We start from the raw sequence: 72,089 nt of genomic DNA, 5'->3' as shown, positions 1-72,089 counted from the left end.
GGCCTTCTGCTTTTCCATATGAGTTTTGAGATCAATTTTTCTTTTTTTAAAAATTTTTGTTCATTTTTATTTATGAGGAGGGGGATGGGCTTGCCAGGACCTCCAGCCACTACAAACAAACTCCAGATGAGTGTGCCCCCTTTCTGGCTAATGTGGGTCCTGGGGAATCAAGCCTCGAACTGGGGTCCTTAGGCATCACAGGCAAGTGCTTAACCCCTAAGCCATCTCTCCAGCCCAAGTTCAATTTTTCTATCTTTGTGAAGAATAATGTTGGGATTTTGATGGGAATTGCATTAAACTGTAGATTGCCTTTGGAAGGTTTGCCATTTTCATAATGTTAATTCTGCCTATCCAGGAGCATGGGAGGTCTTTCCATTTTCTTAAGTCCTCCTCAATTTATTTTTTGAGTCTTTTTGTGTTTTCATTGTATAGATCTTTCACTTCCTTTGTTGATGTATTCCAAGGCTTTTTTTGTTGTTGCTATTGAAAAATGGGCTAATTTCACTTATTTCTTTCTCTGTATCTTTGTCATTTGCATATAGAATGGCTACTGTGTACTGGTTTTGTATCCTGGTACTTGCTGAAGGAGTTTATCACCTTTAAGAGTTTTGGAATGTAGGCTCTCAGGTCTCTTACTTACAGAATCATGCTGTCTGCGAATAGCGCTAAGTTAACTTCTTCCTTTCTACATTTTAATCTCCTTTATTTTTTTGTCCTGTTTTATTGCTTGAGCTAGGACTTCTAGTACTATATTGAAGAGTCGAGGTGAGAGTGGACACCTCTGTATTGTTCCTGATCTCAATGGGAATCCCTTCAGTCTCTCTCCATTAAGTATTCTTTGGGCTTTAAGAGCCTTTATTGTCTTAAGACATAAACCGACCATGCCAATTCTCTCCAATGTTTTGATCATAAGATGATGTTGTATTTTGTCAAAGGTCTTTTCTGTATCTATAAAAGTTATTATGTAGTTTTTATGTTTAGCCTTGTTTATGTGGTGTATTACATTGACAGACTTGTGTATGTTGAACCACCCCTGCGTCAGCATTAGCTGTCTTTGAACACCCAGTGGGTTGGATTAATAAATTTCAAGGTCTGCCTCTAGTGATAAACATTCCCCTAGCAAGGTTCCCTCTGCCAAAGGCTTTATAACTCCCCCAAATTGCCAGCAGCTAGGCACAAAGTATTCAAAACACATGAAATTATTGGAGATAATTAATTCAAACCATCATAAGTGGTTAGAAAGAAGACCTATGTTTTAGTTATGATCTTGGTACCATCAGAAAATCCAACCTTACCAGTAAGGATTTATTTTTGTATAGTGTAAGAAGTCTGGATGAAGTTTCTCCAGGCTGGAACAAGGGCTTAATTACGTTTCATAGGACTTATATTTCTCCCTTTATGTCATGCTTTCAGCATGCTGGTTTTTATGCTTGTTCTTATCACCTTATGGTCTCCAGATGTCTGTCCCCAGCTTCAGGCATAACATCTGCTAAAGATAGGAAAAAGGTGAAATGGGCTAAATTTTTCGCCTTTCATGATTATTGTTTGAAGCCAACACTCAGGCCTTTCTTTCTTTTTTTTGGTTTTCTGAGGTAGGGTCTCACTCTGGCCCAGGCTGACCTGGAATTCACTGTGTAGTCTCATGGTGGCCTCGAACTCACAGCAATCCTCCTACCTCTGCCTGCTGAGTGCTGGGATTAAAGGCATGCACCATCATACCTGGCTTCCTTTCTTTCTCTTTTATTGACCAAAATTGTGTCTTACTTACAAAAAAAGGTAGGGAAAGAACTTATTTGGCAAAGTGGAAATGCATTACTCTACTCTTTCAAATTGATCATGAACAACTCCTGAGCCTGCTGAGGGGGCCCAGCTTCATCATTTCCACAAAAGATGATGGACGTTCTGGTGGTGTGATGGGAGGATGACTGTGGAACCAGAGTTTAGTTTGCTCCAGAGTGTTCTGCTGCTCCTCTTTTTCTATTTGGTCCTGAGTGGAAAGGGATGTTCACCTTCAGGGTGGACTGTGATGGAGAGATCCTGCTAGTTTTTTAGTGGCAACATCGTCTAGATGAATATAGATCTGGATGTCCTGGAGAAAAGTTGATCTGCTCTGGGGAAAGTAGGACCACTTTTCTGAATCTCTGGACAACAGATGGCATCATCTAACATGGAATAGATGGTGGTGGGCTACTGTATGAGTTATCTCTTTATTACAGGACCTACTAATTATATATGACCCCTCCATGAGGCAGCAAGCTCCCTTAAGATAAGGATCTTGTCCTGTGCCTCTTGCTTCTAGTGTCGAACACGGTGTCTGCCTCCGTGTGAATATTGGCAGAATAGCCTTTTCCAGGGAACCCTTGTATGGCTGGCAAAGGTTACACATATGAGGCACTGTGAGGGAATTTTTAATGCCTGGACCAGACTTGTGGCTATTGAATCTGGACCTGGGAGGACTGGACACAGTTATCAGAGCTTTCAAAAACAGCATTTAAACTTTTTCAGGTGATTTCACTGTGCATCCAGGATTGATAAATGCTTAAATAAAATAGTGGAATTCTCTTACTACTTTTTCTTTGAAAAATCCTCCCAGGAAAGTTTAAACAAAAATAAAATAACAAAACAAAAAAACCCACCAAGCAAAACCTAGTATTAAGAATTGTTGGGGGCTGGAGAGATGGCTTAGCAGTTAAGCGCTTGCCTGTGAAGCCTAAGGACCCCGGTTCGAGGCTCGGTTCCCCAGGTCCCACGTTAGCCAGATGCACAAGGGGGCGCACACATCTGGAGTTTGTTTGCAGAGGCTAGAAGCCCTGGCGAGCCCATTCTCTCTCTCTCCCTCTATCTGTCTTTCTCTCTGTGTCTGTCTCTCTCAAATAAAAAAAAAAAAAAAAAAAAAAAAGAATTGTTGGTGTGTGAGATTCCTGAGGCAATACTTAAAAAAAAATTATTAATTAGTTTTGTATTAGCAAATACAGTCAGTTTGGTACCATTATTAGGTTCATCCGTGATCTACCCCCTCCACTTGGCCCCTCCTTGTTGAGGTATATGGGTCATGCATTCTGGAGTTAGTCCAAAGTTATGGGTAGGAGAAATATCTCTGCATATCATGACCCAACATGTGGCTCTGACATTCTTTCTTCCCCCTCTTCTGCAAAATTTCCCTAAGTGATGTTGGGTTCATTTTTGATCTGCTTCAGTGATGAGGTGTTGGGGACCTCTAGGTCTTTGGATCTCTGATTTGGTAGGAGTTGATTTTTCTCTGTGTTGATATACTACACCCTTGTGCTGGTACCCAGTTCACCAAGAAAACAGCACCCTAGCTTGGTCTGCCAATTGTTCTTAGTTTCAGCTGGGGCCCTTTTGAGGTAAGATGGGGTGGTTCTCTCCTTAGGATCTACATATATCTGAAAAAGAGAAGCAGATTCTCCAATGGAGAGTAAATTACCACGAGGACAAATGAGATAACCCTTACTTTTTTAAAATAGAGAATTAATAGGTGTAGGCCCTCTTGTAGCCCATGATTGATGGTAGCTTGTTAATGGAGAGCAGGCTTATGTTTGGATATGGTTCTGACTTGTTTCCCAGATCCAGCTATGGATCCCATACCACTGAGGGAATCAGTTAGCCAAATCAAGAGCAGTTGGTTCCCCACCATGGCTGTGTGCCACTATTGCACATGTGTGGGCATCACAACAAGTTATTTGCTGCTAAGTAGGTTAGACCATGAGTTGCTTGGACAGATATTGGTCATTTTCCCCAAGTCACCCATATAGCACCTTCTGGTACTAGACACACTGATTGTCTGGGGACCAACTCTCTTCCAGCTTCCAGCCATGCCATTCCATTTTAGGTGTTAGCCACATAAGGTGTCTTCAGCAGTAGGGTCTTACCACTAACCTTTGGTGGGTCATCAAGTACTCTGGCAGAAATCTGTCTTTCTTTTAGGAAACCTTGTAGATCTCTGTGATCAAAAGCTCATTGTGGATGATATCCACATGCTGGTACTGGAAGTTACAGGTCAGTGCCCACTAAGAAAAGGAATAAAAAGATAAGTAACATAAAAGAGTTAAGAGGGGAGAGAGAGAGGGGAGGAGGGAAGAGAGAGAGAGAGAGAGAGAGAGAGAGAGAGAGAGAGAGAGAGAGAGAGAGGGAAGCTGTAGAAGATTAAGGTCAGTCTTCATCATACCCTCTCCAGTGTCTTGTGGCTTGGTGTTCCCTGTAAGGGCCTGGCGAAGGTTCAGCCATTTGGTCTGCCTTTTAGGATGTAGAATTTTATGGTACCATTTCCATTTGTATCTAGATTTATTTTTCTCACCCCCTCCATTGCCCTCTCCTCCCTCCCCACCCATCCTATTGTCCAGTCCCCGAGATGCTTGCTGGGTATGTAAGGCATCTTGGGTAGATCAGGTTAGGTGCTGTAGATGAGTGAGACTATGTGGTGAAGTTTTTTCTGTGATTGGGTAACTTCACCGAGAATGATCTGTTCCAGTTTCAACCATTTTTCCTCAAATTTCATTGTGTCATTTTTTCTTACTGCTGTATAGAATTCCAATGTGTAGATATACCACATCTTAGTTATCCATTCTTCTAGTGATGGACATCTGGGTTGATTCCAGCTCTTAGCTATTACGAATTTAGCTGCTACTAGCTGGTTATCAGGCTTCCAGGGAGAGCAGGCCTCATGTCTCCACTTCTGCAATTTCTTCTGGGCACCAGCGTGTCTCATGTTGCATAATTGGCTATCTTTTCCTGTCATATTTATGGATCTTGGATCTCCTCTGTTTTCTTTGATATCTGTAAAATAAAACTCCAACCAAGAGTGAGGGTATCTTAGGTTAAAGGCATATGCATCATTATTTGAGAGATTTTTTGGTATGGGAAACCACTGTTCTCATTCACAGAGCAGTGGGGGCTTCTTTATAGAATGTATGAGTTTCCTGTCCATGGGATTCTTACTTGCTTCCCAGTACCAGATTTGAATTATTTCCCACTGAGTGGGTATCATGTCTAGTCAGAGACCAGTTGGTTAGCCACAGTCTGTGTGTCACTATTGCACAAGTGTGTCCTTCTTGTCTAATTGGTTGATTTCATAGTTTTCAGGGTCTCTGCTTATTCATACTGTTGATGACCATTGTCCTCCAGCAGCTTCCAGAGTGATTTGAGTGCTTTCTAGCACTATGAAGGCCAGCCAGGAGGGAGCTGTTTCCCTTTCAGTTCCAGTATGGTATTCTGTTGTCCTGCGACTGTACCCTGTAATACAGCATTTCTTTACTGCTTACATAAACTCTTGATTATTCTGGGCAGTTTTTAATTTTTAGGGAACTCTGAATTTCCCTGTTGTCATCATATTAGAGTTGGTAGTTATAAAGGTCAAAGTGTCTTTCTGGTGAACTCAGTGTGAGGACAGGTGTGCCTTTATGGAGTGCCATCACATTATGTCTTGAATCTGTCCTCAGCCCTAGTTGAATTAGAATCAAATCCCTTGGGATTGGGAGATGGCATGACAGGGTAGAGCAGGCAGACTGGGTTGGAGGACCTGGTTCTATATTAGCTGTACTGCTTAACACTGATTCCTCAGTCTCCATGGTCATTGGGTTTCTTCTGCAATGTGTGGAACAAAATGTGTTTCTTTTAAGATAATGGATTTTTCATTAACTTTAAAATACATTTCTTCCACTAAACCAAGTCAAACAATACACAATGTCCATGGTCTTAGCCTCTCTAGTTTACCATCACAAAATACCATTGAGCCTTTCTTGCAGTTGCAAAGGTGGGAATTCCAGGATCCACACACCTGCAGATTTTACAATTGATGATAACCCTTTTCCTGGCTTGTTGATCTCCTCTGTTTCATTTTGTCCTCACACATCTGAGGGAAGGAGCTCCAAGGAGTCTCTTTGTCTTCATATAATGGCATTAATCCTATTAGGGGAATTTTACTCTCAAGATCTCATTTGAAGTTAGGTGCTTCCTAAAGTCTTCCTCCTCCTAACATCATGTGTGTGGTTTGGCATTGACACAGGAACCTTAAGGGGACATAAGTAATTAGTTCTTAATACTCACCCCTGCAAATATGACTTACACCTTTTTAAATCTCATAAATATTTCTTTTGTGGGCAAACACCATAAAATATTTGTGTTTCCATGATTTCTATTTTTCTCACTGTCTACTTGGGCTTCAGAGCAAGCCTGAAGGAGTTCTAAACAGCATCCATCCTAGCATTTCGACAGTGCTCTGCATTGCTGCTCATTCTGGTCTTTCCTTATAGCCCATGGTACTGTACTGTTCTGGGTCTGCTCAGCCTCTGCACACTCCCTTATCATAGATACTCTTCAACTTAGTCCCAGGAGCTCCTCTCTCACTCTTCAGGCATTCTCAACACTCACATGTGGATGTTCTGAAATCATTCTCTGGAGTCCAACTTGTTTAACTTTTCAGTGCTAGTCAGACTTTTCAGTGCTCTTAGTACCTAAGTTTCAGTTCTGACAAGTCTCTAAGAGATGTAGTTTATTCTGACTCACAGTTTCAGAGGTCTTAGCCCATTCTTGCCTGGATCCATTGTTTCTGGGTGAGGCAGCACATCAGGGAAGGGGAGCACTGGTGGAGTACATCTGCTAACTTTGTAGGGAGCAAAAGGCAGAGAGAAATGGAAAGAAAGTGGCCAACCGCAGGGCATATCTTCTCAGGGAAGGCCCCATGACCTACTTGTTCCAACTGGACACCATCTCTCAGAAATACCATCATATTGTGAATTCATCCAGAAATTCATCTGTGGACTTAATCGGCATCCGCAGGATACGATCACTTTCGCAAAGGCTATCTATCATCTGGCAACCAAGCCTTTAACACATTAGCCTTCTGGAGACATTTCATATTCAAGCCTAAAACTAACACTTTGACATTTCTACTTAAATGTTTTGAAAGGGAAATTCCAACTAAGTCTCAGACTTAAATTCAAAATTTTTTCTTTCTCTAATTTTGCTTTTACCTACTTCTATGTCTTAAAATATGTCACTTTAAGAAGATATTTGCTGGGTGTGGTGGTGCATGCCTTTAATCCCAGCACTTGGGAGGCAGAGGTAGGAGGATCACCATGAGTTCAAGGCCACCCTGAGACTACAGAGTGAATTCCAGGTCAGCCTGGACTAGAGTGAGACCCTTCCTCGAAACCTCCCCCCCCCCCAAAAGAAGATATTTATTTATGAGAGAGAGAATGAATATGTGGATGTCAGGCCTCCTGGCACTGCATAGACACTCCAAACACATGTGTCACTTCTCCATCTGGCTTTGTTGGGTACTTGGGTATTTAACCTGGGCCATCTAGTGCCTTTAACCACTGAGCAATCTATCAAGCCCCTAGTGTCATTTTTTTAAAATTATTTTTATTTATTTATTTGAGAGTGACAGACTGAGAGAGAAAGAGGCAAGTAGAGAAAACGGGCATGCCAGGGTCTCTAGCCACTGCAAACGAACTCCAGATATGTGCACCCCATTGTGCATCTGGCTAATGTGGGTCCTGGGGAATTGAGTCTCAAACTGGGGTCCTTAGGCTTCACAGGCAAGCGCTTAACTGCTAAGCCATCTCTCCAGCCCTCCCAGTGGCATTTTTACTCTGTATATTTTACAACCCAGAAATCTGGAATGATTACCTTTTATAACCAAACCATTGCATGTGTTGCCTTCTTAAGTTCCAATTTTTTTTGTCTTTTTATTTTATTTTACTGTTGATCTATCCACCCTTGGCATGGAATCTTCTCTGTCTCTATTTCTGATCTGCAAAGCTTTTTTTACATCTTCAGAGTTCATTCTTCTGTGACACTTGGATTAATCCGATGTTCGGTCACATGTCCTCATAGTCTGTGACCTTCTCTCAATGGCATGATATCACAGGTCATTAGTATGCTGAGACTGCCATGACAAAACACCAATGATTGGTAACTTAGCAACAGACATTTACAACTCACAGTTCTAAGCTAGAAGTCCAAGATCAAGGTGTAGGCAGGGTTAATTATTTCAAGGCTTCTCTCCTTTGATTACAGATGGTCATCTTCTCACTGTCCACACGGAACCTCTTCTGTGTGTTTCTGCATCCCTGGAGCTCCTTTGCATGTTCAGATTTCATTTTATTATGAGTATAGTTAGATTGGATTATGGTTTATCAGGCCCTCATTTTAACTTGATTACCTCTTTCAAGATTCTGCCTCCAAACACAGCTGTATTCTGAGGCAGAGGGTAGAGCTTTTATATAAGTATTAGGACAGAAAGCAAAATTCAGCCCATAACATACCATTTCAAGTTTTTATTCAGATTGTAATTATTACTGCTTTCTCTATGAGCTTGTTATTTCAGTGAGGATGAGTTGTGTCTAGATGACCTGCCATTGTCAATACACAAGCCGGCAGCACTGTACACAGTCATTTGTTACATAAACGAACAACTGTGAATGAGGAGAGCTGGGCAGAGTGGAATGCACCATACATGCACTGCGAATGGTGGATGTTCCCACTGATGGCCATAATAAACAGGTGCCCAGCCCACTCAGGACCACTCTACAGTTTCCTCTCATGATCTACTTACTGTTTTAAAACACTTATTTAGAAGTTCTACTGATGACTTAAATTCTTAGCTTCTCACAGTTGTTTAATAGAGTGATATAAGGCAAAATATCAGGAGTGCTACTTTGGTAATTAATGACCATGGATTTTGTGTGTTTGACGTTTAGGCAAGAAACTCTTATTTAAAATTTTATTTTTATTTATTTATATGTTTTTATTTGGCATGCAGAGATTTTGATATTCATTCTGGTGCTGTAATATCCTCTTAAATAATGTTTAAATTAGTTATTTTGTTATTTGAGAGATAGAGAAAGAGAGAGAGAGAGAGAGAGGGAGGGAGAAAGATGCAGATACAGAGAGAATAGGTGCACTAGGGCTTTCAGCTGCTGCAAACGAACTCAAGACACATACGCCACCTTGTGTATCTGGCTTACGTAGGTCCTGAGGAATTGAACCTGGATCCTTTGGTCTTGAAAGCAAATGCCTTAACTGCCAAGCCATCCCTCCAGCCCTGTAAGGAACTCTTAATGTATGTTTTATTACTGGATATGTGACTACTTGCTTGCAGTTATCAGTTTAACAACTCTCCTTTGATACTGAAAAATACAAAGCAGAAAAGCCTTTGATATTTTATTTAACATGATGATTTAAATTATCTAATCTTTATTATAAAAATGTATACAACGAGATTCAGGAAATAATATATGCAATTCAGGGCCTATTAATGTATTTTATGCCTGCTACGCTATATTGGGTTAATTAGTAGTGCTTTTCTAGACGTTTATGTTTCCCTACGAAGAAAAATGAACATGCATTAATATTTCTTTGAAATTCATTACTTTTTCTAGTTTTCAAGATAAGCACACCAATTCAAAGAATTGAAGGTTGATGTGATGGATGATGTGGACTTCAGTTGTTCAGGCAAGCAGAGAATGAGATAGAACCAACACAAAGAGCATATATATAGGTCTACCTAGGATTTGATTTCACTCATTTCCTCTTAACCAAATAGTAAAACTCACTGAGCCAAGACCTCCAGCTTTTATGTTGGCTGAGTGGCAAAATGTGTAGTTCATCTTTGTAACCACGAGATGTCAGTGTTGTTTCATCGCAAACGCACTCCAAGAGCCAAGGAGATTTTGTGAGCGCTGATCAACACTGGACCTTGATGGCTTCTCAGAATCTGGAAGGTTCTTTTGCATCCCAGAACTGAACAAGACTTTACTTGTGCACAGACAGCACTGAAAGTACTTTTTTCTTCTTTTTTCTCTTTGGTATTAAGCAGATGAAGCATGAAGGGCAACAAATTTAAAAGATCCCAAGGCAATTTTTGCCCAATAATAACAGCCTCCTACATATCCTGAAAGCTCCAGTGCATGGGGCATGGTGATAAGTATTTGACACAGATTCTCTTATTAAATATTCACTTAGAACGCGGCAGGGGAAAACTCACTCTCAATACACTTACATTTCACACGGGAAGAAATGGAGGCACAAAGAGATTAAATAATTTGTTCAGAACCACAAAATCAGAAAGTAATGGAAACATGATTCTCACACAACAAGGCCAGTTGCTCAGCTTTTCCTTAAGTACAATACTGTGGGCTTCACCTATTAAGTTAATCATAATAACAATGTATCCTTGTTAAAAACCATGTGTAGGCTTGACAGATTGCTCAGTGGTTAAGGCATTTGCCTGCAAAGTCTAATGACCTGGTTTGATTCCCAAGTACCCACATACAGCCAGATGCACCGTGGCACATGCATCTGGAGTTCATTGGCAGCAGCTAGAGGGCTTACCCTGTCAGCTCTGAACATCTAGTGCTACACTAATAACCTTCAGGATCCACTCACCAGTGACACCCTCTCCAGCGATACCCTCTCCAGCAAGGCTTTACCTCCCAAAGGCTCCACCAGTTGGGGATTAAGTCTGAGGCTTAATCACAAACAGTTGAGACTATGAGGGACACTTTACATTCAAACTACCATATGTGGTATGGGGGGTGGGTTATAGAATCACTTGCTACTTTAAATTCTACTTCTTTACATTTTTGATTGATTCTTTTAAGATTTGTTGTTTTTCTTCTAAGGTGAGATTGCATGGTACAAAGATCCTTGTGTACTTATGAATGTTGAACATTATTAGAATCACATAATTCTATTTAAATGCTCACTTAAATAATTCCAATATTATAGTCTCAAACTTTTCTTTTAGAGATTTTTCTTAGCAATATCTTTATGAATACACTGATCTCTTGTTAAAATAGCTTTGAAGTTTTGTGAAGTCTTTTTCATCAAATAATAATCCTTAAAGCATTGGGTTTTTATGGACCACAGTATCAAAACATAGGCCTGTAGGCAGACATTGTTCACAGAGCACAACTTGAACCTGAGCAGTGGATGGAGAGTCATGACTTAGCAAATGATGAATTCTGTCTTGGCAGCCTTTGCTCTTCTTATCCTAACCTTATAAACACTACTGGTGACCATTCTGATAAGATGTTGACGATTGTGGCAAAACTGATTAATTACATCCCTGGACTTTGATTCTAAACCCATATTCAAATGAACAAATTTAAATTTCATGTTTCCAAGAGTGTGTGTGTGTAACAATCCATGTTCTCCTCATCCCCTGCTTCTCTGGATGCTTGTTTGGGATTTCATTTTTGAGCAAAAATACTGGGATAGCTTCCTTCTGAATAGACATTAAAATCTAGCATCCCAAGGGTCACACTAGTCTAATTAGGCATGAAACAGCTTAGGTGAATGTTGGCTTGAAATGAGAATGCAGAAAATTTACTACAAGAAACACCTGAAATCCTCAATGCAGCATTTGCTTATGTAGCTAGTACAGAGTCCTATTGAGTCTAATCTCAATTAGTACTACCCATAGCCACAGCAGGCAGTACTGCTCAGACTGACCCTCCAGTAAAATGCCCTTCCAAATGGAAGAATTGCACAGAAACACATCCACAGAGCTTCTTTGGGTATAGGGAGGTACCTATAGCTGCATCTTCTTGTGTGGGCCATAGGGGGTCGAAACACCCTCCCCCCCTTTTTTTTGTTGTTGTTTTGTTTTTTGAGGTAGTGTCTTGTTCCAGTCTAGGAAGACCTTGAATTCACTATGTTGTCTCAGGGTGGTCTCAACCTCATGGTGATCCTCCTACTTTGGCCCCCTGAGTTCTGGGATTAAAGGCATGTATCATCATGCCCCGCCTCTCCCCCTGTTTTTCTATGTGCATGCTAGCAAATGAAAAACAATACATAAAAAACTAGTATAACTTTACTTATTGAGAACAAGAAAGTGTGCTATTAAAGCAAGTCATTTTAAAAATAACAATCCAGGGGCTGGAGAGATTGCTTAGTGGTTGAGGTGCTTGCCTGTGAAGCCTAAGGACTCTGGTTCGAGGCTCGCTTCCCCAGGACCCATGTTAGCCAGATGCACAAGGGGGCACACACATCTGGAGTTCATTTGCAGTGGCTGGAGGCCCTGGCATGCCCATTCTCTCTCTCTCTCTCTCTCTCTCTCTCTCTCTCTCTGTCTGCCTCTTTCTCTCTTTGTTGCTCTTAAATTAAAAAAAATAACAATCCATTCAAATTTAAGCTGTTTTTGATAGGTTTAGTAAACTATAGGGAATAAAGAGATAAGATGTCTTGTCATTTGTATAAAGAAATGCAATTTGTGGTCTGAAGAGATAGCTTATTGGTTAAGGTGAAGCCTAAGGAACCTTGTTCAATTCCTCAGATCCCATATTAGTCAGATGCATAAGGTGATGCAAGTGCAAGGTTGAGCATGTGCACAAGATGGTGCACATGTCTGGAGTTTGATTACACTGGCTGGAGGCCCTGGCAGGCCAATTTTCTCTCCCTCTTTCTTTCTGTCTCCCTATCTCTCCCTTTCTCTCTCACAAATAAAGGCCAATCTGTTGGGCTTGCCAAAAAAATGCAATTTCGGACCTTTATATTATGTTGTATAAGGTAGAAAAATGATGTCCAAAGATTCCAATTCTAAGAATGTAAAATTCAGGAAAGTAAAACAACTTAGTTGAATATTTTAAATAACGAGTGGAAATGATAGGTTGCATTCTAAAATTTAAAGTTACGTTATTTTAATAAACCAAGACTTTATGTGGATGAGCTATTTAGCACAGAGCCACCATTCTCAACACTTTGACACTTCATTTACTTATGTCTGATGATTGCCCTGTAGGCATTGGTCTCAGAGCTGTCACCAAGAGCGCCTTCTTACCGAGTGGAAATTCACCTATATTGAAATAGCTAGTTGTCCGCAGGATTCACACTGGTGGTGACTCTAGCTCACCTGCAATCCCTTTGCCTCTCTTGTAAGCAGTGACTTGCGGAGGGAGCTCTGCACTGCATTGTGCTGCTCTGTAAAATTGGTGGGGAATGGGAGATTGCAACAAGAGGTGATTGCATTTCCTAGCCTCATATTTGTGGTGAAGTGCAGCCCTCCTCCCAAGAAGTTCTGTTTTGGGTTAATTAGCAAAATGACTATTATGGAGCAGGGTGGTAAACTTTTCTTTAGAAATGGATGGAGAAGTGAAAGTTAAAGAAGCAAAGTAAAAATGCAGTAATTTTCCATTTTGGGTGTGTTTTCTATCTTTTCTTGACCTTCAGTTTCCTTTGAAGGTACAAGATGTTTGCTTGACAAAGGCATTGGAGTGGTATTTACAAGTGTCAGGGGAAGCTGTCAGTCACTCTGTCACTGCCTAGCAATCTGCTTACGCCACACATCCATTTTTTTTTCCTACCTACCAATCAGCTCCCTCTTCTTTGCACTTTTCTGCCCTTGAACAAATGACCCCTCTGTGCTCTTCCCTCCCAACCACATACACTGGCACATCTTATTTAGATGCTTGTTTCTGAACACGAGAGTGGAGACTTCATGGAAACTCTCAGTTAGGTACTTGTGGGTGGAGAGTTTGCTGGAAGAGAGCCAGCAGCCACATTCCTTCACTGAAAGTGGAATGGGAGGTCAGAAAATATAAGCACTTTGACCACTGCTGAAAAGAAGGGAAAACAAAGTAGTACAGACAAACTAGTGGGCTAGAACTCAAATTACTGACAACCAAAGTGTTTCCTTTTTGTGATGTTTTTGGTAAAAATAATTTTTTTGAAAAAAATTCCTATCATCATTACCATCCTCCTCTTTTTCATCAAAGTTGTTTAGAAACCAAGTTTTTCAAGACAAACACATTTGTACTGCTTGGGAAAGGGGAAATTCTGGTTCCAGAGATTTTTCTAAATTGAAGCCAGGACACAGAAACGTTGTCAAATAGCACTTTCTAAGCAATGCCAGTGCATTTAGTCTCTGCCATCTTTGCTTTTCTTTGAATTAACAGTGTGTAGTAAATATAGCTCAAAGCACCATTTCTCCCTTGGCTGGAAATTTTGGCTTTAGGTGAAACAGACACTGCTGTGCTGACCTTGGGCCTTTCTGAGCTCTGTTGTGAAGCTATAAATGGTTCTTAACATGCTGCTCACATCTCAAATGTCTCTGTTCACAAGGACTCCAGAATAACAGAATGTGCTTTGATACACACAATGAAGAGAGGAGAGTGAAATTCACTTCTTTATTAGGATGGCTTAAGTAAGAAAGGGGAAGAGACAAAGACCTTATTGGTCTTCTACAGACAAGTTAGGGTGTACTTCCTGTGGTCCCATGCTAAAAACTCAATTGCATGCCAGTGAATGAAAACATACTCAAATAGGAAGGAGTTTTCAATGTATTGCTGTTTGAATGTATCCTTGACCTTTTAGTTCTTAATTTAGACAGCCTCTTTCTTTCCTTTCTTTTTTGTTTTTTTGAGGTAGGGTTTCACTCTAGTCCAGGCTGACCTGGAATTCACTATGTAATTGCAGGGTGACCTTGAACTCATGGCGATCCTCCTACCTCTGCCTCCCGAGTGCTGGGATTAAAGGTGTGCACCACTACAGCCTCTTTCTTATCAGTATTTTCTTTAGATTCTGGAAGGGAACAAAAGGAGAGACAGCCTCTCTGTCAGGAATTATGGAGGGCAGAGGTAAGGAGAAAAGAGGGACACCTGGAAAGAATGGGAAACAAATGGTTAGAGGAAAGCCAACAGGGCAGTGTAGTCATGCTGGCAAATGTGTTACCTTGGGCCTAGGGGAATCAATTTTAGAGCTGGAGTTTTCAGTCTATGTCAGAGAGCCACACAAAATAATGGTCCTGAACACTTTTTTGTGATTGAATTTCTGGTCTTCTCTGTGGTTCTCATTCTACATGTAAAATATTAATCTTTATTAACATTTATTTCAACATGAACCAGTGGTTTAGTGGACTGCAAAAGGAAGTGGAACAGTAAAGCTTCTGTCTTCGTACAAAGACCCTTGAAAGACCAGTCTTATTCCACAGACTCTATTAGTGAGATTTTTGGCAAAAATAATTAAGGCAAAGCAGGGCGTGGTAGTGCACACCTTTAATCCCAGAACTTGGGAGGCAGAGGTAGGAGGATTGCTGTGAGTTCAAGGCCATCCTGAGACTACATAATGAATTCCAGGTCAGCCTGGGCTAAAGTGAGATCTTACTTGAGAAAACCAAAAAAATAAAAAATAAAAATAAAGATAATTAAGGCACTTTGTGTAAAGGCTAGAGCTATAATCTGGAACTCATGTGGAGTTCAAACTTAAAATTTTTTATTAGCATATGTTAATTATACATAGGTTTTATTATGTCATTTGCACACATATATGATGTATGTAGATCATGGAGTTTAAAACTTTCATTCCTTACAGGCTAGAGAGATGGCTTAGCAGTTAAGGCACTTGCTGTCTAAGAATAAGGACCAAGGTTTTATTCTCCAGTGCTCCTATAAGCCAGATACACAAGGTGGGGCATACATCTGGAGTTTGCAGTGGCTAGAGGCCCTGGCACACTTATACTTTCTTTCTCTGCTATCTCTCTGCTTGCAAATAAATACATAAAATATTTAAAATAGGGCTGGAGAGATGGCTTAGCGGTTAAGTGCTTGCCTGTGAAGCCTAAGGACCCCGGTTTGAGGCTCAGTTCCCCAGGTCCCACGTTAGCCAGATGCACAAGGGGGCGCACGCGTCTGGAGTTCGTTTGCAGAGGCTGGAAGCCCTGGCGCGCCCATTCTCTCTCTTCCTCGATCTGTCTTTCTCTCTATGTCTGTCGCTCTCAAATAAATAAATAAATAAAAAATTTTTAAAAAAATATTTAAAATAACTTTTCACTCTTTAGTTTCCATTGTTCTATTTAGGATCACAAAGAACAATATAAGCCACCAACTGTAATATGTAGCATATATGGGAAAAAAATCTCAGGAAGCATGATTCTGAAAAGAGCTCCTGCTTTCTGCCTTTAAAATCCCATTCTCAGACAGAGAATCTGTAATTATGGGCTTAGTGGTTTCCACCTTTTGAATTTTTATGCAAACACAAAAGGTATGTTGAGAGATGTAAGAACAATAGCATGAGAAGGGTATGAATCTTATTAGGTCTATATACATCTACCCACAAATTGTAATCTCATGATGGGAGTTATAGTTTATGGTTCATTGTTTAAAATTTCAAGTTAGTATTTTCAGTTATTGTACAAAATACTGTGTTACATTATGACATTTTCATTCATGTATGACATTGTACTTTGCTCATATTTACTCCCCTATTACCCTCTCATCCCCATAACCCTCTTTTGCTGGATTCTCTCTTCAAGTAGTCCTCTCTGCTTTCATGTTATTTCGATTTGTCTGCCAATCTTCTAGCCATCTGAATATTATTACATATATAGTCAAATTTAAATAAATTTAAATATAATAATAAGGAAATAAAATTACATCTGTAGTTAGATCTAGATTCCACATATGAGAGAGATCATACCATATTAATCTTTCTTTTCCCTTCCATTGTCCTCTGTTGTTCACCCTTTACCCTCCCTCCCCTCCAATAGTACTACTTTTACTTTCCTGCCACAGCCATGTTGTGGCTTGAATGTAGATTATATCATGTAGGCTCATTTGTTTGAACAGTTGGTGCCCAGCTGGTGTCACTTTTGGGAAGGATGTGGAATCTTTAGGAGTCAGAGCCTTGATGGAGGAAGTGGGTCACTATGGATTGGACCTTGAGGTTTTATAGCCTGGCTTCACTTCCTGCTTACTCTGCACTTCCTGATTACAAATACAGTGTGATCAACTCTGTCACTGTCACCATGCCTTCTTTGCTATGACACTGTAAACTGAATTAAGACCCTTTCCTTTTTTTTTTTTGGTCTTTTTAAAAAATTAGTTTTCTATTCAGCAAATACAGGCAGTTTGGTACCATTATTAGGCTTATCCATGACCTACCCCCTCCCTATTGGCCCCTCCTTGTTGAGGTATATGGGTCATGCCTTGTGGAGTTAGCCCACAGTTATTGGTACGATAAATGTCTCTGCATATTCTGACCCAACATGTAGCTCTGACATTCTTTCCACCCCCTCTTCCGCAAAATTTCCCTGAGCCACGTTGAAGACCCTTTTCTTTTTTAAGTTGTTTCTAGTCAGGTATTTATTAGAACAATGAGAAATTAGCTAATACATTAATAAACATGTATATTTTAAAAACATTTACATTCTCATATGAGAAAAAAATATACAATATTTATTTGAATTTGGCTCATTTTATTTAACATAACAAGTTCCAGTTTTGCCCATTTTTTTCTGAAAATTACATAATTTTATTCTTCTTTAGGGTTGAATAAAACCCTGTTCTCTATATTTACCACATTATATTATCCATTCATCTGTTGATGAGCACATAAGCTGACTCCACATCATGGCTATAACAAATGTGCACAATCAATATGGATGCATATTTATCTCTGCTGATATGTTGACTCAGTGTCCTTTGGGTATAAACCCAAAAGTGGTATAGTTGGATTACAAGGTCATTTTTTTTTTTTTGAGTAATCTCCATATTGATATCCATAGCAGTTGTACTAATTGACATTTCCATATGTTTCATTATTTAATTCTTGGTTTTTAGCACAGTATCTGACATACATTCAGAATACTTTTGTTAAATTAGTGAGTACAATAATAATTCTGACATTTTCTGTGAGGGTCTTAATAAAGACTTTTGCTTAGTACCCCTATAAAAGTATGGTTTTGAATATTTTGCTTCAATTGGATGCTATGATTTGGATATAGGCTTGGATATTATGATTTGGATATAGAATGTACCCCATACACTCATGTGTTTGAATGCTTAAACATAAACTTCTGTGTTGGGAGGCCATGGACTTTTGAGAGTTGAGGTCTTGCTGGAGGAAGTGGGTTGATAAGGGTGTGCCTTGAGGTTTTATAGGCTGCCCCTGTTTATCTTCCCTCCTGTACTTCCTGCTCTGCCAAGCTGTGAGGAGTCAAGGAGTTCCAACGACATGCTCCACTGGGATGGAGCCAACTGCTTCCCTGCTTTTTCCACCATTATGGACTGTATTTCCTTAGACTGTGAGTCAGAATAAGTTCTTCTTACATTAAGTTGTTTTGTTAGGAATTCAGTCACAGCAATGGCCTTTCCATTTTCTGTCTTTTCTCTCTACATTCTCTTTACTTTCTTCTGTCCCAATAGTCTCCCATCTTTCATTTTTTCTTTCTTTGCTTTTATTACCATCCCTTTTCTGAGGTTAATACTAGTAGTGATATACTTTTTAGATCATCTGTTCTAGATGATCAACTTCCTGTCTTAGGACTCTAGTAAGAGTCACTGAAATTTCCTTGTGCTTGGTTAGTATGGCTGAAAGTACATATTAAAGTAACAAATTTCTATCACTTGATATTTACAGAGGACCTCATTTCTTCTATTGTATGCTACAAAATGGTGGTACCCTACTTAATTCATTTGTTACTATTGTATCTTCATTACATGGTTAGCCAGAATTCTTAAAAGAACAGAAACAATTAATATGCAAACATATATTTTATAAAGGGAAGTTTATTTGGTTATATTATACCATAGAGACTGGGCAGTTCAACAATGACTGTGTGTACATTGGAAAGTCTGAGAACCCAATATCTTTTTTTTTTTTGGTTTTTCAAGGTAGGGTCTCACTCTACCCTAGGCTGATCTGGAATTCACTCTGTATTCTCAGGGTGGCCTCAAACTCACGGCGATCCTCCTACTTCTGCCTCCCAAGTGCTGGGATTAAATGCATGCACCACCACGCCCGGCTCCAGTAGCTTCTTAATGTAAGGAGCTGAAAGGCTTCACAGTTTCTGTCCAATACTGAAGGTCTACAAGCTCCTGGAGAGTGGCTGGTGTTGAGTCCACATCGAAAGGCTGGACTCTGATGTCATTGGCAGTAGGAGCAGCAATAGATACAACTGCTTCAGGAGAATGGAGCTTGTACATCTCTGTGGCTTATCTTTTCTCCCCAGGTTTTAAAAAATATTTTGATTAGCCTGCTGTGGTGGCACATGCCTTTAATTCCAGTACTCTGGAGGCAGAGGTAGGAGGGTTGCCATGAGATCAAGGCCACCCTGAGACTACGGAGTAAATTCCAGGTCAGCCTGGGCTAGAGTGAGACCCTACCTTGAAAAACCAAGACCCTTCCCCCCCAAAATAACCCCCCCAAAACAAACCAAGGTTATCTCATATTTGAAGTCTATTTTGAATGTTCTATAATGCAATGTTACATTTAAGCAGGTTGAAACAAAGATATGATCATAGTATAAGAAATACATGTTGAGGACAGTAAATTGACCTTATTCCTCAAAAATTTTTCAAAAGACTTAAAAAACAAATTATTGGAGTTTTACAGATGGATTAGTGGGTCAGGGTGCTTTCTGGGCAAATTTGAGGTCCTGAGTTTGATCCCTAGTACCCATGTAAAAATCCAGGCAGGGATACATGTGGCTATCACCTCAGTCCTATTGGGAGGATAGACAAGAGACTCACTGGCTCACTGATATGTCTGACTGAAAACCACAGCTTTGGATTCAGAGAGAAACTCAATTTCAAAAATGCAATGCATAAGAGTGATGGAGGACACCTGATGTTTTCCTGTGGTCTCCATGTGCATGTACATGGGGAGTATATACATGTGTACCTGCACGCACCACCCATACATACCACACCACACAGAACACATTATACACACACATGCAAAACTGAATTGTTTTATTCTTGTTGTATATCATTCTATTTTAAATTAGAATTTCTGACTTGTGGTCTAAAAGTTGCTCTCTTGCTGATATCATAATGCTGGATAACTTCTGGACCCCACATCTTCCTTTGTTATTGTTATTCATAGTTTTGTATTACGAAATAGATTCCTTCATAGCTGCTTAAAAATACATAAGAAATAGGTCTGGAGAGATGATTCAGCAGTTAAGGTGCTTGCTTACAAGGCCTAAGGACCCAGGTTCAACTACCTAGTACCCATGTGAAGTCAGATGCACTAGGTGGTGCATGCATGTGGAATTTGTTTGCACTGGCTAGAACCCTAGTGTATCCATTTTCTCTCTCAAATAAATAAATAAAATTTTTTAAAATGCTTAAGAAATACATAATAGAATTCTACACAGCAATAAGGAAAACAGACACAATGGAATTTGAAGAAAAATGGTTGAACCTGGGACAGGTCATTCTCAATGAACTCACCCAATCACAGAAAGACAATCATCATATGCTCTCACTGATCTGTGGCTCCTAACCTGAATCTTCCTGAGATGCTGACATACCTAAGCATCTGGAGGACCAGACAATAGGGAGGGTGGGTGTGAATGGAGGGTAAGGATGAGGGTGGGGGACAAAAAAAATGGACCCAAAAGGCAATGATGCTATAAAATTCTGTATCCTAAAAGACAGACTAAATGGTTCAACCTTCATCAGGTCCTTAGAGGGAATACCTGAACCACAGAGGCCTGGAAAAGCTATGATGATGATTAACTTTAATCTGCCATTTCTTTCTTTCTCTCTCTCTCTCTCCTTTTTTTCTATCTCTTTTATATTATCTTTTTTTCCCTTCGTTTCCTTGGTGTTGGCCTGTAACTCCCAGTACTAGCATGTGGTTAATATCCACAATGAGCTGTTGAAAAAGACAGATTTCTATCAGAGTACTTGATGACTCACCAAAGGTTAGTGGTAAGACCCTACTGCCAAAGATGTCATATACTGTTGTTATGGAATCTGGGAGAAAGTCAGTTCCCTGACAGTTAGCTCATCTAGTGCCAGAAGATGCTACATGAGTGACTGGGGGGAAATGAGCAATATCTGTCCAAAAAACTCATGGTCTAAGCTACTCAGCAGCAAACAACCTGACGTGATGCTCACCCAAGTGCAATAGTGGTAGACAGCTATGGTGTTTAACCAACTGCTCTTGATTTGACTAACTGATCCACACAGTGGAATGGAACCCATAGCTGGAGCTGGGAAACAAGTCAGAACCATATCCAAAAAATGAGCCCATTCTCCATTATCAAGCTCCCACCAATCGTGGACTACAAGAGGGCCTACACTTATTAAATTCTCTCTAAAGTAATAATGGTTATCCCATTTATCTTGTGCTGACTTAACTCTCCTTTGGAGAATTTGCTTCTCTTTTTCAGATGGACACTGATCCTGAGGAAAGAATTAGCCCATCACACCTTACCAGGGCCCCAAATGAAACCAACAGTAATTGGGGAAATGAACAAGAGTGTTGCTTTCTTGGTGAACCTGGTACCACAGAGAACACTCAATTCCTACAAAACCGGATATCCAGAGACACAGAGGCTCCCAAGACCTCATCACTGAAGTAGACCTAAAATGAACTCAACATGGCTCAGGGAAATTTGTGGAAGAGGGGACAGAAAGACTGTTAGAACCACATGTTGGGACGTTATGCATTAAACATTGCCTCTTACCCATAACTGATGGCTAACCCCACAATGCATGACCCACATTCCCTAATAAGGAGGGTCCATGTGGAGAGTGGATGACAGGGAGGAGGCTAACAATGGTACCAACATGGCTGTATACACACTGTGTACATAACTAATAAAAAAAACCCACAAGAAGTGTACTCACATTTTTTATACTTCTGAAAATATTTTTATTTTACATTTAGATTTGATTAATAAATTTATTTGATATATCATTCTGGACTAAGCATGTGTATTATTTAGAATATTCAAAACATTGGATCCTTATATTATGGATTTCAACATTGTTGATGAGACATAACATTCTGTTTCCTATATTCTTTTTTTTTTTTTTAAATTTAATTTATTAGTTTTCATTTCAGTGAATACAGGCAGTTTGGTACCATTATTTAGGCTCATCTGTGATCTACCCCCTCCCATTAGACCCTCCTTGTTAATGAAAATGGGTCGTGCATTGTATATTCTACACAAAATATGTACATCAGTGTTATGAAGTACCAATGATAAATATTAGAGTATGAGTAATTTTTAATATTTTATTTAGGTATTTGAGAGAGGGGGTGAGAAAGAGAGAGAAGAGAGAAAGAAAATGGGCACACCCGGAGTCTCCATCTACTGAAAACAAACTCCAGACACATGCACAATCTTGTGCTTATGGCCTAAGTGGGTATTGGCAACTTTTGCTTTGCAGGCAAGCACCTTAATCACTAAGTCATCTTGGCCCGTGTGTGTGTGTTTAATTTTATTCTTTTTAGACTGGCATTGGTGGTGATCATTTAAATATATTTTATCTATCAGAGAGAGAGAGAGAGAGCGCGCGCGAGAGAGAGAATAGGTGCACCAGGGCCTCCTGCCGATGAAAATGAACTCCAGATGAAGGTTCCTCCTTGTGCATCTGGCTTATGTGGGTCCTGGGAAATTGCACCTGGGTCCTTAGTCTTTTCAAACAAGCATATCAACCATTAAGTCATATCTTCAGCCCATGTGTGTTTGTGTGTTTTTAATTTTAATTTTAATTTTTTTAGACTGACAGTGGTGCTAATATTTTACATTTATCTATTTTTTGAGAAAGAGGGGAGGGAGGGAGAGAATGGGTGCCCTAGGGCCACCTGCCACTGTAAAATAACTTCAGATGCCTGTGCCTCCTTGTTTATCTGACTTTGTGAGTCCTGGAGAATTGAACCAGGATCATTTGGCTTTGCAGGCAAATGCCTTAACTGCTAAACCATCTCTCCAGCCCAGATATGTGCATGTTTTATTGGTAACACTGTATATGCTAGTCTGCCTTTTAAATCTGGAATAGATCCTTCAGACGTAGGGATTTTTTCTTGAATTATTTGATCGGCTCCTTCTTTCTGAGTTTTTGCCCTATTTCCATCTTAGATAATGCCTAACAGATGATGTTATTATAAAAAGTTCTATGAAATGTTTTATCTTTATTTATATTTTCTTCCTCTTGATCTTTTGATCTCCCTAGGAGAGTTTCAATATTGCATTCTAAACCATTTAAATATGCTTGGATTTTTAATTCTCCAGTTTTATTTTTCAAGGTGATTTCTTTTATTTTTTAAAAATTTATTATTTTATTTTAACTAATTAGTTTTGTACTCAGTGAATACAGTCAAGTTGGTACCATTGTTAGGCTCATCCATGTACTACGCCCTCCCTCTGGCCCCTCCTTGTTGAGGTTTATGGGTCATGCATTCTGGAGTTAGCCCACAGTTATGGGTAGGAGAAATGTCTCTGCATATTCATGACCCAACATGTGGCTTTAAAATTCTTTCTGCCCACTCTTCCGCAAAATTTCCCTGAGCCATGTTGGGTTCATTTTTGGTCTGCTTCAGTGATGAGGTGCTGGGAGCCTCTGGGTCTCTGGATATCTGATATGGTAGGAGTTGATTGTTCTCTGTGCTGATATTCTTCACCCTTGTGCTGGTACCCATTTCACCAAGAGAAGAGCACCCTTACTTGTTTTGCCTATTCTTTGTTTCAGCTGGGGCCATTTTGAGGTATGATGGGCTGGTTCTTTCCTTAGGATCTGTGTCTATCTGAAAAAGAGAAGCAGATTCTCAGGTGGAGAGTAAATTTAGCACCAGACAGATGGGATAGTCATTATTTTTTTACAGAGAATTTAATAGGTGTAGGCCCACTTGTAGCCCATGATTGGTGGTAGCTTGATAATGGAGAGTGGGCTCATGTTTGGATATAGCTCTGACTTGTTTCCCAGCTCCAGCTATGGGTCCTGTACCACTCAGGGGATCAGATAGCCAAATCAGGAGCAGTTCATTTCCCACCGTGGCTGTGTGCCACTATTGCACTTGTGTGGGCATCACAACAGGTTATTTGCTGATAAGTAGGTTAGAACATGAGTTACTTGGACAGATATTGGTCATTTTCCTCCAGTCTCCCATGTAGCACCTTCTGGCACTAGATGCCCTGATTATCTGGGGACTGACTCTCATCCAGCTTCCAGCCATTGCATTCCATTTTATGTTTCAACCACATATGGTGTCTTCAGCAGTAGGGTCTTACCACTAACCTTTGGTGGATCATCAAGTACTCTGACAGAAATCTTTCTTTTAGGAAATCTTGTAGGTCTCTCTGATCAAAAGTTCATTGTGGGAATACCTACAACAACTTCCAGCAAATCCCAGGGAGTGAAAGGCAAGACATTAAGGGTGCACTGGGTCTTTCAGGGGAGAGCAATCTCCAATAGATTGCCAGTGGGAGGGTACAGAGCGGGGAGAACAGAAACTCATTGATCCCCTTGTGGGTGGGTAGCCCATCCCTCCACAAGTAGCCACCATATCCACAGGGCCACCAAACGCTGATCAATCCCTGCATGCAGAAGCTTAGACTGCTCTGCCCACTTGCCCACTTACTGCTCTGGCCACCACACATGCAGCAAGTCCTGGCAATAACAGGGAATTGCTGATTCTCTTGTGGATGGGTAGCCCACCCCTCCCCCCAAGTAGCTTCTGTACCCATGGTGCCACTGCATGCCGATCGATCCCTGTGTGTGGAAGATTAGTCTGCTCTGCACACTTGCCCACTTACTGCTCCAGCCACCGCACTTTCAGGGAGTCCTGGCAATAACAGAATTGCTGATTCCCTTGCTGATGGGTAGCCCACCCCTCACTCAAGTGGCCACAATATCCATGGCGGGGCCATGTAGCAATCAATCCCTGCATATGGAAGCTGAGTCTACTCCACACGCTTGCTCACTTAATGCTCCCGCTGCTGCACATTCAGTGAGCCCAGGCCCACAGCAACTGCCACACAAGCTCAGACTGTGTCTGTCACTTGTGCCAGCTCAGGAGCCATCCCCTACTTGTCTGCCATGCTGGCCATCTGCCATTGTCATGAGGTGGGGGAGCACAAACTGCTTCCACTTCCCAGTGTTCCCACACCAGAGTTTGGGCTGCTTTAGGGCTTAGTGCCTCAGTGTCCCTCCTAGCTCAAATGCAAGCAGCTTTGGTGCATTACCACATGAGAGATCAGGTAACTTTGGCAGCCCAGTCAGGCAGTAGAGCTGGAGGATTTAGCAAGTGAGAGCCAAAACCCTAGCTGCTAGGTGACTGCTCCAAGCTGCCTCAGATTCCCATTGTGCTTGAGCCCAGGCTGATCCACCCACCTATGTGTCCATACACTGTCATGGGCAGACCACAGTGCAAAAGACATAACATAAAAAATCAAATGGAAGAAAATCCAGTTAGATCACCCAGTCCTACAATGACCATATCTAATCAAAACAAAGGAGAGTCATTAGGATCAGAACACCAAACTGAAGCTATGAGCAATGAAACCCTGACCAAGCTACTGGTAGAACTTTCAGAAAAGCAACAAAGGACTGACAATCATGTGGAAGCTGCCATCACTAAACTAGACCTAATATATAAGAAGATGGAAGGAGTTCAAAGACAGTGAAGAGATTTGAGGGAGAGTGAAAAAAAAAAAGAAGAGCTCAAAAATCAGCTGACCATGCTAAATGAAGACATAAAGAAATGCAAGGAGGAATTCCAAGAATCATCCAGAAAAGCAGAAAATGATGTGAAAAGAGAGCTTGACAGAGGGATGGAAACTATACATAGAAAAGTAGTAGAAAATGCAAACTTAATTGAACAAGTCCAAAACTCTCTAGAAGCCCTCAAGAATACAGTCAGCCAAGTAGAGGATAGAAATTCGGATCTGGAAGACAAGATGGAAGAAACAGTTTGAGAGTTCAAAACTTTAGTAACTTCAAAAGCATCTGTGAAGAGAACATGAGGGAACTGTGGGATATAATTAAGTCTCCTAATATCAGAATCATTGGAATGCGAGAAGAAGAAGAAATTCAGACCAAAGGCATGGAGAACTTATTTAACAAAATAATTGAACAAAACTTCCCCAGTCTCTTAAAATAAAGGCATCAATATATAAGAAGCCAACAGAACTCCAAACAGACTGGACCAAAGGAGAAACTCTCCAAAACATATTGACACCAAAGAGAAAATCCCAAAAGCCACTAGGGAAAAACAGCACACCACTTTCAAAGGTAATCCCATCAGAATTACTTAAGACTTCTCAATGGAAACCCTGAAAGCTAGAAGGACCTGGAATTAAACACTGCAAAGTCTAAGAACCTATGGCTTCCAACCCAAACAACTCTACCCAGCAAAAGTATCCCTCATAATAGATGGCAAAAGAAAAACTTTCTAAGACAAAACTCAACTTTCAATTATAAGAACACAAAACCAAACCTGCAGAGAGTATTTCAGAAAATTCTCCACAGAGAAGAAACAAATAACCTAACTCAAATGCCTACAAGAAGCAGATCATAATAAACAAACTCAGAGTAGGCAAAAAAACATCAAAGTCCATGAAACCACAAAACCACATATACCAACACAATATGGCAGGGATCAAATCAAATCTTACAGTCATTACCCTAAATATTAATGGCCTTAATTCACCCATCAAGAGACATAAGCTAACAGGATGGGTCAAAAAATTAGGCCCCTCAGTCTGTTGCCTTCTAGAAACCCACCTCTCCACTAAAGACAGACACCTCCTCAGGGTGAAAGGGTGGAACACAATATTCCAAGCAATGGGAATAAGAAACAAGCAGGTGTAGCTATGTTATTATCAGACAAAAGATACTTCAAACCAAAAGTAATAAAAAAAAGGGCTTCCGGTCAAGATGGCGACCGCCTAGCTGCACTACAAACAACGAGGGAAAAAAAGGCAAGTATTCAAGGGAAATTAGGAACTTTTTGAAGATGGAGGGCACAGATTGGGATAAAAGAGGGAAGCACACACCCCCGCGACCCACGCCCCGCCACCCAGCCCGTGGCGAATAACTGCATAGGGCGCGGCCCCACGCCCAGAGGCCCGGCGCCCCGTGCACACCAAGCCCCACGTGCCCCGGCGGCCCAGTGCACCCCACAACCCCCGTGCACCACGCCTGCTGCACCCCCGCACCCCCCCAGCGCGCCCCTCCCCCCCAGCGCGCCCCACGCTCCCTATCCACACACAGCAGACGCGGCCCGAGCGAACCAAGGCTTCCCGCGCCCCGGGTGCCCAGGCCTGCCCCGCGCCCCCGTGTGCCCAAGACCCCTGCGCCCCACCACCGCGTGCCTCGAGACCACCCCACGCCTGCCCCAACCTCCCGCGCGCCCCACCCTCCGCGCGTTCTGTGCTCTCCATCCACACACAGCAGGCATGCCCCAAGCGCCCCGCGCCCCGGGTGCCCAGGCGTGCCCTGCACCCCCGCCCCCACCTCCCCCCCAGCGCGCCCAACGCTTCCTACCCACATGCGACAGGGGCGCTCAAAGCGCCCCACAGCGTCCAGGGCCCAGGCGCCCAGGTGTGCCCCACGCCCCCCGCGTGCCCTGAGACTCCCCGTGCACCCCACCCCCGCCGCGCGTCCAGACTGCCCCGCAGCGTCCCGCAGCATCCAGCACTCCATCTTACCTCAGCGTGCTCCACACCCCTGCGCGACCCGGGACCCCCTGGATCCCCTCACCCCCCCGCGCGATCTTCCCCCTCCCCCCTGCGAGTCCAGAGCACCCCACGGTATCCCACAGCGCCCCGCGCTCCTAGCTGCCCTCCCTCCCCTCACTCCCTGCTGTTCTCACATCACTTGCCGCCGGTCAGTTTCTGCTGTGTCCTGATTCTGTACCCACATCATCTGCCTCTGCACTACAATTGCACGTGCAGTGGGCCCAGTCCCACACCAAGATCACATAAGTCCACACTGAGTCACTAGCGCCAGCGCAGGTGCCATCCCCTACCTGTACATCGCCACCCATCCCCCACTCCCCTGAGGCGGAAGAGCACAGACTGTTTACAGACCCCAGTGTACCCAGCCAGAATCTAGGCACCTTCAAGGATTGCTACCTCAGTCCCTTTTCAAGCTCAAAGGCAGGCAGCTTAGGTGCATTACTGGGTGAGAATTCAGGCAACTTTGGTGCCCCTGTCAAGCTATAGGTAGGCGGCTTTGGCAAGAGTGAGCAAAAACCCAGGCTGCTTACAACTGCCCCAGGCTGCCTTGGATTTGCATTAAGCTAGATCCCAGGCTGCTCCACCCACCTACCTGCCCATACACTGACATGGGTAGACCACAGAGCAAAAGAAATAACACGAAAAATAAAATGGAAGAAAATCCAGACAGATCACCCAGTCCAACAAGGATCACAACAAACCAAAACATAGAAGAGTGTTTAGGATCAGAACATCAAGTGGAAGCAATGAACAATGCAACCCTGACCAAACTACTGCTAGATCTGACAGGAAAGCTACAAAGAATAGATAATCGTATGGATGCTACCATCACTAAGCTAGAGCAATATGATAAGACACTGGAAGGAATTCAAAGAGAGCTAAGAGAGTTGAGGGAGAATGAAAAAAAAGAGGACCTTAAAAATCAGCTGGCCACACTAAATGAAAACATAAAGAAATGCAAGGATGATTTCCAAGAATCATCAAGAAAATCAGAAAATGAGACAAAAAGGGAGCTGGACAAAGCGATGGAAGTGATACATAGGAAAGTAGTAGAAAATGCAAACTTAATTGAACAAGTCCAAAACTCACTAGAGGCTCTCAAGAATAGAGTCAGCGAAGTGGAAGATAGAAATTCTGATCTGGAAGACAGGATGGAAGAAACAGTTCGAGAGTCCAAAAATTTCAGTAAGTTCAAAAGTTCCTGTGAACAGAACATGAGAGAATTGTGGGATACACTTAAACGTCCTAATATCAGAATCATTGGAATACCAGAAGGAGAAGAATTTCAGACCAAAGGCATGGAGAACTTATTTAACACAATAATTGAAGAAAACTTCCCCCGTCTCTTAAAAGAAAGGCCCATCAAGATTCAAGAAGCAAACAGAACTCCTAACCGACTAGACCAAAGGAGAAACTCCCCAAGGCATATTATCATTAAGACTCTAAACATTGACACCAAGGAAAAAATCCTAAAAGCAGCTAGGGAAAAACAGCACACCACTTTCAAAGGAAACCCCATCAGAATTACTTCAGACTTCTCAATGGAAACCCTGAAAGCTAGAAGGGCCTGGAATGATACTCTCCAAACTCTAAGAAACTATGGCTTTAAACCCAAACTACTCTACCCAGCAAAAGTCTCCCTTATAATAGATGGTGAAAGGAAAACTTTCCATGATAAAACTCAGCTTTACAATTATATGAACACAAAACCAAACCTACAGAAAGTATTCCAGGAAAGTCTCCACTGAGAAGAAACAAATAACCAAACACAAATGCCTACAAGAAGAAGATCACAGCAATCAAACCCAGAGTAGATACAAAAAAAAAAAAAAAAAATTCCATGGAAATGCCAACACACCTCTACCACCACAAAATGACAGGGATCAAATCAAATCTCACAGTCATCACCCTAAACATTAATGGCCTTAATTCACCCATCAAGAGACACAGGCTAACAGGGTGGATCAAAAAATTAGACCCCTCAATCTGCTGCCTTCAAGAAACCCACCTTACCACTAAAGACAGAAACCTCCTCAGGGTGAAAGGATGGAAAACAATATTCCAAGCAAATGGGAATAAGAAACAAGCAGGTGTAGCTATATTAATATCAGGTAAAGTTGACTTCAAACCAAAAACAATCAAAAAAGACAAAGAAGGCTACTTCCTACTTGTAAAGGGAACAATCCATCAAGAGGATATTACAATCATAAATCTGTATGCACCAAACACAGGGGCACCGCAGTTCATAAAACAAAACCTAGTTGACAATAAAACAGAAATAACCACCAACACCATCATAGCTGGGGACTTTAACACACCATTATCAGTAATAGACAGATCATCCAAACAGAAGCTCAACAGGGAAGTAAGAGAGCTCAACAAAACCATAGAGCACTTAGACCTAACAGACATCTACAGAACTTTCCACGCCAAATCCAAAGACTACACATTCTTCTCAGCAGCCCATGGAACATTCTCTAAAATAGACCATATACTGGGTCACAAAGATAGCCTCCACATATTTAGGAAAATCGACATAATTCCCTGCATGATATCAGATCATCATGCTATATTCCTAGAAATCAACAACAAAAAAACCAACAAGAGTCCCAATGGCAACTGGAAACTGAATAGCACACTCTTAAACAATAAATGGATAGTGGATGAAATAAAAAATGAAATTGCAAAATTCCTGGAATTGAATGACAATGAGAACACATCATACCAAAACTTGTGGGACACAATGAAGGCAGTCCTCAGGGGAAAATTCATAGCACTCAATGCCTTCATAAAAAAGACAGAAAAATCCCAAATCAATAGCTTAACCATCCACGTAAAGGCATTGGAAAAACAAGAAAAATCCAACCCAAAGAGCTCCAGAAGGAAGGAAATAATTAAAATCAGAGCAGAAATTAATGAATTGGAAACCAAGGAAACAATTAAGGCAATTGACAAAACAAAGAGCTGGTTCTTTGAAAAAATAAACAAGATTGACAAACCTCTGGCCAATTTGATCAAGCAAAAAAAGGAGAGACTCCAAATTAACAAAATTCAAAATGAAAAAGGAGAGATTACAACAGTGAAATCGGCAGAATCATCAGGACTTATTTAAAAACCTCTACTCCACAAAACTGGAAAATGTGGAGGAGATGGATAAATTCCTCGATGAATATCATCTACAAAAGCTAAACTCAGAGCAGATCAACCACCTCAATGAACCCATCACGCTCATGGAGATTGAACAAGTAATAAAAAACCTCCCAAAAAAGAAGAGTCCAGGACCAGATGGATTCCCAGCCAAATTTTATCAAACCTTCATGGAAGAACTCAAACCAATCTTCCTAAAACTGTGCCACACAATTGAAGAACAGGGAAAACTACCCAACTCCTTCTATGAAGCTAGTATCACCCTAATCCCAAAACCAGGCAGAGACGCCACAAGAAAAGAAAACTATCGGCCTATTTCCCTAATGAACATAGACGCAAAGATCCTCAACAAAATTCTCACAAACCGAATCCAACAACACATCAAAAGCATTATCCACCTTGACCAAGTAGATTTATCCCAGGAACACAAGGGTGGTTCAACATACGAAAATCTGTCAATGTAATACACCACATAAACAAGCTTAAACATAAAAATCACATGATCATTTCGATAGATGCAGAAAAGCCCTTTGACAATATACAACATCACTTCATGATCAAAACATTGGAGAGAATCGGCATGGCCGGTTCACATCTTAATATAATAAAGGCAATATACAAGTGCTCCAAAGGCCCAAATAATTCTTAATGGAGAGAGACTGGAGGAATTCCCATTGAGATCAGGAACAAGACAGGGATGTCCTCTCTCACCTCTGCTTTTCGATATAGTTCTGGAAGTCCTAGCCCAAGCAATAAGGCAGGAGAAGGAAATAAAAGGGATACAATTTGGAAAGGAAGAAGTTAAGTTAGCTCTATTCGCTGATGACATGATTGTATATGTAAGAGACCCGAGAGACTCCATCCCAAAACTCCTGAAGGTGATTAACTCCTATAGCAAGGTAGCAGGATACAAAATCAATGCACAAAAATCGGAAGCATTTCTGTATGCAAATGACAAAGACACAGAAAAAGAAATAAAGGACATAGTCCCATTTTCAATAGCAAAAAATAAAATAACGTTAACCAAGGAAGTAAAAGATCTATACAACGAAAATATAAAAACTCTCAAAAAAGAAATTGAGGAGGACTTGAAATGATGGAAAGACCTCCCATGCTCCTGGATAGGCAGAATTAACATTGTGAAGATGACAATCCTACCAAAGGCAATATATAGATTTAACGCAATTCCAATTAAAATCCCTACAATGTTCTTCACAGACATAGAAAAAATGATCTCAAATTTCATATGGAAAGGCAGAAGGCCTCGCATATCCAAACATATCCTCAGCAAAAGAAATACCTCTGGTGGCATCACCATACCCGATATAAAGTTATACTACAAAGGCATAGTAATAAAAACAGCATGGTACTGGCATAAAAACAGAAGTATAGACCAATGGAATAGACTTGAGGACCTGGATTTTGGGCCAAGCAACTATAGCTACTTGATATTCGACAAAGGCCCAAACAATATAGACTGGAAAAAAGATAGCATCTTCAACAAATGGTGCTGGACAAACTGGATAACCACATGCAGGAAACTAAAACTTGATCCACACATTTCACCATGAACAACACTCAAATCCAAATGGATCAAAGACCTCAACATAAGACCAGAAACTCGTAAACTACTGGAAGAAAATTTAGGAAGTACTTTCCATGATATAGGAATGGAAAAAGACTTCCTGAATAAAACCCCAGTGGCACAAGTTCTTAAACAGTCACTCAACCATTGGGATCATATGAAGCTGAAGAGTTTCTTTACAGATAAGCATATAATAAACAAAGCCAATAGAATACCCACAGAGTGGGAGAAAATATTTGCAGGTTATCTAACTGATAGAGGCCTTATCTCTAGAATTTACAAAGAACTCAAAAGTCTAAACAATAAGAAGACAAATACCCCACTCACAAAATGGGGCACAGAGTTAAACAGGCAATTCACAGAGGAAGAGATACAAATGGCAAACACACACCTAAGAAAATGTTCATCATCCCTAATCATCAGAGAAATGCAAATTAAAACAACTATGAGATTCCACCTTACCCCAATAAGGATAGCCAACATCAAAAGGTCAAATGAAAATAAATGCTGGCGAGGATGTGGAGAAGCAGGGACACTCATTCACTGTTGGTGGGAATGCAGGATGGTACAACCACTTTGGAAAGCAATATGGAGACTCCTGAAAAAGCTGACTATAGAAATACCAACAGACCCAGTTATACCATTACTGGGCATGTACCCTAAAACCTTCAAACCAAAAGCCAGAGAGATTTGCTCAACCATGTTTGTAGCAGCTCAATTCGTAAAAGCTAAAAGCTGGAATCAACCCAGATGTCCATCATTAGAAGAATGGATAACAAAGATGTGGTATATCCACACAATGGAATTCTATACAGCAGTAAGAAAAAACGACATAAAGAAATTTGAGGAAAAATGGTTGAACCTGGAACAGATCATTCTCAGCGAACTTACCCAATCACAGAAAAAAAATCGACACATAGTCTCACTCATCTGCAACACCTAACCTGAATTTGCCCAAGATGCCTTACATACCCAGCAAGTACCTCATGGACTAGACAATAAGATGGATGGGAGGGTGGGGAGGGAATCAAAGGGTGGAAAACAGTAATCCGGACCCAAACGGCAATGGTACCATAAAATTCTACTTCCTAAAAGACAGACCAAATGACTGAAACTTCACTAGTCCCTTACAGGAAACACCTGAACCAGAAGACACTGGAGAGGGTAGGATCAAGACTGACCTAAATCTCCTACATCTTCCTTCCCTCCCTCTCCCCCTCTCCCCTCTATCTCTCTCCTCTCTAACTCTTGTATATTAGTTATCTTTTTCCTCAATTTCTTAGTGGACACTGACCTGTAACCCCCACTTCCAGCTTGGGCCTACAATCCACAATGAGCTTTTGATCAGAGAAACCTACAAGGTTTCCCAAAACAATGACAGACTTCTGTCAGAGTAATTGATGACCCACCAAAGGCCAGTGGTAAGACCCTATTGCTGAAGACTCCATACGCAGCTGACACGTAAAATGGAATGACATGGCTGGAAGCCAGGAGAGAGTCAGTCCCCAGACAGTCAGCGTGTCTAGTGCCAGAAGGCGCTACATAGGCAACTGGGGGAAGTGACCAAGATCTGTCCAAGCAACACATTGTTTAACCTAAGTAGCAACAATTAACCGGATGTGATACCCATACAAGTGCAATAGTGGTACACAGCCATGGTGAGGAATCAATTGCTCTTGATTTGGCTAACTGATCCACTCAGTGGTACTAGACCCTTAGCTGGAGCTGGGAAACAAGTCAGAACCATACCCAAACACAAGCCCACTCTACAATATCAAGCTACCATCAATCACGGGGTATAAGAGGGCCTACACCTATCAAACTGTCTATCAAAAAAGTAAGTGTTATCTCAATTTTCTGGGTGCTAACTTACTCTCCGTTGGAGAATCTGCTTCTCTTTTCCAGATAGATGCAGATCCTAAGAAGAGAGCTGCCCCAACATACCTCAGAAGGGGCCCAACTGAAACTAAGGACAACTGGCGAAATAAGCAAGGGTGATGTTTTCCTGTGAACTAGATACCAGCACAAAGGGGAAGGAGATCAATGCAGAGAAAAATCAACTCCTACCAAATCAGAGAGCCAGAGCCTCAGAGGCCCCCAACACCTCAGCACTGAAGTAGACCAAAAATGAACCCAACATGGCTCAGGGAAATCTTGTGGAAGAGGGGGCGGAAAGAATGTCAGAGTTACATGTTGGGTCATGATTTTCAGAGACATTTATCATACTAATAACTGGGGGCTAATTCCACAATGCACGACCCATTTTCAATAACAAGGAGGGTCTAATGGGAGGGGGTAGATCACAGATGAGCCTAAATAATGGTACCAAACTGCCTGTATTTACTGAAAAGAAAACTAATAAATTAAATTAAAAAAAAAAGTAATAAAAAAAAGACAAAGAAGGCCACTTCCTACTTACCAAGGGAATGATCCATCAAGAGGATATTTCAATCATAAATCTGCATGCACCAAACACAGGGGCACCACAGTTCATAAACCAAAACCTGCTTGACAATAAAACAGAAATAACCATCAACTCCATCATAGCTGGGGTCTTCAATACACCATTATCAGTAATAGACAGATCATTCAAACAGAAACTAAACTCATCAGGGGAGTAAGAGAGCTCAACAAAACCATAGATCATTTAGACCTCATGCACATCTATAGATCTTTCCATCCAAATCCACAGACTACACATTCTTCTCAGCAGCACATGGAACATTCTCTAAAATAGGCCATATACTGGGTCACAAAGCCTGCCTCCACATATTTAGGAAGATTGACATAAACCCCTGTATGATATCAGATCACAATGCTATATTGCTAGATATCAACCACAAAAGACCCACCAAGAATCCCAGCAGCACCTGAAAGCTGAACAGCACCCTTTTAAACAATAAACGGATAGTGTATGAAATAAAAAATGAGATTGCAAAATTTCTATAATTGAATGACAATGAGAACACATCATACCAAAACTTATGGGACACAATGAAGGTGGTCCTCATGGGAAAATTCATAGCACTCAATGCCTTCATAAAAACAAAACAAAACAAAAAAACAAAAACAAAAACAAAAAAGAAACAACAGAGAGATCCCAAATCAATAACCTAACCTCCCACCTAGAGGCACTGGAAAAGCAAGAAAAGTTCAACCCAAAGAGGTCCAGAAGGAAAGAAATAATTAAAATCAGAGCAACAATTAATGAATTGGAAATGAAGACAATTAAGGCAATTGACAAAACAAAGAGCTGGTTCTTTGAAAAAAATAAACAAGATTGACAAACCTCTGGCCAATTTGATCAAGCAAAAAAAGGAGAGACTCTAAATTAACAAAATTCAAAATGAAAAAGAAGAGATCACAACAGACATAAGTGAAATTGGGACGATCATCAGGACTTATTTCAAAAACCTCTACTCCACAAAACTGGATAATGTGGAGGAGATGGATAAATTCCTGGATGTATACCATCTATCAAAACTAAACTCAGAGCAGGTTAATCACCAAAATGAACCCATCACACTCATGGAGATTGAAAAAGCAATCAAAAACCTCCCCCAAAAGAAGAGTCCAGGACCACATGTCTTCTCAGCTGAATTCTATCAACCCTTCATTGAAGAACTCAAACCAATCTTCCTCAAACTATGCCACACAATTGGAGAACAGGGAAAGCTACCCAGCTCCTTTTATGAAGCTAGTATCACCCTAATTCCAAAAACCAGGCAGAGATGCCACAAGAAAAGAAAACTACTGGCCTATTTCCCAGATGAACTTAGATGCAAAGATCCTGAATAAAATCCATGCAACCCGAATCCAACAACACATCAAAAGCATTATCTAACTTGTCCAAGTGGGATTCATCCCAGGAATACAAAGGTGGTTCAACATACAGAAATCTGTCAATGTAATACAACACATAAACAAGGTTAAACATAAAAACCACATGATCATTTTGAGAGATGCAGAAAAGGCCTTTGACAAGATATAACATGACTGCATAATCAAAATATTGGAGAGAAATGGCATGGTTGGTTCATATCTTAACAAAATAAAGGCAATATACACAGCTCTGAAGGCCCAAATAATACTTAATGGAGAGAGACTGGAGGAATTCCCATTAAGATCAGGAACAAGACCAGGTTGTCCACTCTCACCTCTGCTTTTCAATATAGTACTGGAAGTCCTAACTCAAGCAATAAGACAGGAGAAGGAAATAAAAGGGATACAATTTGGAAAGGAAGAAGTTAAGTTAGCTCTATTCTCTGATGACATGATTGTATTCATGAGTCCAAAGAGACTCCATCCCAAAACTCCTGAAGGTGATTAACTCCTATAGCAAAGAAGCAGGATACAAAATCGATGCACAAATATCAGTAGCCTTTCTATATATAAATGACAAAGATACAGAGAAATAAATAAGGGACATAGTAATATTTTCATAGCAATAAAAAAATAAAATACCTTGGAATAATGTTAACCCAGGAAGTGAAAGATCTATATAACGAAAACATAAAAACACTCAAAAAAAATTGTGGAGGACTTGAGAAAATGGAAAGACCTCCCATGTTCCTGGATAGGCAGAATTAACAATGTGAAGATGGCAATCCTACCAAAGGCAATATACAAATTTAATGCAATTCCAATTAAAATCCCTACAATATTCTTCACAGAGATATAAATAATGATCTCAAATTTCATGTAGAAAGCAGAAGGCCTCACATATCCAAGCATAACCTCAGTGAAAGCAACACCTCTGGAGGCACTACCATACCTGATGTAAAGCTGTATTACAAAGCCAAAGTAATAAAAACAGCATGGTATTGGCATAAAAACAGGAGTATAGACCAGTGGAATAGATTGAGGACCCAGACTTTGGGTCAAGTAACTATAGCTACTTGATATTCGACAAAGGACCTCACAATATAGGCTGGAAAAAAGACAGCATCTTCAACAAATGGTGCTGGACAAACTGGATAACCATATGCAGGAAACTGAAACTTGATCCACACATTTTGCCATGCACTACACTCAAGTCAAAATGGATCCCAGACCTCAATATAAGACTAGAAACTCAACTACTACTGGAAGAAAATTTGGGAAGTAGTTTCCATGATATAGGAATGGAGAAAGACATCCTGAACAAAACCCCAGTAGCTCATGAAGTTAAACAGTCACTCAACCAATGGGATCACATGAAGTTGAAGAGTTTCTTTACAGACAAACATACAATAAGCAAAGCCAATAGATTACCCACAGAATGGGAGATATATTTGCAGGTTATCCAACTGATAGAGGCCTAATCTCTAGAATCTACAAAGAACTCAAAAATCTAAACAGTAATAAGTCAAACACCCCACTCACAATATGGGCCATAGAGCTGAAAAGCCAGTCCACAGAGGAAGAAATACAAATGGCAAACACACACTTAAGAAAATGTTCATCATCCTTAACCATCAGGGAAATGGAAATTAAAACAACTATTAGGTTCCACCTTATCCCAATAAGGATAGCAAACATCAAAAAATCAAATGAAAATAAATGCTGGCAAGAGACACAAGCTAACAGGATGGGTCAAAAAATTAGTCCCCTCAATCTGTTGTCTTCAAGAAACCCACCTCACCACTAAAGACAGACACCTCCTCAGGGTGATAGGGTGGAAATCAATATTCCAAACAAATGGGAATAAGAAACAAGCAGGTGTGGTTATGTTAATATTGGACAAAATAGACTTCAAAGCAAAAATAATCAAAAAAAGAAGAGATCATAACAGACATAAGTGAAATTGGGAGAATCATCAGGACTTATTTCTCTACTCCATAAAACTGGATAATGTGGAGGTGATGGAAAATTCCTGGACACATACCATCATTCAAAGCTAAATTCAGAGCAGATTAATCTCCTAAACAAATCTTTGACACTCATGGAGATTGAAAAAGTAATGAAAATCCTACCCAAAAAGAAGAGTCCAGGACAGATGGCTTCTCAGCTGAATTCTATGAAACTTTGATGGAAGAACTCACACCAATCTTGCTCAAACTGTGTCACACAATTGGAGAATAGGGAAAGCTTACCAACTCCTTCAATGAAGCTAGTATCACCTTAATTCCAAAACCAGACAGAGATGCCACAAGCAAAGAAAACTACCAGCCTATTTCCCTTAGATACAAAGATGCTGAATAAAATCCTTGCAAACCTAATCCAAGGACACATCAAAACCATTATCCACCTTGATCTAGTGGGATTCATCCCAAGAGCACAGGGATGGTTAAACATATGGAAATCTGTCAATGTAATATACCACATAAACAAGGTTAAACACAAAAAACACATGATCATTTTGATAGATGCAGAAAAGGCCTTTGACAAAATACAACATCACTGCATGATCAAAACATTGGAGAAGGGTTTTGCTTCCGGAGAGCGGAAGGCTGAAACGCGGTGGCTGAGCTGAAGTCAAGTTTGCAAGGTTTTAGGTGGAGAAAGCTGTAGCCATGGACAGGAGTGGCTTTGGAGAGATGTCGTCCCCTGTGATCTGGGAGGCAGAAGTGACCCGGACTGCAAGGAAGCAAAGTGCTCAAAAAAGAGTTTTAATTCGGGGTTCCCAAGATGAAAATTTTGGAAATACTACACCTAGGAACAAGATTATCCCTCGAACTCCCAGCTCATTTCGACAGCCTTTTACTCCATTGAGTCGAAGCTTACTAAAACATCCAGATATTTCCTGTATTCTTGGAACAGAGGGGAGATCTCCCCAGCATACACAGTCATCTGGGTTCTTGGGGAATTTGTCCATGGTAACTAATCTGGATGACAGTAACTGGACAGCTGCCTTCTCAGCACAGCGTTTGGGGGTCTTCACAAACCTGGAGACACACAGTATGACAGAGGATGTAAATCTCAGTGCTGTTATGTTACGTGAAGATGACCCCGGAGAAGCTGCATCTATGAGTATGTTTTCTGATTTCCTACAGTCTTTTTTGAAACATTCTTCGACCACAGTTTTTGACCTTGTAGAAGAATATGAAAACATTTGCTGTAGTAAGGTGAATATACTGAGTAAAATAGTGAATCGAGCAACACCTGGGCTGCAGAAGTTTTCAAAAACAGCCAGTATGCTTTGGTTTCTTCAACAAGAGATGGTTACATGGAGGCTGCTTGCTTCTTTGTACAGAGATAGAATACAGTCTTCATTAGAAGATGAAAATATGTTTGCAGTTGCTGCTGTTAATGCCAGTGAAAAAACAGCTGTGGAAGCATTGTTTCAGCGAGATTCACTTGTCAGACAAAGTCAGCTGGTGGTAGATTGGTTAGAGAGTATTGCAAAAGATGAAATTGGAGATTTTTCTGATAATATTGAGTTTTATGCAAAATCAGTATATTGGGAAAATACCCTTCACACCTTAAAACAACGGCAGCTGCCTTCTTACATAGGGAGTGTCCGTCTGCTGGTCACTGAATTGGATCCAGATGCACCCATTAGACAGAAAATGCCCCTGGATGATCTGGATAGGGAAGATGAAATACCTGTTCACACTAATCCGTGCTGGGATGACAGAAGAGGCACAATGACTCTGCAAACGCTGCGGTCAAGCATGGAGAGCTGCAACACTTGAAGGCTGGAAATTGTATCATGACCCTAATGTTAATGGAGGAACAGAACTAGAACCTGTTGAAGGGAATCCATATAGAAGAATTTGGAAAATTAGTTGTTGGAGAATGGCAGAAGATGAGCTGTTTAATAAGTATGGAAGAGCAATTTATGCAGCATTAAGTGGAAATCTCAAGCAGCTTCTTCCTGTCTGTGACACCTGGGAAGACACAGTGTGGGCCTATTTCCGAGTGATGGTGGACAGTCTGGTGGAACAGGAGATTCAGATGTCAGTAATGACTATGGACGAAACAGAAGAGCTCCCTAGAGAGTATTCAGAAGTAAATTGGACGTTAGAAAAGGTTTTTGAGGAACTTCAAGCTACTGATAAAAAGAGAGTTCTGGAAGAGAATCAAGAGCATTATCATATAGTTCAAAAATTTCTTATCCTGGGAGACATTGATGGTTTGATGGATGAGTTCAGCAGATGGCTTTCCAAAAGCAAAAACAATCTACCTGGACACCTTCTGTGCTTCATGACTCATCTCGTTTTGTTTTTCCGCTCTCTGGGACTACAGACCAAGGAAGAAGTTTCTATTGATGTTTTAAAGACATATATACAGCTTTTAATAAATGAGAAACATACAAATCTCATTGCATTTTATACCTGTCATTTGCCTCAAGACCTTGCTGTTGCCCAGTATGCATTATTTTTGGAAGGTGTAACAGAATTTGAACAGAGGCACCACTGCCTGGAGCTAGCTAAGGAAGCAGATCTGGATGTTGCCACAATCACAAAAACGGTGGTTGAGAATATTCGAAAGAAAGATAATGGCGAATTTAGTCATCATGACCTGGCCCCATCCCTAGATACCGGTACCACCGAGGAGGACCGGTTGAAGATTGATGTAATTGACTGGTTAGTATTTGACCCTGCACAAAGAGCAGAGGCACTGAAACAAGGCAATGCAATAATTAGGAAATTCTTAGCATCAAAGAAACATGAAGCTGCAAAAGAAGTTTTTGTGAAAATCCCTCAAGATTCCATAGCTGAGATCTATAATCAGTGGGAGGAACAAGGGATGGAGAGTCCCCTTCCTGCTGAAGATGACAATGCTATCAGAGAACATTTGTGTATTTGAGCTTATTTGGAAGCCCATGAAACCTTTAATGAATGGTTTAAGCATATGAATTCAGCTCCACAAAAACCTACTTTGATGGCCCAACCAACTTTTACAGAGAAAGTGGCTTATGAACACAAAGAAAAGAAATACGAAATGGATTATGGTATTTGGAAAGGACATTTTGATGCCCTAACTGCTGATGTAAAGGAGAAAATGTACAATGTCTTGTTATTTGTTGATGGAGGGTGGATGGTAGATGTCCGAGAGGATGCGGAAGAAGACCATGAAAGAACACATCAGATGGTATTACTAAGAAAGCTCTGTCTGCCAATGATGTGTTTTCTGCTTCATACCATATTGCACAGAACTGGTCAGTATCAGGAGTGCCTGCAGTTAGCAGACATGGTATCCTCTGAGCGTCACAAACTGTATCTGGTATTTTCTAAAGAAGAACTAAGACAACTCCTGCAGAAGTTAAGGGAATCCTCTCTGATGCTTCTTGACCAAGGGCTTGATCCACTAGGGTATGAGATTCAGTCATAATTCACCCACCTTTGATTTCCATGACAAATGGAGCAGTTTTATTTTTTTGTTTGGTTGGTTTTTGTAAAGTAATATATTTGTAATTACTAGTTTGTTTGTTTTTTTTTCCTTTGGCATTCTGGGGGGAAATGTAAACTGGGCATTTGAATTTTGTACTTTTGAGAATATTATGTCACTTTGAAAATTTATTGTATTATATCTGTATTTCCTGTTTTTTTTAATGAAATTATACAAAAAAATAAAATTTTCTGTTCTTAAAAATCTAAAAAAAAAAAAAAAACATTGGAGAGAATTGGCAATGATGGTTTATATCTTAACATAACAAAAGCAGAGTACAAAGCTACTAAGGCCCAAATACTACTTAATGGAGAGAGACTGTTGGAATTCCCATTGAAATGAGGAACAAGACTGCGTTGTCCACTCTCACTTCTGCTCTTCAATATAGTACTGGAAGTCCTAGCTTAAGCAATAAGACAGGAGAAAGAAATAAAAGGGATACAATTTGGAGCCGGGTGTGGTGGTGCATGCCTTTAATCCCAGCACTCGGGAGGCAGAGGTAGGAGGATTGCCATGAGTTCAAGCCACCCTGAGATTGCTTACTGAGTTCCAGGTCAGCCTGGACTACAGTGACACTGTACCTTCAAAAATCACAAAAATGGGGGAGGGGGCACAATTTGGAAAGGAAGAAGTTAAGTTAGCTCTATTAGCTGATGACATGATTGTATATAAGAGACCCAAGAGAATCCATCTCAAAGCTCCTGAAGGTGATTAACTCCTGTAGCAAATTACCAGGATACAATATCGATGCACAAAATTCAGTAGCCTTTCTATATGCAAATGACAAAGATACAGAGAAAGAATAAAGTACATGATCCCATTTTCAATAGCAACAGCAACAACAAAATACCTTGGAATAAAGTTAACCAAGGAAGTGAAAGATCTACACAACAAAAACATAAAAACACTCAAAAAAGAAATTGAGGAGGACTTGAGAAAATGGAAAGACCTCCCATGCTCCTGGATAGGGAGAATTAACATTGTGAAGATGGCAATCCTACCAAAGGCAATATACAGATTTAATGCAATTCCAATTAAAATCCCAACAGTGTTCGTCACAGAGACAGCAAAAATGATCTCAAATTTCATGTGGAAAGGCAGAAGGCCTTACATATCCAAACATATCCTCAGCAAAAGAAATACCTCTGGAGATATAACCATACTGGATCTAAAGCTATATTACAAAGCCAAAGTAATAAAAACAGCATAGTACTGGCATAAAAAAAGAGTATAGATCAATGGGATAGACTTGAGGAACCAGACTTTGGGTCAAGCAATTATACCTACTTATATTTGACAAAGGCCCTAACACTATAGGCTGGACAAAAGATAGCATCATCAACAAATGGTGTTGGGAAAACTGGATAAAGAAATGCAGGAAATTGAAACTTGATCCACACATATCTCCATACACTACACTGAAGTCCAAATGTATCAAAGATCTCAATATAAGACCAGAAACTCAAAAACTACTGGAAGAGAATATAGGAAGCACTTTCCATGAAATAGGAATGGAGAAAGACATCCTGATCAAAACTCCCAGTAGCTCATGATCTTAAGCAGTCACTCAACCAATGGGACACAGGAAGCTGAAGAGTTTCTTTACAAACAAGCATACAATAAGCAAAGCCAATAGGTTACCCACAAAATGGGAGAAAATATTTGCGGAATATCCAACTGATGGAGGCCTAATCTCTAGAATCTACAAAGAACTCAAAAAAACTAAACAATAAATAGTCAAACACCCCACTCACAAAATGGGCAAAGAGACAGTTCACAGAGGAAGAAGTACAAATGGCAAACACACTTAAGAAAATGTTCCTTATCCCTAATTATCAGAGAAATGCCAATTAAAACAACTATGAGATTCCACCTTACCACAATAAGGATAGCAAACATCAAAAAAATCAAATGAAAATAAATTCTGGCGAGGATGTTGAGAAGGAGGGACACTCATCCACTGTTGTTGGGAAGGTAAGGTGGTACAACCACTTTGGAAAGCAATATGGATTCTCCTGAAAAAGCTGACTATAGAGATACCAACAGATCCAGTTACTCCCTTACTGGGCATCTACCCTAAAACCTTCAAACAACAGACCAGAGAGATTTGCTCAACTATGTGTGTAGCAGCTCAATTCATAATAGCTAAGAGCTAGAATCAACCCAGATGTCCATCACAAGAAGAATGGATAACTAAGATGTGGTATATCTACACAATGGATACAGCAGTAAGAAAAAAATGACAGTGAAATTTGAGGAAAAATGGTTGAACTGGAACAGATCATTCTCAGTGAACTTACCCATTCACAGAAAAAATCGCCACATAGTCTCACTCATCTACAGCACCTAACCTGAATCTACCCAAGAAACCTTACATATCCAGCAAACATCCTGTGGTCTAGTGCTAACTTACTCTCTGTTGGAGAATCTGCTTCTCTTTTTTAGATAGATGTATATCCTAAGGAGAGAGCCACCCCACCATATCTCAAAAGGGCTCTGGCTGAAACTAAGAACCATTGGCGAAACAAGAAGGGTGCTGTTTTCTTGGGGAACTGGTTACCAGCACAAGGGTGAAGGAGATCGACACAGAAAAATTAACATTGTGAAGATGGCAATCCTACAAAAGGCAATATATAGATTTAATATATAGATTTAATTCCAACCAATCCTATTGATTAGTCCATGAGATGCTTGCTGGGTGTGTAAGGCATCTTGGGTAGATTCAGGTTACGTGCTGTAGATAGTGAGACTATGTGGCAATTTATTTTTCTGTGATTGTGTAAGTTCACTAAGAATGATCCGTTCCAGGTTCAACCATTTTTCCTCAAATATCATTGTGTCATTTTTCCTTACTGCTGTGTAGATATACCACAATTTACTTATCCATTTTTCTAGTGATGGACTTCAGGTTTGATTTCAGATTTTAGCTATTTTGAATTGAGCCATTACAAACATGATTGAGCAAATCCCTCTGGCCTGTGGTTTGACAGTTTTAGTGTGAATGCCCAGTAAGGGAATAACTGGGTCTGTTGGTATCTCTATAGTCAGCTATTTTAGGAGTGTCCATATTGCTTTCCAAAGTGGTTGTACTATCTTACATTCCCTCCCACAGTGGATGAGTGTTCCTACTTCTCCACATCCTCTCCAGAATTTATTTTCTTTCTTTTTCAATTTTTTTCTTAATTAGTTTTGTATTCAGAAAATACAGTCAATTTGGTACCATTATTAGGCTCATCTGTGACCTACCCCCTCCTCATTGGCCCCTCCTTGTTGAGGTATATGGGTTGTGCATTGTGGAGTTAGCCCACAGTTGTGGTTAAGATAAATGTCTTTGCATATCATGATCCAACATGTGGCTCTGACATTCTTTCCACCCCCTCTTCCACAAAATTGCCCTGAGCCATGTTGTGTTCATTTTTGGTCTGCTTCAGTGATGAGATGTTGGGGACCTCTGAGGCTCTGGCTCTCTGGTAGGAGTTGATTCTGGGTTCGTCTCCTTCCCCCTTGTGCTGGTATCCGGTTCATCAGGAAAACAGCACTCTTACTTGTTTCACAAATTTTTCTTAGTTTCAGCCAGGGCCCTTCTGAGGTATGATGGGGTGGCACTCTCCTTATGATCTACATCTATCTGAAAACAAGAAGCAGATTATCCAATGGAGAGTAAGTTAGTACCAGGACAAATGAGATAACCCTTACTTTTTTAAATAGAGAATTTAATAGGTGTAGGCCCTCTTGTAGCCCATGATTTATGGTAGCTTCATAATGGAGAGTGGGCTAATGTTTGGATATGGTTCTGACTTGTTTCCCAGCTCCAGCTATGGGTCCCATACCATTGAGGGGATCAGTTAGCCAAATCAAGAGCGGTTGGTTCCTCACCATGGCTGTGTGCCACTATTGCACTTGTGTGGGCATCACAACAGGTTATTTACTGCTAAGTAGGTTAGACCATGAGTTGCTTGGGTAGATATTGGTCATTTTACTCCAGTCGCCCATGTAGCACCTTCCAGCATTAGATGCCCTGACTGTCTAGGGACTGACTCTTTTCCAGCTTCCAGCCATGCCAACCCATTTTACATGTCGACTGCATATTGTGACTTCTGCAGTAGGGTCTTACCACTAACCTTTGGTGGGTCATAAAGTACTCTGATAGAAATCTGTCTGTCTTTTAGGAAAACTTGTAGGTCTGTCTGATCAAACGCTCATTGTGGATGATAGCCCCATGCTGGTACTGTGAGTTACAGGTCAGTGCCCACTAAGAAAAAGAGGAAAAAGATAGCTAATATACAAGAGTTAGAGAGAAGAGAGAGGGAGGGAGAAAGAGAGGGAGGGAGGGAAGATGTAGAAGATTAAGGTTAGCCTTGATCCTACCCTCTCCAGTGTCTTCTGGTTCAGGTGTTCCCTGTAAGGGCCTGGTGAAGGTTCAGCCATTTGGTCTGCCTTTTAGGAAGTAGAATTTTATTGTACCATTGCTGTTTGGGTCTAGATTTGTGTTTCCCACCCCTTCAATGTCCTCCCCTCTTCCCTATCCAATCTAGTGTCTAGTCCATGAGATGCTTGCTGGGTGTGTAAGGTATGTTGGGTAGATGCAGGTTAGGTGCTGTAGGTGAGTGAGGCTATGTGGCGATTTTTTTTCTGTGATTGGGTAAGTTCACTGAGAATGATCTGTTCCAGTTCAACCATTTTTCCTCAAATTTCATTGTGTCATTTTTTTCCTTACTGCTGTATAGAAAACCATTGTGTAGATATACCACATCTTAGTTATCCATTCTTCTTGTGATGGACATCTGGGTTGATTCTAGCTCTTAGCTATTACAAATTGAGCCGCTTACACATAGTTGAGCAAATCTCTCTGGCCTGTTGTTTGAAGGTTTTAGGGTATATGCCCAGTAAGGGAAAAACTGGGTCTTTTTGTATCTTTTGAGGTTGTTTATTTGTTTCTTCTCTGTGGAGAATTTTCTGAAATATTCTCTGTAGGTTTGGTTTTGTATTCATGTAATTGTGAATGTGAGTTTTGTCATGGAAAGTTTTTCTTTCACCATGTATTATGAGGGATACTTTTGTTGGGTAGATTAGTTTGGGTTGGAAGCCATAGTTTCTTAGAATTGGCAGTGTTTCATTCCAGGCTCTTCTGGCTTTCAGGTTTTCCATTGAGAAGTCGGGAGTAATTCTGATGGGGTTACCTTTAAAAGTGATTTGCTGGTTTTGCCTAGCTACTTTTAGGATTTTTCCTTTGGTGCCAATGTTTAGAGTCTTAATGACAATATGTCTTGGAGAGTTTCTCCTTTGGTCCAGTCTGTTTGTCATTCTGTTGGCTTCTTGTATGTTGATGGGCCTTTCCTTAGGAGAGTGGGAATTTTTTTTGAATAAGTTTGTTAAATAAATTCTCCATGCCTTTGTCTGAATTTCTTCTCCTTCTGGTATTCCAATGATCCTTATGTTAGGATATTTAAGTGTATCCCACAATTGCCTCATGTTCTCTTCAGAGAAATGTTTGAATGTATTGAAACTTTTAAATTCTCGTATTTTTTCTTTCATCTTGACTTCCAGATTCATGTTTCTATCCTCCACATGGCTGACTCTGTTCTTGAGAGCTTCTAGAGAGTTTTGGACTTTTTCAACTAGGTTTACATTTTCTATTACTTTTCTATGTATAGTTTCCATCTCTCTGTCAAATTCCCTTTTTACGTCATTTTCTGATTTTCTTGATACTTCTTGGAAATCATCCTTGCATTTCTTATGTCTTCATTTAGCATCACCAGCTGCTTTTGAAGTCCTCATATTTTCACTCTCCTTCATATCTCTTAACTGTCTTTGAATTCCTTCCATTTTCTTATCTATTAGGTCTAGTCTAGTGATGGCAATATCCACATGATTATCGGTCCTTTGTTCCTTTTCTGCAAGTTCTACCAGTAGCTTGGTCAGGGTTTCATTGCTCATAACTTCATTTTGGTGTTCTGATCCTAATGAGTCTTCTATGTTTTGATTAGAGATGATCATTGTAGGATTGTGTGATCTAACTGGATTTTGTTGCATTTTATTTTTCATGTTATTTCCTTTGCTCTGTGGTCTGCCCATCACACTTTATGGGCACATAGGTGGGTGGACCAGCTTGGGCTTAAGCACAATGGGAATCTGAAGCAGACTGAGGGTGTTGCCATGTAGCCTGGGCTCTGGGTTTTGCTTGCCAAAGCCGTCCGAGTTTCTGTCTGGCTGGTGTGTCAAAGTTGCCTCAGCTCTCACAGTGTAATGTGCCAAAGTTGCCTGCACTCAGCTAGGAGGGACACAGAGGAACCAAGCACTGAAGCAGCCCACACTCTGGTGTGGCGGAACACTGGGACCCAGAAGCAATCTGTGCTCCCCTGCAACAGGACAATGGTATGGGAGACAGTTAGGATTTGGCACCTGAGCTAGAATAAGCACAAACACAGTCTGAGCTCAGGTGTGAAGTTGGAAATGGGCCTGGGCTCGCGTTTGTGAATGTGCAACAGCCAGAACAGTAAGTGGGAAAGTGGGTGGAGCAGACTAAACTTCCACAAGCAGGATTGTAGGGGCAGTGGGGCCCTGTTTAAATTGACCAAGGGAGCCTGAGCTTCAACGGGCCAGCAGGCATAGCCTGGTCAATGTCAATCATGGGCTGGGGTAGCAAGGCAATTGCCCCTGTACTGTGAGACAAGTGGAAGTAGTTAGCCTGGGACCCTTTTCCTACAGTAAGTGTGGGAGCTTCCTGAAGCTGGGACCATGGTAGGTGGTTGATTGGGGGGAGGGATAGGCTACGTGCCCGCCCACAAGGAAATCAACGATTCCCTGTTTGTTCTCCTTCCTGCCCTCCCACTGGCAATCAGTTGGAGATTGCTCTCCCCTAAAATCCCAGTGAACCCTTAAAAGACCCAGTGAGCCCTTAATGCCTTGCCTTCTTTCCCAGGAATTTGTGGCACAGTTAGGTGGTTGCCATCTTGGCCGCACGTCAACCTCTTTAGACTTCTTAACTAACAACCCAGTGGAAGGTATCTCAGACCCTGGCAGTAGAATTTACGATTAATTGTTTGTGGCTCCTGGGAGCAGCTCATGTAGGGGAACCTTCATTCAAACACATTTTTAAAATTTGTATTTTAATTATCTTATTAAATATTAGTTTTCCATATGAATTACTCACATAAACTTAGTTTTGGTTCATCATCCCATTATCCCTTCCACTCCTCATCTTTAAATCCTTTCCTTCCCACTATTCCCCCTCTCTATCTTCTGTCACATATGTTCTATTATCTTACCACAAAACCTCCCCCACAACCCCTATCTGGCTTATTGGCTTCTCCATCCACTCACTTAAACTTACAGACACTAATGTAGAAATTCGGTGCTAGAATTCACATATGAAATAGAACATGCTGTGTGTGGTGATTTGAATCAGATGCTTCCCACAAACTCATGCCTTTTGAATGCTTAGTCTCCAGCTGGTAGAATTCAGAGATGGAACCTTGCTGGGAGGAGGTGTGTTTGGGGGGCAGGCTTTGGTTTTTATAACCAATTTCCCAACAGTAGAGTTAAGCTCACTCCCCTGCTTTTATTTTTCACTGGCTTTGGCAGGATGATGTCCCACCACTGCTCAGGCCATCCTTTCCCCTGCCATCATGAAGCTTCCTATCAAGACTGTAAGCCAAAATTAAAACGTTCTTCCCACCAGTTGCTTTCAGTCAAGTGCTTCATCCTAATGATGAGACAGTAGCTACAACAGTGTCATGTTTCTAAGACTGTGTTACCTCTCTCAGTATGAACTTTCTAGTTCCATTCATTGCTTATAAATTTCATAACTTCATTTTTCTTAAAAGCTGAATAAAGCTCCATAGTGTGTTTGTAGAACATCTTCATTCATTAGTCAGTGGGCCCTTAGGCTGATTCCATTTCCTAGGTTTTATGAATAGAACTGCCATTAACATGGTGGGCCAATTATCTCTATAGCCTTCTGGGTATATGCCCAGGAGTGGTATAGTTGGGTTCTAGGGTAGGTATATTCTTAGCTCCTTAAGAAACCTCCAATCTGATTTCATAATGGCTGCTCCAATTTTAATCCCCGTTCTCTCCAGGCTATCACCAGATTTTTTTTGGTTTTGGTTTTTGTTTTGGTTTTGGTTTTTGTTTTGGTTTTGGTTTTTTGCCAGGTGGGGGAGGGGGAAGCTGGCTATTCTGACCCTTGTGAGATGGAATCCAAAGTAGTTTGAAATATTTTATTTATTTTTTAGAGAGAGAAAAAAAGAGGCAGTTAGAGAGCAAGAGAGAAAAAAATGGGCACACCAGGGCCTCTAGTAATTGCAAACAAACTCCAGATACATATGACACATTATGCATCTGGCTCTACATAGGTACTGGGGATTGAACTGGGGCCCCAACCTATGCATTCAAGTGCCTTAACTGCTGATCCAACTCTCCAGCTCCCAAAATCATTTTAATTTGCATTTCTCTAATAGCTAAGATTTTTAGGTATTCATTTCCCATTTGTATTTCCTCTTTTGAGGGCTCTTTGTTCAATGCAATAGCCCATTTTTCAATTGCTTTGTTTTCTTGATGTTTCATTAACTGAGTTCTTTGTGTATTTTAGATATCAGTCTTCTATCAGATGTTTACTTGCAGATGTTTTTTCTCCCATTATATAGGGTGCTTATTCACTTGATTGACTTTTTTGCCTTAAATAGGCCTAGAAAATAATCAGAGGTTGGTAGCCCAATATCTGGCAGGGTAGACTTCAAGCCAACATTAGTTGAGTGTTGCAGTCAGGATCTCATTGCTGGTAGAAATCACCCAACCAAGAGCAGCTTGTGTAAAAAAAAAAAAAAAAAGGTTTATTTTAGCTTTATATAGGCTTGAGGGAGAAGTTCCATGATGGCAGGGAAAATGATGGCATGAGCAGAAAGTGGACATCATCCACTGTCCAACATAAGGTGGACAACAGGAACAGGAGAGTGTGCCAAACACTGGCTTGGGGAAACTGGCTATAACACCCATAGGCCCACCCCCAACAATACTCCGCCTCCATGAGGCAATAATTCTCAATTCTCCATGAGCTGGGAACCTAGCATTCAGAACAGCTAAGTTTATGGGAATACCTGACTCAAACAACCACATTCCACCCTGGCCCCCATAAACTGATATCCATACATGATGTAAAATGCAATGCATTCAAGCCAACTTTAAAAGTCCCATAGGTTTTATCAATCCCAATGATGTTCATGTATCCCCAAAGTCAAGGTCTTTTAAATTAGCTGTAATACCAAAATATCCCCCCCAAAACACATAATGGCAGTGAATAAGCATTCACAATGCAAAAGATGGCATTGGGCATAGTAAAGAAATATTCAAGCAATACATGAATTAAAAAGGTCAAACACCAAACTCTGTAGCTCCAAGTCTAAAGACTCTATCCAGTGACAAATCTCCAAGTCCACTAATTCTAACCAACAAAAAGTCTCTGGAATTCCAATTCCACTCCTCCAGCTAGGCTACTCACAGTCCTGGAAAACTTCATCTGGGGCCCAGCAGCTTTCCTTAGCACAATCTCCAAGGTTGTAATCTCTCAACTGCAGCTGAACAGGCAACAGTTCACCTGAAGATTTTACTTTCTGTGCCATATCCCTGTGCTAACACCAGTTCATTTCTACACAAAGCAACCCTGCACAATTTCTCAGAACAGGGGCATAACAGCAAGCTTCTCACACAAATTGCTAGCCCAGTCCAAGCAAAGCCCTTTCTCACCCTCATAAGCCAAATCTCATAGTCCATAGTTCTTACTGCATTCAGGTCTTTCAATTCTGACCAGAATAGTACATCAAGCTGTATTTACAGTACTGAAAGGCATCCTTTAGGTAAATGTTTCAAATTTTTCCATATTCCTCTTGAAAAACAGCTCCAAAAGGCCAAAGCCACATAGTCAGGTGTCTAGCATCAACCCCACTCCTGGTACCACTTTACTGTTGCAGTCAGGATCACATTGATGGTATAAATCACCCAAGATCAGTTTGGGGGAAAAAAGAGGTTTATTTTGGCTTTATGTAGGCTTAAGGGGGAAGCTCCATGATGGCAGGGAAAATGATGGCCTGAGCAAAGGGTGGACATCACCCCCTGTCCAACATAAGGTGGACAACAGGAACAGGAGAGGGTGCCACACACCAGCATGAGGAAACTGGCTATAACACCTATCCACCCCCCCAAAAAAATACACTGACAAACAACTGTAGTGGGAGACGTCAATACCCAACTCTCATCACTGACAGGTCATCCCAGCAAAAAATAAACAGAGAGACATCTGAATTAAATGATGTCATAGAACAAACGGACCTAACAGATATTTACAGAATATTCCTTCCATATGCTGCAGAATATACATTTTTCTCAGCAGCACATGGAACATTCTGTAAAATAGACTATATATCAGGTCACAAAGCAAATCTCCACAAATATAGGAAAATTGAAATAATCCCTTGTACTCTATCTGACCACAATGGGATTAAACTGCAAATCAGAAACAAGAAAAGCTACAGAACTTACAGAAATTCATGGACACTAAACAGTACACTACTGAATGATCAATAGGCCATTGAAGAAATCAAAAAGGAAACCAATAAATTCATAGAATCAAATGATGATGAAAATACGATATACCCAAACCTTTGGGACACAATGAAGGCAGTCCTAAAAGGGAAATTTATACTCTAGGTGCCTCTATTAAGTAATTAGAGAGTTCACAAATAAACAATTTAATGCTCTACCTTAAGGCCTTGGAAAAAGAAGAACAAACCAAACCAAAAAGCAGAAGATGAGAAGAAATTATAACGATTAGGGCAGAAATTAATGAAATAGAAACCAAAAAAACAATCCAAGGAATCAATGAAACAAAGAGTTGGTTCTTTAAAAGGATAAACAAGAATGATAAACCCTTATCAAATTTGACCAAAAGAAAGAGAGAAGAGACAAAAATTAATAAAATTAGATATGAAAGAGGTACCATTACAACAGATTCCAAAGAAATTCAGACAATTATAAGGACATACTTTAAGAATATATATGTCTCTGGACTTCTGGCCAAGATGGTGACCGCCTAGCTGCACTGCAGATACCGGAGAAAGAAAGGCAAGAAATTAAGGGTTATCAGGGTCTTCTTGCCAGTGGGAGGGCACAGAGTGGGGAAAAACAGGGAAGCATGTATCCCCTCTCGGGTGGGTAGTCTACCCCCCCATACAGCCACTGCACGCTGCACCCCAAGAGGCTGTACTCTGATCACGTGCCCACCAACCCATTGCGTGCCCACCAGCCCACTGTGCTGACCACGGGGACCTCCACCTTTGTGCTCTGATTGCCCGTGCCCACCATGCTGTGCTCGGTTTGCGCACCCGTGGGGGCCACCTCCACCATGATTAGGAGGCTGCCAGACCCCCCGCTGCTGAGCTCCGTTCGCTTGCCCGCCGGCCAGCCTCTGCTGTGTCCTGATCCCGTGCCCGCATCAGCTGCCTCTGCACTACAATTTCACGTGCAGCTGGACCAGTCCCACAGCAAGGGCCACACAAACCCACAATGAGTCACTAACGCCAGCTCAGGTGCCATCCCCTACCTGTCCATTGCCACCCATCCCCCACTCCCCTGAGGCAGGAGAGCACAGACTGTTTGCGGGTCCCAGTGTTCCCAGCCAGAGTTTGGGCAGCTTCAGGGCTTGCTACCTCAGTCCCCTTTCAAACTCCAAGGCAGGTAGCTTTGGTGCATTACTGGGTGAGAATTCAGGCAACTTTGGCATCCCTGTCAGGCAGTAGATAGGTGGCTTTGGCAAGAGAGAGCAAAAACCCAGGCTCCTTGGCAACTGCCCCAGGCTGCCTTGGATTCTCATTGAGCTAGAGCTCAGGCTGCTCCACCCGCATACCTGCCCATACACTGACATGCGTAGACCACAGCACAAAAGAAATAACATGAAAAATAAAATGCAAGAAAATCCAGACAGATCACCCAGTCCAACAAGGATTACATCTAACCAAAACATAGAAGAGTGTTTAGGATCAGAACATCAAGTGGAAGCTATGAGCAATGCAACCCTGACCAATCTACTGCTAGAACTTGCAGGAAAGCTACAAAGGACAGATAATCATGTGGATGCTACCATCACTAAGCTAGAGCAATATGATAAGACACTGGAAGGAATTCAAAGAGAGCTAAGAGAGCTGAGGGAGAGTGAACAAAAAGAGGACCTTAAAAATCAGCTGGCCCCAGTAAATGAAAACATAAAGAAATGCAAGGATGATTTCTAAGAATCATCAAGAAAATCAGAAAATGAGGTGAAAAGGGAGCTGGACAGAGTGATGGAAGTGATACATAGGAAAGTAGTAGAAAATGCAAACTTAATTGAACAAGTCCAAAACTTGCTAGAGGCTCTCAAGAATAGTCAGTGAAATGGAGGATAGAAACTCTGATCTGGAAGACAGGATGGAAGAAACAGTTCGAGAGTTCAAAAATTTCAGTAAGTTCAAAAGTTCCTGTGAACAGAACATGAGGGAATTGAGAGATACACTTAAATGTCCTAATATCAGAATCATTGGAATACCAGAAGGAGAAGAATTTCGGACCAAAGGCATGGAGAACTTATCTAATACAATAATTGAAGAAAACTTCCCCTGTCTCTTAAAAGAAAGGCCCATACAAGAAGCAAACAGAACTCCTAACCGACTAGACCAAAGGAGCAACTCCCCAAGACATATTATCATTAAGACTCTAAACATTGACACCAAAAAGAAAATCCTAAAAGCAGCTAGGGGAAAACAGCACACCACTTTCAAAGGAAACCCCATCAGAATTACTTCAGACTTCTCAATGGAAACTCTGAAATCTAGAAGGGCCTGGAATGAAACTCACCAAACTATATGAAACTATGGCTTCCAACCTAAACTACGCTACCTGGCAAAAGTCTCCTTTATAATAGATGGTGAAAGAAAAACTTTCCATGACAAAACTCAGCTTTACAATTATATGAACACAAAACCAAACCTACAGAAAGTATTCCAGGAAATTCTCCACAGAGAAGAAACAAATAACCAAACACAAATGCCTACAAGAAGCAGATCACAACAACCAAACCCAGAGTAGACACAAAAAGTTTCAAATTCCATGAAAACACCAACACACCTCTACCACCACAAAATGGCAGGGATCAAATCAAATCTCACAGTCATCACCCTAAATATTAATGGCCTTAAATCACCCATCAAGAGACACAAGCTAACAGAGTGGATCAAAAAATTAGACCCCTCAATCTGCTGCCTTCAAGAAACCCACCTTACCACTAAAGACAGAAACCTCCTCAGGGTGAAAGGGTGGAAAACAATATTCCAAGCAAATGGAAATAAGAAACAAGCAGGTGTAGCTATATTAATATTGGATAAAATTGACTTCAAACCAAAAACAATCAAAAAAGACAAAGAAGGCCACTTCCTACTTATAAAGGGAACAATCCATCAAGAGTATATTACAATCATAAATCTGTATGCACCAAACACAGGGGCACCACAGGTCATAAAACAAAACCTACTTGACAATAAAACAGAAATAACCACCAACACCATCATAGCTGGGGACTTCAACACACCATTATCAGTAATAGACAGATCATCCAAACAGAAACTCAACAAGGAAGTAAGAGAGCTCAACAAAACCATAGAACACTTAGACCTAATGGACATCTACAGAACTTTCCATCCCAAATCCACAGACTACACATTCTTCTCAGCAGACCATGGAACAGTCTCTAAAATAGATCATATACTGGGTCACAAAGACTGCCTCCACATTTTTAGGAAAATTGACACAATTCCCTGCATGATATCAGAGCACAATGCTATATTGCTAGAAATCAACAACAAAAAACCCACCAAGAATCCCAACAGCAACTGGAAACTGAATAGCACACTCTTAAACAATAAATGGATAGTGGATGAAATAAAAAATGAAATTGTAAAATTCCTGGAATTGAATGACAATGAGAACACATCATACCAAAACTTATGGGACACAATGAAGGCAGTCTTCAGGGAAAAACTCATAGCACTCAATTCCTTTATAAAAAAGACAGAAAGATCTCAAATCAATAGCCTAACCATCCACTGAAAGGCACTGGAAAAAAACAAGAAAAATCTAACCCAAAGAACTCCAGAAGGAAAGAAATAATTAAAATCAGAGCAAAAATTAATGAATTGGTAATGAAGACATCAATTAAGGCAATTGACAAAACAAAGAGCTGGTTCTTTGATAAAATAAACAAGACTGACAAACATCTGGCCAATTTGATCAAGCAAAAAAAGGAGAGACTCCAAATTAACAAAATTCAAAATGAAAAAGGAGAGATCACAACAGACATAAGTGAAATCGGCCGAATCATCAGGACTTATTTCAAAAACCACTATTCCACAAAACTGGAAAATGTGGAGGAGATGGATAAATTCCTGGTCACATATCATCTACTAAAGCTAAACTCCGAGCAGATTAATCACCTCAATGAACCCATCACACTCATGGAGATTGAAAAAGTAATAAAAAAACCTCCCCCAAAAGAAGAGTTCAGGACCAGATGGATTCCCAGCAGAATTTTATCAAACCTTCATGGAAGAACTCAAAGCAATCTTTCTAAAACTGTGCCATACAATTGAAGAACAGGGAAAGCTACCCAACTCCTTCCATGAAGGTAGTATCACTCTAATCCCAAAACCAGGCAGAGATGCCATATGAAAAGAAAACTACCAGCCTATTTCCCTAATGAGCATAGATGCAAAGATCCTGAACAAAATACTCACAAACCGAATCCAACAACACATCAAAAGCATCCACCTTGACCAAGTGGGATTTATCCCAGGAACACAAGGGTGGTTCAACATATGAAAATCTGTCAATGTAATACACCTCATAAATAAGCTTAAACATAAAAACCACATGATCATTTCAATAGATGCAGAAAAGGCCTTTGAAAAGATACAACATCACTTCATGATCAAAACATTGGAGAGAATCGGGATGGCCAGTTCACATTTTAACATAATAAAGGCAATAGAGGCTTGAGGAATTCCCATTGAGATCAGGAACAAGAAAGGGATGTCCTCTCTCACCTCTGCTTTTCAATATAGTTCTGGAAGTCCTAGCTCAAGCAATAAGACAGGAGAAGGAAATAAAAGGGATACAATTTGGAAAGGAAGAAGTTAAGTTAGCTCTATTTGCTGATGACATGATTGTATATGTAAGAGACCCGTGAGACTCCATCCCAAAACTCCTGAAGGTGGTTAATTCCTATAGCAAAGTAGCAGGATACAAAATCAATGCACAAAAATTAGAAGCATTTCTGTATGCAAATGAGAAAGATACAGAAAAAGAAATAAAGGACATAGTCCCATTTTCAATAGTAACAAAAAAAAAGTAACTTGGGATAATGTTAATGAAGGAAGTAAAAGATCTATACAATGAAAATATAAAAACGCTCAAAAAAGAAATTGAGGAGGACTTGAGAAGATGGAAAGACCTCCCATGCTCCTGGATAGGCAGAATTAACATTGTGAAGATGACAATCCTACCAAAGGCTATATATAGATTTAATGCAATTCCAATTAAAATCCTTACAGTGTTCTTCACAGAGATAGAAAAAATGATCTCAAATTTCATATGGAAAAACAGAAGGCCTCGCATATCCAAACATATCCTCAGCAAAAGAAATACCTTTGGAGGCATCACCATACCTGATCTAAAGCTATACTACAAAGCCATAGTAATATTAACAGCATGGTACTGGCATAAAAACAGAAGTATAGACCAATGGAATAGACTTGAGGACCCGGATTTTGGGTCAAGCAACTATAGCTACTTGATATTTGACAAAGGCCCGAACAATATAGGCTGGAAAAAAGATAGCATTTTCAACAAATGGTGCTGAACAAGCTGGATAACCACATGCAGGAAAATAAAACTTGATCCATACATTTCACCATGCACTACACTCAAATCCAAATGGATCAAAGACCTCAACATAAGACCAGAAACTCGAATACTACTAGAAGAAAATTTAGGAAGTACTTTCCATGATATAGGAATGGAAAAAGACTTCTTGAACAAAACCCCAGTGGATCAAGTTCTTAAACAGTCACTCAACCAATGGGATCATATGAAGCTGAAGAGTTTCTTTACAGACAAGCATATAATAAGCAAAGCCAATAGAATACCCACAGAATGGGAGAAAATATTTGCGGGTTATCCACGTGATAGAGGCCTAATCTCTAGAATCTATAAAGAACTCAAAAGTCTAAACAATAAGAAGACAAATACCCCACTCAAAAAATGGGGCATAGAGTTGAACAGGCAATTCACAGAGGAAGATATACAAATTGTAAACACACACTTAAGAAAATGTTCATCATTCCTAATCATCAGGGAAATGCAAATTAAAACTATTAGGTTCCACCTTACCCCAATAAGGATAACCAACATCAAAAAATCAAATGAAAGTCAATTCTGGTGAGGATGTGGAGAAGCAGGAACACTCATTCACTCTTGGTGGAAATGTAGGATCGTACACCCACTTTGGAAAGCAATATGGAGACTCCTAAAAAAGCTGACTATAGAAATACCAACAGACCCAGTTATACCCTTACTGGGCATCTACCCTAAAACCTTCCAACCACAGGCCAGAAAGATTTGCTCAACCATGTTTGTAGTGGCTCAATTTGTAATAGCTAAAAGCTGGAATCAACCCAGATGTCTATCATTAGAAGAATGGATAACAAAGATGTGGTATATCTACACAATGGAATTCTATACAGCAGTAAGAAAAAATGACACAAAGAAATTTGAGGAAAAATGGTTGAACCTGGAACAGATCATTCTCAGTGAACTTACCCAATCACAGAAAAAAAAAAAAATCGACACATAGTCTCACTCATCTACAACACCTAATCTGAATCTACTCAAGATACCTTACATACTCAGCAAGCACCTCTTGTACTAGACAATAGAACGGATGGGGTGGGCGGGGAGGGCATCGAAGGGTGGAAAACAGTAATCTGGACCCAAACAGCAATGGTACCATAAAATTCAACTTCCTAAAAGACAGATCAAATGGCTGAACCTTCACTAGACCCTTACAGGAAACAGCTGAACCACAAGACACTGGAGAGGGTAGGATCAAGAGTAACCTAAATCTTCTACATCTTCCCTCCCTCCCTCACCCCCTCTTCCTTCTCTATCTCTCCTCTCTAACTTTTGTATATTAGTTATGTTTTTCCTCAATTTCTTAGTGGGCACTGACCTGTAACCCCAACTACCAGCTTGGGGTTACCATCCATACTGAGCTTTTGATCAGAGAAACCTACAAGGTTTCCCAAAACAATGACAGACTTCTGTCAGAGTACTTGATGGCTCACCAAAGGCCAGTGGTAAGATCCTATTACTGAAGACTCCATATGCAGCTGACACGTAAAATGGAATGGCATGGCTGGAAGCCAGGAGAGAGTCAGTCCCCAGACCGCGTGTCTAGTGAAAGAAGGTGCTTCATGGGTGACTGGGGGAAATGACCAATATCTGTCCAAGCAACTCATTGTCTAATCTCATTAGCAACAAATAACCTGATATGGTGCCCACACAAGTGCAATAGTGGAACACAGCCATGGTGGAGAACCAAGTGCTCTTGATTTGGCTAACTGATCCCCTCAGTGGTATGGTACCCATAGTTGGAGCTGGGAAACAAGTCAGAACTGTACCCAAACATAAGCCCACTCTCCAATATCAAACTACTATCAATCATGGGGTACAAGAGGGCCTACACCTCTCAAACTCTCTATCCAAAAAGTAAGTGTTATCTCAATTTTCCTGGTGCTAACTTACTCTCCGTTGGAGAATCTGCTTTTCTTTTTCAGATAGATACAGATCCTAAGGAGAGAACTGCCCCAATATACCTTAAAAGGGGCCTGACTGAAATTAAGGACAATTGGTGCAACAAGCAAGGGTGATGTTTTCATGATGAACCGGATACCAGCACAAAGGGGAAGGAGACCAACACAGGGAAAAATCAACTCCTACCAAATCAGAGAGCCAGAGCCTCCAAGGCCCCCAACACCTCAGCACTGAAGCAGACCAAAAATGAACCCAACATGTCTCAGGGAAATTTTGCGGAAGAGGGGGCAGAAAGAATGTCAGAGTCACATGTAGGGTCATGATATGCAGAGATTTTTATCGTACCAATAACTGTGGGCTAACTCCACAATGCATGACCTATTTACATCACAAGGAGGGTCCATTGGTAGGGGGTAGATCACGGATGAACCTAAACAATGGTACCAAACTGCATGTATTTGCTGAAAAGAAAACTAATAAATTAAATTTAAAAAAAGAATATATGTCTCTAAGTTTGAAAATCTGAAAGAAATTGATGATTTCCTTGATTCATATGACCTATATAAATTAAATCAAGATGAGATAAATCATGTAAATAGACAAGTACAGAGATCCAAGAAGTTATAAAAAGTCTCACTACTAAAAACAGCCCAGGCCCAGATGGATTCACTGGTGAATTGTACCAGACCTTCATGGAAAAACTAACACCAATGTTTCTCAAACTTTTCCATAAAATATAAAAGGAAGGAATTCTACCAAACTCCTTCTATGAAGCCAGCCTCACCCTCATACCAAAACCAGGCAAAACAAAAAAAAGAAAATTATAAACCAATCTCTGTCATGAACATAGATGCAAAATTTCTGAACAAAATATTGGCAAACAGAATACAAGAATATACCAAAAAGATTATTCACCCCAACCAAGTTGGCTTTATCCCAGGGATGCAGGGATGGTTCAACATATGCAAATCAATAAATGTAATACAGCATGTAAATGGTCTGAAGGATGAAAATCACATGATCATCTCAATAGATGCCAAAAAGGCATTTGACAAAATCCAACATCCATTCATGGTAAAAGTGTTACAGAATCTGGAACTAGAAGGAACATATCTCAACATAATAAAAGCTACTTATGACAAACCTACAGCCAACATAATACTAAATGATGAAAAACTCAAAGCTTTTCTACTAAATTCAGGAAGAAAACAAAGGTGTCCACTGTCCCCACTTTTATTTCATATAGTACTGGAAGTCTTAGCTATAGCAATAAGGCAAGAGACACTAATAAAATGGATACAATTTGGAAAGGAAGAGATCAAATTATCACTATTTGCAGATGATATGATTCTATACATAAAAGACCCTAAAAACTCTACCAGCATACTGTTTGAGCTGACAAACACTTTTAGCAACCTAGCAGGATACAAAATAAATACACAGAAATCAGTAACTTTCCCATATACTAACAACAAATGTGCAGATTATGAAATCAGGGAATCTCTCCCATTCACAATTGCCTAAAAAAAAAAATTCTTGGAATAAACTTAACTAAGGAAGTGAAGGAGCTCTACAATGAGAACTTTAAAACACTCAGGTGAGAAATTGCAGAAGACACAAGGAAATGGAAAGATATCCCATGTTCTTGGATTGGAAGAATCAATATTGTGAAAATATCAACCTTACCAAAAGGAATCTATACATTTAATGCAATCTCCATTAAAATTACAATGGCATTCTTCACAGGAGTAGGAAAAAAAAATCTTAAATTTCATTTGGAAGCACAAAAAGCCTCAAATAGCTAAAATGATTTTGAGCAAACCAAATACATGGATAACAAGTACAGAGATCCAAGCAGTTAAATAAAGTCTCCCTACTATAAAAATCCCAGATGAATTCACTGGTGAATTTTACCAGACCATAATGGAAGAACTAACACCACTGCTTCTCAGAATTTCCCTAAAATAGAAGAAGAATGAATTCTACCAAACTATTTCTATGAAGGCATCATCACCCTCATACAAAAACCAGGCAAAGAGAGAACAAAAAAAGAAAATTACAGACCAATCTCCCTCATGAGCATAGATGCAAAAATTCTGAAGAAAATATTGACAAAAAGAATACAAGAATTATGTCAAAAAGATTATTCACCCCAACCAAGTTGGCTTTATCACAGGGATGCAGGGATGGTTCAATATATGCAAATCAATAAATGTAATACATCATATAAATGGGCTGAAGGACAAAAATCACATGATCACCTTAATAGATCCAGAAGAGGCATTCAACAAAATCCAATATCCTTTCATAGTAAAAGTATTACAGAAACTTGGAATAGAAGGAACATATCTCAACATAATAAAACCTACTTATCACAAACTTACAGCCCACATAGTACTAAATGGTGAAAAACTCAAAGCTTTTCCACTAAATTCAGGAAGAAAACAAGGGTGTCCATTGTCCACACTTTTATTTAATATAGTACTGGAAGTCTTAGCTATAGCAATAAGGCAAGAGACACTAATAATATGGATACAACTTGGAAAGGAAGAGGTCAAATTATCACTATTTGCCTCTGAAGCCTAAGGAACCTGGTTAGAGGCTCTATTTCCCAGGACCCAGGAAAGCCAGATGCATAAGTTGGCATATGCATCTGGAATTCATTTGCAGTGCCTGGAGGCCCTGGTGTGCCCGTCCTTTATCTGTCCCTTTCTCTCTCTGTCACTTTCAAATATATAAATAAAAATAAAGAAAAAAAAATTAAAAGAAGAACAATCCTAAAATTCATTTGGAAGCACACAAATCGTTGAATAGCCAAAATGATTTTGAGCAACAAAAATAAGGCTGATGGTATCATCATACCTGATTTTAAGCTATTTTACAAAGCCATACTAACAAAACCAGCATATTATTGGCACCACAATAGACATGTAGATCACTGGAACAGAATAGAGGACCAAGATGTTAATCCAGGAAGCTACAGCAATCTTATTTTTGACAAAAATACCAAAAATAATCATTGGAGAAAAGACAGACTCTTCAACAAGTGGTGCTGGGAAAACTGGATGTCTATATGCAGAAAGATGAAAATAGATCCTTATCTTTCTCCATGCACAAGAAACCAATCTAATTGGATCAGGGACCTTAATAGCAGACTTTAAACTCTAAAATTGCTCCAGGAAAAGTTAAGGGAAACCCTTCAACAGATTGGCATAGGTAATGACTTTCTGAATATAACCCCAATTGCTCAGAAAATAAAACCACTAATCAACCACTGGGATCTCATGAAATTACAAAGCTTTTGTACAGCAAAGGACACTGTGAATAGAACAAAGAGACATCCTACAGAATGGTAGAAAATCTTTGCCAACTACACATTTGACAGAGGATTAATATCCAGAATATACAAAGAACTCAAAAAACAGAAAAATAAGATATCATAGCCCAAACAAAAAATGGGCTATGGATCTAAATAGAGTGAGTTCTCACCAGAAGAAATATTGATAGCATATAAGCATCTAAAAAAGTGTTTTACATCCCTAGCCAGCAGGAAAATGCAAATTAAAACTACCTTGATATTCCATCTCTCTCCTGTCAGAATGGCTACCATGAAGAAAACAAATGACAATAAATGTTGACGAGGATGTGGTAAAAGGTGAACCCTTATGCACTGTTGGTGGGACTATAATCTGGTACAGCCATTGTGGAAGTCAGTGTGGAGGTTCTTGGGACAACTAAAAATACTTTGGCCATATAATCCAGCTATAGCACTTCTAGGCATATATCCTTATGACTCTTCTCACTACATTAGAGATGCTTGCACGACCATGTTTATTGCTGCTTTATTCACAATAGATAGGAAATTGAGCAAGCCTAGATGTCCATCCACAGATGAATGCATAATAAAGATGTGGTACACCTACACAATGGAGTTCTATTCGTGGTAAAAAAAAAAATGAAATTATGGAATTTTCAGGGAAATGGATGGATCTGGAAAGGATTATACAAAGTGAGGTAACCCAGGCCCAGGAAACCAAATGTTGCATGTTCTCTCTTATATGTGGATCCTAGCTACAAATATATAGGCATGTGTGATCTGGAACCAAAAATCAATAGCAGATGCCCATAAGCTAGAAAAAGGCTATAAGGGAGGGAGGAGAGGGAAGGCTTTAAGGGGATGGTATTGTAATATGTAAGTAGAACAGATTACAGGCAGGTGAAAGGCCAAAGTGAGGTCAGGAGAAAAAATTTCATAAAGGAAAGGTGGGGAAGGGAGGGTCAATCAAAATTCAAGATATTCTGAATAAAACGTAATCTCCTTTTTTAATAATAGCATGTCCAGAAACCATAGATTATTACTAGAAAATTTTCAGTGCCAGGGATGGGATACCTTCCAGTGAGTTGTTGGCAGGGAGGACCCTGTTGCCTCGGGCAGGGTTTCCTTATAAGCGCACTCACTCTGCCCAATCACCCCAGGCTACGCAACCTCTCCAGGCAAGCATCAGAAGCCAATGAGCAGTGGTGAGGGTGAGCTCCTCCAAATATGGACTTGTTTGTCCCAAGCATAGAACTTCCCTCAGGCGCCATCTTTAGGGCTTGGCCCGAGGGGCTCTCCACATCAGGGTGGCCTTGAACTCACAGTGGTCCTCCTACCTCTGCCTCCCCAGTGCTGGAATTAAAGACATGTACCACCACACCTGACAAGAAAGCTACTGATTTTTGCATGTGAATTTTGTATATTGCCACCTTGCTGAAAGTGTTTATCAGCTCTTGAAGCTTTCTACTATAGTTTTGCAGGCTCCTTATGTATAGAATCATATCATCTACAAGTAGAGCTACTTGAGTTTAATCTTTTCCTATTTGTATTTCTTTTATTTCCTTCTCTTATCTCATTGCTCTAGGACTATATTAAGTATGAGTGGAGAGAATAACACCATTGCCTTGCTCCTAATCTTAGTGGAATTAAATTTTTCTCCATTTAGCATGATATGGGCTAGAGATATATAGTGTATATATCTTCCATCATACCTTCTCCAGGACTTCTTTTGAAGTAGAGTCTTGCTTTAGTTCAGGCTGACCTGGAATTCACTATGGAGTCTCAGGGTGGCCTCAAACTCACAGCAATCCTCCTGCCTCTGCTTCCCAAGTGCTGGGATTAAAGGCATGCACCACCACACCCAGCAATTCCAGGACTTCTGTCATTAATCTATGTTGAATTTTGCCAAAGAACTTTCTGCATCTAGATGCCCATGTGATTTCTGTAGAGTATATTTATGTGATGAACTATATTTGTTGATTTTTGTGTGTTAACTCATCTTTGTATCTGTAGAATGAAGCCCACTTGACCTTGGTGTATGATCTTGGTGTGATCTTGAATTCACAGTGATCTTCTACCTCAGCCTCTCATGTGCTGGAATTAAAGTCATGAACCACTATACCCGGATTTCACTTACTGTATTTTTCATTTCCAGCATCCTTTCAGTTTGTTTTTCTTGACTATTTCTACCTCTTTATTGGATTCTGTTTTCAACTCTTCCATTGATTTCATTTCACTCAACTGATTATTTGTGGAATAATCCCTAAATTATTTCCATTTTTGTGTGTTTTTTAAAGAAAAGGTATAACTTTAGCCCAGGCTGTCCTAGAACTCTCTCTGTAGTCCCAGGCTGGTCTCAAGCCTATAGCAATCATCCAATCTCTACCTGCCAAGTGCAGGGATTAAAGACGTGTGCACCATGCCCAGCCTCTCTTTCTTTCTCTCTTTTTCCCTCTCTATCTCTCTTTCTTCCTTCCTTCCTTCCTTCCTTCCTTCCTTCCTTCCTTCCTTCCTTCCTTCCTTCCTTCCTTCCTCCCTCCCTCCCTCCCTCCCTCCCTCTCTCTCTTTCCCTCTTTCTTTCTTTCTTTCTTTCTTTCTTTCTTTCTTTCTTTCTTTCTTTCTTTCTTTCTTTCTTTCTTTCTGTGTGTACATTTATCAGCATTCTCTTGAATTCTTTGTTTGGAACTTCATATAAGTCACTCTGGGATGGAAGCTTGTGGAGAGGGAATGTTGTGCTGACTTTTCATATTATTTGTTTTAGTTTTAAGTTTTTTGGCATGTGTTCTGGGACTTTTATCTCAGATGACATAGATTATTAAGTTGTATTTTTTAATTTTTTAATTTAGGTCACCTTTCTCTTTTAAGAGGAGGTATTTGCCATATTTGGGAGGGACTGTCTTGTAGTAGGGTTGGGGTGTCATCTTCTTCTGTTAAACTGGTGTTTTAAGCACTGGACTCTCTCCCCAGCCCTCCCTTTCAAGTAAAGGACTGCCTGTAACAACACTTACTATCTTGGGATGGACCCACTACAATAATAGTCATAGTTTATTGTAAAACAATCATCTTTTAAATGCTAATCATGTTAAGGAGTAAGAGAATAGACAGTGTCATATATACTAATAAATTAGTTACTGTGGAGTTTTGATGAAAGAAAAAATACTGAAGAAAAAACCTCCATAACATAATTGATTGGTATTGAGTTTATGTTGAGAAGTAAAGGTGGTAAACATGAATAGAAGGTGGAACTGTAGGAGAAAAATAGGAAAAAAAAATGGCGGAGGATTGGAGAATTTTGGGTAAAGATACATTGTGGAGATAGGGTTAAAGTATAATAGCTAATCTAGAACCATCCCATCTCTAAGGAGGCTGAAGCTCACAGCTTCTGTAAACCAGGTAGACTATCATGTTTGGGAGAAGAAAATGTAGAGGGAAAGAGTAGGAATATGAAAGAAAACTGTACACAAAATAAAACAAAATTTAAACACATACACACACATACACACACAGAGAGAGAGAGAGAGAGAGAGAGAGAGAGAGAGAGAGAGAGAGAGAGAGAGCAAAGAAAGCAGTAGAGGATTAGAGTGAGAAGCAAGCTGACCTGCTAAGATGAAAATTGGGGTTGGGGAAACAAGATAGGTATATAGAGAGAAGGAGCTGGATGAAGATACAGAATTTGAAAACTGACTAGCCTAGTATTTGGCCCTTTCCTGAGCTCCTAGAAAGGGGACTCCCCTACTGGAACTTCTTCTCTTCAGTTCTGTTCTACATTCAGAATGTCAGTTTCAGGTCAGGCCACTGCAGAGTTGCAAGCTTTTCTTTCTCTGAAGCCCAGGTGAGGGTAGTTCCACAGTTATTACTTGTGGGAGTGTTTTTTGTTGTTGTTGTTATAGTTTGAGGCTTTTCCCAGAGTCTGGAAGCCTATGGTGTCATAGAGAGGTTCTCCCTTCTGTGGCTTGATGCAATGGGAAGAAGGGGGTATGACATTGGAAGTATCTCAATTTCAAATTTCCAAACCCCTCATCTAGTGCTGGTTTGCAATCTCCTGGGGAATTTTCAACTTTTTCATCCAGGTTTTTATATACATATTGCATTTAACTCTTATAACAACTCTGCGAGATAAGTAGGATTATCCTAACTTCTCCAGTCAGGAAATTGAAAGGGTAAGGCACTTAAATAACCTTCTAGATCACATAGTTAAGAAGTGACAAAACCAGGCCTGACTTTCCAATGAGTGTGTAGTGCATGAAATTTGCACAACACCTCTGCCTGTCCCCAGTTAGAGTTCCCAAGTAGGTATACACAAAAGTGACTCTGGGCACATAATGGAAGATCTCAGGGCTCTAAAGTACTTTTTCTGTTTCCACATTTTCTGCAAACTAGATTCTGTATACTTTAACATTCCTACTTTACTCAACTTCCAGCTTTTCTCAAGGCTTTCTCTTCCCTTTACAGCCCATCAACTGCTCAGCTCACACACTTCAGGGCCCCACATGTCTGGCACATGCCCATTTATCAGAGAGTATTTTTGCCATGCCTGGATATTAGCTATCTCTAAAACTCACATTAACACTTGCAATGACTCTTGTTTTCTGCTCAAGGGGTATAATTTCCACACATACATGAGAAGTGGGAATTTTTCATAAAATATCTTGTAGTCTAAGCATTTAAATACACATTTTGTTCATAGGCAAAAACTCAGTAATCAAAGTTCATTTGGTTGTTCCTTTAAATTAAAAAGCTAGGGATAATTACATTTTGATAATCCCTAAGCCACTTCTGACAGACTAAGCCTAATACACATTTGAAAAAGACACTTGTATAACTGCTTGTAAAACAAAAAGGGGGATTAAAACTATAAGCTTGCATTTTAATGTTCAAATACAAAAAAGAAACCAAAATAATAATGCAGATATCCTCTATTACAAAGAAACTGCTCATGTAGAAATTTGGAGATTACAGAATTAGAAACCTAAGAAAAGTCTTTGATATTCAGGGAGGTAAATGAAAAGTAAAAGTGAGATGACTTACATTTTGCTCTATGTTGCTCAGCATTAATTCGTTCAGAGGAAATACAGCCTATTCCCCATTATATTACATAGCATTTAAAAATAAAATTAGTTGGAAAATAAATTTTAATACAAGAAATGTTGATTTAAGTCAATCATACACAAACCAACATGTGACAAAAAAGTTTCTGATAAATATGAATTTTTTTCTTTTTCTATGAAGTTATAGTGTCACAGCTCACTGTCTGTGGGCCACTGGCTTTAATCTCATACCTAGTCACAAGGTCTCTTGTGAATACTGGCATGTCAGGGGATCAACCACCACAATGAGAGATGAGTTTGTAACTTTGAGGAAAGGCTCTTTGGCACAAAGCTGACCTGACTTTGGCTTTGACTTGGTCCTTCTATGAACAGCTAAGCCTGCTGAGTCAAGCTAAAGACAGTATAATGGTTCTTTATTCTCACCCAGTTTTATTCTGTCATGGCATTATACAAGACACTTGATCAAAGAACCTAGGATATCTTTGGAAATAAAATCTTCTCATTTTGATGTTTTGTGTATAAAAACAAATGATCTTACTTCCATTACCCCATTCTCTAGCCTCAACTGCCTTTAAGGACATTCTGCTTCAGACAAATAAATCCTGGATAGCCTTATCCATCCATTTCACATCATTAGCTCAACCCAGGCATAGCTGAGAAGACCCACACATCTGCATTTCCTCCAAAGAACAGTAGGCCTCTTTGTGAGTAACAGAACACTTCCAAATAATGATCCAAGCAACAGTTGAACTTAGATGAATCATGTACAACTGACTTCTACATAAACTGTGACTCTCTTAAATGATAGAAACCTAAAAAGTCATAAAAATCACAAGGAAGAGGAGGGGTAGTGATGGAGTAAAGGACTGAAGATAGGGAAGTAGTCAGAAGTCTGAACACAAAGGAGCATGAGCTTGTTTTTTTCAGGGGCCCTTCCTCAATGCAAGTGACCATATTGCCTTTCCCTTTCCTGTGTAGTGCTCGTCAGTGTTTCCTGAGAATAAGTCTGAGAGTCCTCAGATCCCAGAGACAAAGAAGAATGAGGTAAAGTTCTGGAAAATAAGCATCCCATGAAGAAAGAGGGACAAGAAAAGGTGCATGGATATTATCAAAGTACAGGATTGACATGTATGAAAATGTCATAATAACACACATTCTCTTGTACAGTGACTATGCACTTTGTTTTAATGCTTTTTTTTTCACATTTAAAGTCTGCATTAGTTCATTCTCTTCCATACCAACTGGCAGTAGTGCAGGTGGGCAATTTCAATCTATTAATGTGGTAAATAGCAGGAAGATCCCAAATCGTGAGACCACCTCACCTTTTTCTTTAATATTTTTATTTTTATATTTTATTTATTTGAGAGAGAGAGAGAAAGAGGCAGAGAGAAAGAGAAAGAGAGAGAAAATGGGGCTGGAGAGATGGCTTAGCAGTTAAGGCATTTGCCTGCAAAGCCTAGGAAACTGGGGTTCAATTCTCTAGTACCCATATAAGGAGTACCCATCTGGAGTTTGTGTGCAGTGGCTGGGGGCTCTGGCATGTTTATTCTCTTCCTCTCTCTCTTAAATAAAAATTCTTGTTAAAAAAAGGGGGGTTTCCTACAACCATTACAAATAAACTCCAGACACATGTGCCACCTTGTGCATCTTGCTTACATCAGTCCTAGGAAACTGATCATTGGTTTTTTGACTTTGTACAAACTGCCTTAACCACTAAGCCAGCTCTTCAGCCCTTCACTTTTTATTTCATGATTTGGCCAGAATTCATGGCTTCTGACTAGAAAATGGAGTAATTTTCTCTAACAAAACTGAGTAGCAGCTGTTACTATACTGGACCCAGGAGATTCAAGACTGGTGGCTTCTAATTTCAGGTTCTATGAATTTACACACAGGGAAAGCTACTCTATTGGTTAGTTTGTGTTTATAAAACTGCAGCTGCTACTTGTGGTGACATACACCATTCATCCCAGCACTCGGGAGGCAGAGGTAGAAGGATTACTGTGAGTTCGAGACCAGCCTGGGATTACAGAGTGAGTTCTCAGCCAGTTTAAGCTAGAGCAAAAAACTAACTCCGAACCCTCCCTCCTACCCACTTACCCACCCCCCAAAAAACTTCAGCCAAAATGAAGAGTCCAGGACTAGATGGTTTCTCAGTCAATTTCTATCAAATATTCATGGAAGAACTAAAACCAATTTTTCTTTTTTCTTTTTTTTTTTTTTTGGTTTTTTGAGGTAGGGTTTCACTCTAGCCCAGGCTGACCTGGAATTCACTATGGAATCTCAGGGTGGCCTTGAACTCACTGAGATCCTCCTACCTCTACTTCCCAAGTGCTGGGATTAAAGGCGTGTGCCACCACGCCCGGCTTGAAACCAATTTTTCTTTTTTTTTCTCTTTTAATTTTTTATTAGCATTTTCCATGATTATAAAAAAATATCCAAAGGTAATTCCCTCCCTCCCCCCCACTTTCCCCTTTGAAATTCCATTCTCCTTCATATTACCTCCCCATCTCAATCATTCTACTTACATATATACAATATAAACCTATTAAGTACCTTCCTCCCTTCCTTTCTCTTCCTTTTATGTCCCCTTTTTAACTTACTGGCCTCTGCTACTAAGTATTTTCATTCTCACGCAGAAGCCCAATCATCTGTAGCTAGGATCCACATATGAGAGAGAACATGTGGCACTTGGCTTTCTGGGGCTCAGTTACCTCACTTAGTATAATCCTTTCCAGGTGCATCCATTTTTCTGCAAATTTCATAACTTCATTTTTCTATAACGCTGAGTAGAACTCCATTATATAAATGCGCCACATCTTCATTATCCACTCATCAGTTGAGGGACATCTAGGTTGGTTCCATTTCCCAGCTATTATAAATTGAGCAGCAATAATCATGGTTGAGTACGTACTTGTAAGGCAATGAGATGAGTCCTTTGGATATATGCCTAGGAGTGCTATAGCTGGGTCATATGGTAGATCAATCTTTAGCTGTTTTAGGAACCTCCACACTGATTTCCACAATGGCTGGACCAGATTGCATTCCCACCAGCAGTGTAGAGGAGTTCCTCTTTATCCACATCCCCACCAACATTTATGATCATTTGTTTTCATGATGGTAGCCAATTTGACAGTAGTGAGATGGAATCTCAATGTAGTTTTAATCTGCATTTCCCTGATGGCTAGTGACGTAGAACATTTTTTTAAATGCTTATATGCCATTTGTCTTTCTTCCTTTGAGAATGCTCTATTTAGCTCCATAGCCCATTTTTTGATTGGCTTGTTTGATTCCTTATTATTTACTTTTTGTGTTCTTTGTATATCCTAGATATTAATCCTCTATCAGATATATAGCTGGTGAAGATTTTTTCCCATTCTGTAGGTTGCCTCTTTGCTTTTTTCACTGTGTCCTTTGCAGTGCAAAATCTTTGTAATTTCATGAGGTCCCAGTGATTAATCTGTGGTTTTATTGCCTGAGCAATTGGGGTTGTATTCAGAAAGTCTTTGCCAAGACCAATATGTTGAAGGGTTTCCCCTACTTTTTCCTCTAGCAGTTTCAGAGTTTCAGGTCTGATGTTAAGGTCTTTAATCCATCTGGACTTAATTCTTGTACATGGAGAGAGAGAAGAATCTATTTTCATCCTTCTGCAGATATATATCCAGTTTTCCCAACACCATTTGCTGAAGAGGCTGTCTCTTCTCCAATGAGTATTTTTGGCATTTTTATCGAATATCAGGTGGCTATAGCTACTTGGGCTTACATCTGGGTCCTGTATTCTGTTCCACTGATCTACATGTCTGTTTTTGTGCCAGTACCATGCTGTTTTTGTTACTATGGCTCTGTAGTATAGGTTAAAATCAGGTATGGTGATACCACCAGCCTCTTTTTTGTTGCTCAGTATTATTTTCGATATTCGAGGTTTTTTGTGATTCCAAATGAATTTTTGGATTGTTTTTTATATTTCCATGAAGAATGCTTTTGGAATTTTGATAGGGATTGCATTAAATGTGTAGATTGCTTTTGGTAAGATTGCCATTTTCACAATATTGATTCTACCAATCCAGGAACAGGGGATGTTTCTCCACTTTCTAGTGTATTCTGCAATTTCTCGCTTGAGTGTTTTAAAGTTCTCATTGTAGGGATTCTTTACTTCCTTTGTTAGGTTTATTCCAAGGTACTTTATTTTTTTTAATGCTAATGTGAATGGGAGTGATTCTGTGATTTCATCCTCTGTGTGTCTGATGTTAGCATATATGAAGGCTACTGATTTCTGTGTATTTATTTTGTATCCTGCTACATGGCTGTAGGTTTTGATCAGCTCTAACAATTTGCTAGTAGAGTTTTTAGGGT

At 40.2% G+C, this 72,089-nt stretch overlaps 1 protein-coding gene across 1 annotated transcript; it reads left to right on the top strand.

Annotated features, from left to right (window-relative positions):
- Positions 1 to 38,624: 38,624 nt before the first annotated feature.
- LOC123462146 (nuclear pore complex protein Nup107-like) lies at positions 38,625 to 41,634 on the top strand. Its single transcript, XM_045154463.1, is given in 2 exon segments — positions 38,625 to 39,690; positions 39,692 to 41,634. Coding segments are annotated over 2 exon segments (2,763 nt in total). The 5' UTR covers positions 38,625 to 38,665; the 3' UTR covers positions 41,430 to 41,634.
- The last annotated feature ends 30,455 nt before the right edge of the window (positions 41,635 to 72,089 follow it).

Source organism: Jaculus jaculus, chromosome 7 (assembly GCF_020740685.1).
Source record: "Jaculus jaculus isolate mJacJac1 chromosome 7, mJacJac1.mat.Y.cur, whole genome shotgun sequence".
In the NCBI taxonomy this organism is placed as follows: domain Eukaryota; kingdom Metazoa; phylum Chordata; class Mammalia; order Rodentia; family Dipodidae; genus Jaculus; species Jaculus jaculus.
The sequence above is the reverse complement of the archived record's forward strand: the minus strand, read 5'-3'. Positions and strand labels throughout refer to the sequence as shown.